Source organism: Musa acuminata, chromosome BXJ3-10 (assembly GCF_036884655.1).
Source record: "Musa acuminata AAA Group cultivar baxijiao chromosome BXJ3-10, Cavendish_Baxijiao_AAA, whole genome shotgun sequence".
Lineage (NCBI taxonomy): Eukaryota > Viridiplantae > Streptophyta > Magnoliopsida > Zingiberales > Musaceae > Musa > Musa acuminata.
The window spans coordinates 19,849,369-19,921,457 of record NC_088358.1 but is presented as its reverse complement, the minus strand read 5'-3'; the positions used below and the strand labels follow the sequence as shown (position 1 = coordinate 19,921,457).

General features: G+C 38.7%; 4 protein-coding genes across 12 annotated transcripts in view; 2 read left to right on the top strand and 2 right to left on the bottom strand.

The window, feature by feature from the left end:
- The first annotated feature begins 20,441 nt into the window (after positions 1-20,441).
- Positions 20,442-33,924, top strand: LOC135651260 (lysine-specific demethylase REF6-like). 4 transcript variants are annotated; one of them, XM_065171218.1, is made up of 7 exons: positions 20,442-22,325; positions 22,906-23,020; positions 23,116-23,186; positions 24,616-24,766; positions 26,542-27,254; positions 28,799-29,626; positions 32,369-33,924. In XM_065171218.1, the coding sequence occupies exons 1-7, from the start codon at positions 21,422-21,424 to the stop codon at positions 33,628-33,630; spliced, it is 4,044 nt and encodes a 1,347-aa protein (XP_065027290.1). In that variant the 5' UTR covers positions 20,442-21,421; the 3' UTR covers positions 33,631-33,924. The 4 variants fall into 4 exon arrangements, with proteins under 4 accessions (XP_065027290.1, XP_065027291.1, XP_065027292.1 ...); XM_065171219.1 differs by having other exon boundaries at positions 20,815-22,325; positions 23,119-23,186; XM_065171220.1 differs by having other exon boundaries at positions 20,816-22,325; positions 22,942-23,020.
- Positions 33,925-34,002: 78 nt separating this feature from the next.
- Positions 34,003-37,014, top strand: LOC135586909 (BTB/POZ and TAZ domain-containing protein 1-like). 4 transcript variants are annotated; one of them, XM_065171224.1, is made up of 6 exons: positions 34,003-34,140; positions 35,277-35,543; positions 35,648-35,781; positions 35,874-36,204; positions 36,306-36,637; positions 36,741-37,014. In XM_065171224.1, exons 2-6 carry the CDS (start codon positions 35,406-35,408, stop codon positions 36,880-36,882), a joined length of 1,077 nt encoding a protein of 358 aa, XP_065027296.1. In that variant the 5' UTR covers positions 34,003-34,140; positions 35,277-35,405; the 3' UTR covers positions 36,883-37,014. The 4 variants fall into 4 exon arrangements, with proteins under 4 accessions (XP_065027296.1, XP_065027297.1, XP_065027295.1 ...); XM_065171225.1 differs by having other exon boundaries at positions 34,008-34,140; positions 35,286-35,543; XM_065171223.1 differs by having other exon boundaries at positions 34,103-35,060; positions 35,286-35,543.
- A 1,020-nt stretch (positions 37,015-38,034) lies between these two features.
- LOC135650632 (protein ELF4-LIKE 3-like) lies at positions 38,035-38,364 on the bottom strand. Its single transcript, XM_065170121.1, has one exon. The coding sequence runs from the start codon at positions 38,362-38,364 to the stop codon at positions 38,035-38,037; it is 330 nt and encodes a 109-aa protein (XP_065026193.1).
- Positions 38,365-70,387: 32,023 nt separating this feature from the next.
- The window catches only part of LOC135581667 (probable adenylate kinase 7, mitochondrial), a 5,811-nt gene continuing 4,109 nt past the window's right edge, over positions 70,388-72,089 (bottom strand). For all 3 annotated transcript variants that reach the window (XM_065172613.1, XM_065172611.1, XM_065172612.1), the window contains one exon: positions 70,388-70,826. In XM_065172613.1, the coding sequence (XP_065028685.1) occupies positions 70,677-70,826 (150 nt within the window). In that variant the 3' untranslated portion in view covers positions 70,388-70,676. The remainder of the gene's footprint in view (positions 70,827-72,089) is intronic.

Sequence of the window (72,089 nt, the reverse complement as noted above, 5' to 3'; positions counted from 1 at the left end):
TGGGATATGTTGTTTCAAAAAATGGATTCATGATAGATCAAAGTAAGGTAGAAGCTATTCTCAATTGGCCAACACTTGCTTCAGTGCATGATATGAGGAGTTTCTATGGCTTAACTTCGTTTTACAAAAGATTCATCAAGGGTTTCAGCTCTATTATCGCTCCAATCACCGAATGTTTGAAATGTGATCAATTCAAATGGACTAATGAGGCTAATAATACTTTTGAACTTTTAAAAATAAAGGTGACCGAAGCTCCTATCTTAGTTCTACCAAATTTTGACAATGTATTTGAGGTCGAATGTGATGCATCTAATGTGAGAATTGGTGCTGTTTTGAGTCAAGATGGAAAGCCCATTGCTTTTTTTAGTGAGAAGCTGAATGATACAAGAAGGAAATATTCTTCCTATAATAAGGAGTTTTATGCTATATATCAAGCTTTATCTCATTGGAGTCAATACCTTCTTGCCAAGGAATTTGTGCTATATTCAGATCATGAAGCATTAAAGTTCATTAATTATCAGCACAAGCTAAACAAGAGGCATGCAGCTTGGGTGGAGTTTTTACAATCTTATAACTTTACAATTAAGCACAAATCTGGTGTTCAAAATGTAGTTGCTGACGCATTGAGCAGAAAATATTCTTTATTATCAGCAATGGAAGTCAAAGTGGTTGGATTTGAGACGTTCAAAGATCTATATGAGAATAATATAGATTTCGACTTAATATGATAGAAATGTAAATCATGTTCCTTTCAACAATTTTTAATCTTTGATGGTTTTTTTTTTCGAGCTAATACCTTGTGTGTTCCATCTTGTTATTTGAGACAAGTAATTCTAGCTGAAGCTCATGGTGGTGTTTTAGGACATTTTGGTAGGGACAAGACTCTAGCTCTTGTTTAATCAAATTTCTATTGGCCTAAAATATTCAGAGATTTGAATAGACATGTGAAGCAATGCTGATTGTGTCATTTGGCAAAAATAAGAAGTCAAAATTCTAGTTTGTACACTCCATTGCCAGTGCTAAATGCTCCATGGGAGGATATAAGTCTTGATTTCATTTTGGGACTGCCAAGAACTCAAAGGAACAAGGATTCTATCATAGTTGTTGTTGATAGATTTTTAAAAATGTCTCACTTTGTTCCATGTAATAAATCGAATGATGCATCTCATATTACTGATTTATATTTTAAGACGATTGTTAAATTGCATGGTATTCCAAGAACTATGGTGTTTAATTGAGATTCAAAATTTGTTAGTCATTTTTGGAGAACTCTTTGGAGGAAGCTGAGTACTTTTTTGAATTTCAGCAACTCGCATCATCCACAAACCGATGGGCAAACTGAGGTAACGAATAGAAGCTTGGGAAATTTGCTTAGAAGCTATGTTGGCAAGACTATTAAGCGATGAGATGTCATTCTTCCACAAATTGAGTTTGCCTACAATCGTTCTATGCATTATAGTATTGGTAAGAGTCCTTTTGAGATAATTTATGGTGCTAATCCTACTGGTTCGTTGGACTTAATCCCTTATTCTACAACAAAATAATTTAGTGGAGATGTTGATGAAAGAGCTAAGTAGATAAAGAAGCTGCATAAGGGTGTGAAAGTAACCATTGAGAAGTAAAATGAGAGGTATATGCAAGCTGCCAACAAACATAGAAAATATGTGGAGTTTAAAGCAAGTGATTTGGTCTGGATTTATTTAAGGAAGGAGAGGTTTCCACCGAGCAAATTTAGAAAACTGAAACCAAAGGCTGATGGTCCATTCAAGGTACTTAAGAGAATTGACAAAAATGCTTATGAGATTGAGCTACCTAAAGATTACGGAGTATCCCCAACATTTATGTAGAATCTCATGTTTTGATGATGAAACCAATTAATAAGTGTTTATGATTTGATCTATGTTTTGAGTGATGCAGGATGCTTCGATCAGGATGAGACAATTAAAGTAGGAAGAATAATGTTGGGCCAGAGGAAAACATGTCAGAAGATTGGACATCGGGCCGAAGGATTGGTAGACATATCGACAGAAGGCTTCGGGCCATGGATTCGAGCATCGGGCCAAGAAGAGAGATATTGCGCCAAGGATATCGGAGTTACGGAGTCAACTGGCCGATTGTGCAATAGGCCGCAAGAGAAGACGATGCGTCGAAGAATCAGACGAAGCGTCAAGGGATCAATGATATGCCGGGCAACATAATTAATGCTTAGTATTAATTGTCTAGATCGAAATGGGTTTTACATATGCAGGATTAACTACGATAGTAAGGCATGAAGCAAAATGAAGTTCCGGAGTCAAGGACGCGATTTCATTAGGAGTTCGAGAGTTCGTCGGAAGTCCGGACGTTCGTCGAAAGTTCTGCCGAGAAGTCTTGGAGCTTGCTAGAGAAACTCATCGGAACTCGTCAAGATGATCGTCATGAAGTCTAGGAGCTTGCCGGGAGTCTGCTGGAACATTGCCGAGAGATCGTCGGAAGATCGCTAGAAGCTTGCCGGAAGAAACCAAGATCTAGGGACTTGCTTAGCTTAAGCATGCCTTAAATTTTGTAGTTAGCACATAATTGAGATTGGATTTGGGTCAACCCAATTATGGGCCAATAGGGCCCATGTAAGGACTGTGTTGGGCTCAATGAGAGGCCCAAACAGTGTCCCAAGAAGTGGCACCGTCGTGGCACAGTTTTCGAGATTGTGTCAGGCGGTGGTATTGCCCAGACACAACCTCCGAGAGGCTGTAGGTGGTGGTATTGCCAGTCTGGGCGATGGTATCGCCCAGTGTCAAGTGATGGTACTACCAGACTGGGTGGTGGTACCACCCAGTGCAGTGTCAGTGTCAGACTGACACTAGCAGTGGTACCACCCAACGCAGGCGGTGGTACCGCTCGGATCTAAGAAACCCGAGATGATATGTTTTTAGGCTCCAAGTTTGAATCAACTTGAAGCCTATAAATACCCCTCTCATCCCTGGTTAACACACACAAGACTTGAGAGTAAAAATAGAAAGAAACGCTGCTGTAATCTTGTGTGAACTCCTCTCAAAAGTTCTAAGTGTTAGAATAGTTTGAGAGAGGAGTAAGTGGGGGTGTAAGGGTTATCTCCTAAACCCGGTAAAAGGAGAATCGAGTTGTAAAAGGTAGTTGGTCTTCGCCTATTGAAGGAAAACTGATAGTGGATACCAATGGCCTCAACGGAAGAGGAATCGATGAAGTGGATGTAGGTCACAACGACCGAACCACTCTAAAATTTGGTTTGTATTACTTTGAGTAATTTACTTTAATTACAAACCTCCTTACTTCCTCTTTACATCCACTACTCTCTTACATATGCTTTTAAAGTTATTATCTTTATGAAACGGTTTTTCGTTGGAAACAGATTTAATCGAAACGAAGTTTTAAACCGACATTATTTTACTGTTACACTAATTCACACCCCCTCTTAGTGCCGACTCTTTCCCTAACAATTGGTATGAGAGCTTCGTTATTTCTCACTTTGTTTAACACCCAAGAGAATGACTTTTTTCGGTTTTCGAGAGGGTCACTCTCTCATTCGTCCTCCATTTTTCAATGGGACAGACTACAATTATTAAAAAACTCGAATGAGAGTTTTCTTGCTTTCATTGAATCTCGATTTATGACACATAGTCGAATTTGAATTTCAAAGGTTTTCTCTTTTAATGAACCATTGGAATGATTTGGAGAAGAAGACTTTTTCTCTAAATGCAAAGGCTATGAATACCTTATTTTACGGCTTAGACAAAAACGAGTTTAATCGAATTTCTATGTGTGAAATGACTTTCGAAATTTGGCATACTCTCGAAATCACACATGAAGGCACTAGCAAAGTTAAAGATTCGAAAATCAACTTTTTGATGCATGATTTTGAACTATTTCAAATGAAACCAAGCGAAACCATTGTTGACTTGTACACCCGTTTTACGGATATCGTCAATGGTTTAAAAGCTCTTGGTAAAAGTTTTTCGAATCTTGAACTTGTGAATAAAGTTTTACGCTCACTCTCTAAAACTTGGGATTCAAAAGTAACGACTATTCAAGAATAAAAAACTTAAACTATTTCCCTCTCTAAGAACTTATAGGGTCTTTGATGACCTATGAAATGACGTACAATGAACATGAAGAACTCAAGAACAACCTTCCAAAGAATAAGAAAGATTTGATACTTAGAACACATGAAATTTAAAAAGTTCATTAAATAAAAATTAAAGAACAAAAAGAACGTAACTACTTACTATGAAGGCAAGAAGAGGGAAGAATTTTAGAATGAATGGAGCTCCTCTAAAGATGAGGAGAAAATCAACAAAGGCGAGGTGGCAAACTACGCTTTAACGACATTCGACGACGAGGTAATCAAAATACCTTTAATTTATTTCGAAATTACAAGATGCTTTTCATGAGTTATTTTTAATTTAGAAAAATTATTTTTTTAAAAAAATTCATGTTTAATAAATGAAAATATAAAAAATTAGGAATCATGCTTATATAGTAAGTTTGAAAATAATCATGAAAATTACATGTGTTGTGATAAAGGAACAAAATGTTAAACATAAATCATGCTAGATGTTTTAATAATAATGTATCTTAATGATTTCCGTATTATTGAAAATACTTTATGAAATCATGCTTGATGAAATAATGTAATGATATGAATGTGCTTAATAAATTTATCTTTTGAAATTATGCATGATGATTTGAAGTAATGATGATTTTTGGGTGATTTATGCCTTATTGATCTTTGTCATAATAAATCTTGCACTTTCAGTTTTAAACATGATACATGTTTTTATTTGACATAAATGAAATAAAATCATATGAATTGAAACAACTAAAAAGAGGAAAATATTTTTCTTGAAAATTATTTTTCTCTATCTTAATTTTGATGAATCCATTTGTATCATTTTTTTGAATTTCTTGAACTATGAAAGTGATTTTGATGATTTAAATTTGAATAATTTTTTTTATCCAAATCATAATCTCAATTCCTAGATATTTACAAATTAAGATTTATTATGAATCAAGATTTTTTTTAATCATTCTCCTACGATTCTACTTGGTATTTTTTTAAGAGGAGATTTTCTAAATGAATCATGATTTTTCAAAATTATAATTTGTATGATTCATAATGAATTGAGAGATATTATACATGAATCGAGATTGTTTATGTGTTCTCTCATGACATCTTTTTGTTATAAGAATGTCATCATCTATATTATGATCTAGAATTCTTGATATTGATACTTGAAATTTTTCTATGAATCAAGATCTTATTTTTTGAACTTCCATATTTCTTTTTGTTATTTACTAAAAATGAGAATTGTCAAAGTGAATCATATCTATTGATATGCATGAATTGAAATCTTGTTCTCCTACCATTCTTTTTGTTATTCACAAAAAAGAAGACTTATTCTAATAAACCATGATATGCTACTTGACATCTTTTAAAGTTTATGACTTATATTTTAATTATGTAAAATTCCTTGTATTCATAAAGTATATCTCATCACCAAGTTCTTCTTGATATTCTTCATATGATGATATGAATGCGTGCAATACTATGATTTTGACAATCATGAGTTAATTTTTTTATGATTGAAATAATGATTGGAATCATACATTTTATATTTTAAAAATATTCATGATGATTTGGTATTATGCATGCTATACTTCAACTTATGATAATGATGCATACAATGATGAAATATTCATGATGAAAAATGGTTTTGACATTCATGACTTGATTTTTTATTTTTGTTATTTATGCTTTGTCATGATTTGAAAATTATTGTAAAGGGAAAAAGAAAATTGTATTCTTCCCTTCTTTTTGACAATGACAAAGGGGGAGCAAAACTTGCTAGAAAGCAAAATTGATAAGCATGCACTTCTCAAAAGAGAAGAAAGAATGATGGTGCTATCTTATACTTTTCAAAAACTTGCTAGTTTTGAACATCGTAAAGAAAAGTAAGTATGCCAACTTGCACATCTTTAAATTTGCTAGCTTGCATGATGTAAAGCTTGCTATCTTGAAAATCACTAGCTTATCTATCTTAAGAAGCAAAAATACAAACTTGTAAAATTTACAATCATGTACATCTTTAAAATTAATGATGATTTGGTGATTATGCATGTTGTAAAGTGATAGAAAATTGCTAGCTTACACTTTCTAAAATGATGATAAATTTTGCTAGCTTGTATGTTGTAGAACATGCTATCTTACTACCTTGCATATCGAAAACTTGATAGCTTGCATGTTCTAATATGATGTAGCACTTGCTAAATTTTTTATGATAAAAATGGAGATTATGTTTATTATGTAATAAGTTGAACTTATACTTTCAAACATTTGAAAGTTACACTTCTCCTTTTTGTTGATAACAAAGGGGGAGAAGTATGATCATGTTATACATGATGACGTGTTGCAAATATTCATGATGAATATTTACAAGGACTTGAATTCAACTTGAATTCAGGTTCTATCAATATGGCATATTGATAGGGGGGAGTTTGTTTAAACTCCGGGAGTTAAGGTTAACTCCATCATCAATTGGTTATTATCATAAAAAATGGGGAGATTGTAGAATCTCGTATTTTGATGATGAAACTAATTGATAAGTGTTTATGATTTAATTTGTATTTTGAGTGGCGTAGGATGCTTCAGGATGAAACAATTAAAGCAGGAAGAATCATGTTGTGCTAGAGGAACAACATGTTAGAAGATTGGACGTTAGGCTGGAGGATTGGTCATGTATCAATAGAAGGCTTAGGGCCATGGATTCGGACATCGGGCCAAGAAGAGCAGATATTGCGCTAAGGATATCGGAGTTGTAGAGTCAACTGGTTGATTGGGCAATAGGCCGCAAAAGAGGATGATACACCGAAGAATCAGATGAAGCGTCGAGGGACCAATGATATGCCGGACAACATGATTAATGCTTAGTATTAATTGTTTAGATCGAAGTGTGTTTTACATATGTAGGATTAACTACAATAGCAAGGCATGAAGTAAAATGAAGTCCCGGAGTCAAGGACGCGATTTCGTTGGGAGTTCAAGAGTTTGTCGGAACTCCGGACGTTTGTCGGAAGTTCTACCGAGAAGTCTCGGACCTTGCCAAAGAAGCTCGTCTGAACTCGCCAAGATGATCATCGTGAAGTCCAGGAGCTTGCCGGGAGTCCGCTAGAACATAGTCGAGGGATCGTCGAAAGTTCGTTGGAAGATCACCGGAAGCTCGCTAGAAGAAACCAAGACCTAGGGACTTGTTTAGCTTAAGTATGCTTTAGATTTCGTAGTTAGCATGTAATTGAGATTGGATTTGAGCCAACCCAATTAGGGGCCAGTTTGGCCAATGTAAGGACTGTGTTGGGCCCAATGAGAGGCCCAAACAGTGTCCCAAGAAGTGGCACCGTCATAGCATAGTCTCCGAGACTATGTCAAGTGGTGGTACCGTCGGTCTGGGTGGGGCCCAAACAGTGTCCCAAGAAGTGGCACCGTCATGGCATAGTCTCCGAGATTGTGTCAGGCGATGGTACCGTCGATCTGGGCGGTGGTACTGCCCAGACACAACTTTCGAGAGGCTGCAGGTGGTGGTACCTCCAGTCTGGGTGGTGGTACCGCCCAATGTCAGGCGGTGGTACCGCTAGACTAGGCAGTGGTACCACCTAGTGCAGTGTCAGTGTCAAACTGACACTGATAGTGGTACCACCCAGCGCAGGCGGTGGTGCTATCCAGACCTAGGAAACCCAGGATGAGATATTTTTAGGCTTCAAGTTTGAATCAACTTGAAGCCTATTAATACCCCTCTCATCCCTGGTTAACACACACAATACTTGAGAGTAAAAATAGAAAGAAATGTTGTTGCAATCTTGTGTGAACTCCTCTCAAAAGTTTTAAGTGTTAGAATAGTTTGAGAGAAGAGTAAGTGGGAGTATAAGGGTTATCTTCTAAATCCGATAAAAAGATAATCGAGTTATAAAAGGTGGTTGGTCTTCTCCTATTGAAGGAAGACCGATAGTGGATACTTGTGGCCTCGACGGAAGAGGAATCAGTGAAGTGGATGTAGGCCATGACGATCGAACCACTCTAAAATCTGGTTTGCATTTCTTTGAGCAATTTACTTTAACTGCAAACCTCTTTATTTACTCTTTACATCCACTACTCTCTTACGTATGCTTTCAAAGTTATTATCTTTATGAAACGGTTTTTCATCGGAAACAGATTTAATCGAAACAAAGTTTTAAACCGACGTTATTTTACCGCTGCACTAATTCACCCCCCCTCTTAGTGCCGACCCCGTTCCTAATAATTTAATGTAGCTGATTTAAGTCCTTTTTATAATCATGTTCACGAATCAAACAAGGACTTGAGGATAAGTCTTTTTCAACTGGGGGAGATTGACATGGGAGTGTCTAATTTATTACAATCTGATCATATGAACCTTGATTATGATATGGTATTTTTTCAACCAACAATGATGTCATATAATCTTCAACTTAGCCCCCTCAAATATGACAACTCATCAGCATATTCCCTACACAAAGTTAAAGCCATTTTAAGGTGCTTTTCTTCATGACCAAGGAATGCATTAAAGGAGTCAGTTAGCAGCTGTGAACACTTAATTTTGAAATTCCCTATGCATAAAGGGTTGTTTCATCTACTAGTACTTATTTTGGTATTTAGGGCTTAGAAAAGACTTTAGAAATTGATGATATTTTGGTAGAAACTCTCTTGGAGTACTCCCATAAACTCTGTATCTGTTGGATGTATCCTTGAGTGGTGAGTCTTTATTTTCAGTTCTGTATCCTCGTTTATAATCCTTTGGGTGGTGAACTTTCTATATCCCTCTGTGATTTTAACTTGGTGGTGAGCTATTTTTCGATCGTATTTAAGTTTTATTGTGAGTTCGTACCTTTTTCAATTCAAAGCTCTCATTCTAGCAAATGAAACTGTACTGCGACTTTTCTTCGAGAGTTCGTTCCTTTTCTACTGTGATTTTTCTATCCAAAATACTTCTTCCAGCAAACACAACTATACTGTCGAATTTTCTTTTAAACTCCATTCTTCTTTTTACCCTCCCTAGTATCACATTCATCCATCGATTTAAAAGATTTTTGAAATCCAAATATGTATTCATATTTTCCAATAGGTGTCGTCCGTCCCATTGAACATATGAGGACAAGTGATGGAGTGACTCTCTTAATTGCATGAAAAAGCTATTAGATCTCTTATCAATTATTAGAATCATAATAGAACTGGGTGGGTGGGGTGAATTAGTGCTAAAGAAAATTTTAATCAATTTAAAAGTTCGATCGATAAATTCGTATCAGAAACACGATTAACAAAAAAGTGAGTAAGGGTTATGAGTAAAGTAAATGAATAAGCAATAACAAATAAAAAATAAGAGAAGCAATACAAACTGATTTATAGTGGTTCAGTCTTCCCGACCTACGTTCATTCTCGATTCCTCTTTTGTTGAGGCCATCGACTTTCACTATCAATCTTCTTTCTAACAGAAAAAGATCAACTACCTATGTTACAACTTTTCTCCTTTTAATAGGCTTAGGAGTGAGCCTTTGCATTCACTCTTTTATAAGATCTCTCATCTCCTACAACTTAGAATCACATCTAAACTCAAGAATGAAGAAGAAACTCAAACAATGCTTAAAGGGAGAGTTACAACCCTTCACAAACTCAGAATTTGATACTTTATCAACCAAGCCGGTATTTATAAACCCCAAGAAGCTTCAAAATGGAACTAAACATTTTAAATGTCTGAAAATTTTGGGGTATGAGCGATATTATCGCTGACACATGATGGTACTATTGAATCTCGGATTTTGATAATGAAGTCAATTGGTAAATTATTTGATCCAATCTATATATTGAGAAAAGTATTCAGGATTAACTACGATAACGATTAAGACATAAAGCAAAACGAAGTGTCGGAGTCAAGATCGAGATTTCGTTGGGAGTTCGGAGGTTCATCGGAAGTCTGGAGGTTCGTCGGAAGTCCGAAGTTTCATCAGAAATGCTACCGGAATTGATCGAGAAGAAGCTCGTTTGAACTCATTAAGAAGATTATCGTGAAGTCGAGGAGCTTGTCGGGAGTCTGCTAGGTGATTGCCAAGAGATCATTGGAAGTCCATTGGAATATCACTGGAAGCTCGCCAGAAGAAACCTAGACTTATCGGGCTTGTTTTGTTTAGTGTATGCCTTAAAAATCAAAGTTAGTACATGATTAGGGTTAGGTTTAGGAGGTAATCTCATTAACCTGTTAAGGGCCAACTGGGCTCGTAATTGGATTGGTTTAGGCTAGATTCAAAGCCCAAATAGGTTGCTGAACCTTGTTAGGCGGTGGCACCGCCTAGGGTGGGCGGTGGAACCACTTGAGGCTCAGCCTCCCAAGTGGTCTGGGTGGTGGTACCACCTAGACTAGGCGATGGTACCACCGGCAATTATTACTGCCTGGCAATGGTACCGCTAGAGCCCAGTATTCGAGGCTTTATCAAGTTGTAGTACCACCAGACTAGGCGATGGTACCACATAGTGTTAGTGTTGCAGGCGATGGTATCGCCCAGCACAGGTGGTGGTACCACTAGTACTCTGGAAACCCAGGATAAGACACTTTTTGGCTCCAATTTTAAAGTCATTGGGGCCTATAAATACCTTATCCTTTTCTTTTTCTGCATTAAAAGATAACAAAGTACAATCATAATGTAAAAAATCTTTGAGTGTTAGGGTGTAAAAGTGTTGTAAAAGTGCAAAGAGTCATCCTCCATCTTTTTAGTTTTGTAATCATCCAGGAAGAGGTGTGAGGCTTGTAAGGGTTATCTCCTAAACCCGTGAAAAGGAGAAAGCATTATAAAGAGGTGGTTGGTCTTCGCCTATTGAAAGAAGACCATTAGTGGATGTTGGTGACCTCAACGGAGGAGGAATCAGAAGTAGATATAGATCACAACGACCGAACCACTATAAATTCCAATGTGTTCTTTCTTTACTGTTTATTTTTTTACTTCATTACAAATTATACAATCACCTCTTCTCTACTAGGAGCCAAACGACTTTTCAAAACAATTATCATCAAACTAAAGTTTTTTTCTTTTTTATAAAGTTTTCAAAATTACTTAAATTGGTCATTTTTAATCCATTGCACTAATTCACCCTCACACTACCCCCCCTCTTAGTGCTTTTCTTGATCCTAACAGGTACTACCGTCATAACTTTTAACACCATAATTTTAAACTTTCAGGCTATGCTACCATAGTAATTTATCAGTTAACTTAGGCGGTACCATCGATCAAGCCAACTTAAAGCCATTGTTTTGGCCTTCTAATAAGCTCAATTCTACCTAAGTCCAAGCCCATTGGCTTTCTCGATAAGTTGGCATAGTTTGGACCCAATACCAACTCAATTTGACCCAAAAAATTCTCAAATAATATTTTAACAATCCAACCACATATCCGACACAATTATGAAGCTTTCAGCATATTGTACACCATTCCAGTATGTCATTCGATCTTTCAATACTTGCGTTCCAACCTTCGGCACATCGACTTTCCCATGACATCCGATCTTTTGGTACAATACTTGATCGTTCTGGCATGATACCCGAACTTATAGCATGAAGTACAATCTTCACCTCATCGACTAATCCTCCGACTCAACATCCAATTTTTGATAGAAAACTTTTCTCGACATAATGTTTGATTCTCCTACTTCGATAGTTTACCTTTAATAGTTCGAGTCTTTATCAATGTATTTCTTACATCACTTATCTTAAAAGGATATTATAGATTGATCCATAATATTATAATAATATATTCATCCTATTGATTAATTCACATGATATAACATACTTGCTTTAGTTATTTTTGGCACGGTTATTTCAAGATTATAATAAATAAAGAGTGCATTTTAGAAATATGAAACTTGAAAAAATTTGAGAAGTTTTTTTCCTAATAAATTCGCCCTTAAGTTTTTAATGAGCAAAATTAGAGTATATATTGGATATATACTAGATATTTTTTACATTAATATTATGGTATAAATATAGTACAAAATAAGAATTATATGGATAGTATCATAACCACATTGACTATTACAACCACATCGACTTTTACATAACTTGTCAAAAAAAAATATTAATGACTCATCGATGATAGAGAATCCTAATATCCTAATACTATCCATCAAATTGGGATAACTATATGGGAGGAGAAGTTGTTGACCCTATACTCTCGTAAAGGCATCTCATTTTTTATAGATATATTGCTCTATCATATGCTCGATTATTAAGAAACATAATATTTCCTTGACATCTTCATTTTTAAGTTCAATCATATAATAATAAGTTTAATTCATTGTAAAATAGTAGTCGTACAAATTATTATATGTATACTATATTTTGGAAAGTATGTTTTGAATGATATATTCATCATTAGCTAGGAGCGAACTAAATATGAAAATATATATTTGTAAGCATAAAAATCTATGAAGTACGATGAAAAATGTATTGTATGATGATTATGTATAATGTAAGAGTGCACATATTTTGTATGACATATAGTACGAGAGTGCATGAATATATTATGACATGCAATGCATATATATGCTATGACGTGCGGTGTGAGAGTATAGGGATTTGTTACGATGTGCAATGCATGTATATGCTATGACTTATAGTGTGTGAGTGTACATATGTATTATGACGTATTGTCACGAACGGTCGTCGCGCACCCGCAACAACTTCGTTCAACGAACCGTTCGTCGCTCACTCCCGCATGTACAGCTGCTTGACAGCATGTTTTCTCATGGTTTTGGGTCATTTTGCTTGTAAATATGTAAGTTCGAACAAGCTGTAGCGTTGCAAAGCGACCGCTCACCGAACCGAGCAAAACAACCCCAAAACAGCCCAAAACAGCCCCATTTTCGCATGCCACGGGAGGTGAGCGGAGAGCTGCCTCCGCTCACCAAAATGTCAGCCATCTCAGACCCCAAGAACCCCCCGGGTGGCACATGGCTGGATGGGGCTTCGGTTATATACCGGGCGTTGAACACTCTTTCGCAAGTTCGCACGTGACCTTTACGGGAACTTGGTTTTGCGCCTGGGACCAGGTGAGCGGTTGTTTGTGGGCTTACAGCTATTCGTTCATCCTTGAAAGCCTTGTTTTTCTCCCTCTCCCTTTTTTCTCTTGTGCACACAAGGTGTTCGACGAATTGCTTGTAAAGCTTCCCTTTTCGCGAGACTTCGGGACTTGTCCGTTGCTCGTTCTTTCGAACTAACTTCTTTCTCTTTTACAGGTCCTTCGGGACCTGCGAGAGGTTACAAAGTGGGCTGATCCTTGCGGAGCAAGATCGCAAGGGCGAAGCGCGACTTAGGCAACGCAAGCTAAGTTCGCGTCTTTGCCACAAGGGTGACTCGCGACTTAGGCAACGCAAGCTAAGTTCGCGTCGTTGGCCGCAAGGGTGCCTCACGCCTTAGGCAATTCCAGCTAAGATCGTGACATTGTGGTATCAGAGCGGGCAAGCTCTTCGATCGAATAGCGAACGAACTTCGCAACTTCGCCATGGCAAAGCATCGTGGCGAATCAAGCAAGACGGGGCAAGCCGGAACCTTGCCCTAAGCAGCCGTAGGTGGGCTGCATGTGCACACTCGCTCTCATGCTGTTGGAGCTGCTCACGAGGATCGCGGCATCGAACAGGATGAGCGAGAAGTTGGCAACTCTCCGCGAGCGGAGGAAGCGCAATCTGGTGCGCTAACTGGGAAAAAGAGTCATAAGGAGAGACTCACGACGGCGGAAACCCGCCTGGATGTTTTGGAAGCGAGCATGGAGGAACTCTACCATGGCCAACAAAGACTTGTTGGGGTAGAGAGCTCGCAAGAGGAAGCGGAGTCCAGGATCGACAAGGTCGAGGCCCTAGTCGACCGACTATCTGATGACACCAAGGACTCCGTGCAGCACTTACAGGATGTTGTGGCGGAACTCACGGCAAAGGTGGCTATGCTCACAAGAACGCTGAATGCGGGAGGAGGCAACACCCGCGTTGCACCGCCACAAAACTTGAGGGCACCTGAGCCCCATGGATACGGAGGGGCCAGAGATGCCAAGGAGCTCGAGAACTTTCTGTTCAACATGGAGCAATACTTCTGAGCTACGAGGCCTGATTCTGAAGATACCAAAGTTTCTATAGCAACAATGTATCTGAACGGAGATGCGAAACTTTGGTGGCGAACTCGTTGGGAGGAGATCCAACAAGGTCGGTGTCGAGTCGACACATGGGAAGACTTGAAGCGGGAGTTGAGAACTCAGTTCCTACCAGAGAACACAGAGTTCGTCGCAAGAAGGAAATTGAGACAACTCCGCCAAAGTACCACCATCCGAGACTACGTGAAGCAATTTTCTACACTAATGCTGGACATACAGGACATGTCCGAGAAGGACAAGTTGTTCAGCTTCCTTGATGGTTTGAAACCATAGGCTCAACAGGAGCTAAATCGTAGGAATGTTACCGATATGGTCGGGGCAATTGTAGCTGCAGAAAGGCTCACCAACTTTGTTTCCTTGGAAGATCCAGCGAGAAGGAAATAATCTTCAGGAAACCGCCCTCCAAAATATTCTCGAGGGAAGGAGCTCGGGGGGGCGAACAAAAGAAGAAGAGCTCCCACAAAGGGCCGAACCCAAAAGGCAAGGCCTCAAAACCTGGAGGATGCTTCTTGTGCGGAGGACCGCACATGGTAAGGGAGTGCCCATAGAAACAGGCACTCAATGCTTTGACGGCTTCCATCCACCCTCCCCGATCAAACAAGGGCAAAGCTGTTGCTCTTAGTTCGAGCAATTCAGAATCTAGCAGCGACGACGAGGAGTCGCAAGGACCCCGAATGGGAGCAATGCATTTGTTGAACGCTATGCGGGGTCAACTGGGGGAGAACACGAAGACGAAGGCACAAAAAGCAGGAAGTAGTGAGCTTATGTATGTGGACATTAAGCTAAATGGCCAAATGACCCGTGCAATGGTGGATACGGGCGCTACCCACAACTTCATAGCCGATCGCGAAGCACAGCGACTTGGGTTGACCTTGGAGAAGAGCCCAAGTCGAATGAAGGCGGTGAACTCGGAGGCTAAGCGAATCTCCGGGTTGGCGAAGGGAGTTCCTATCAAAATCGGGACTTGGAGCGGAAATACCAATATGATGGCCGTGCCACTAGACGACTTCCAAGTGATTCTTGGAATGGAGTTCATGCACACGGCGAAATTGGTGCCGATGCCATTCTTGAACTCCCTATGTATGATGGGAGGCGATGACCCCTGCGTGGTTCCCGTCTCTTGGAGAGGAACTAAGGAGCCCCAACATATTTCGGCATTACAATTGAAGAAAGGGGTGCGAAAAGGCGAGTTGACATTCGTGGCTGCTATGAAGCTAGAGCCACTCAACGAGGAGGCCATTCAAGAACCTGCTGTGGTGGCGAACGTCCTAAAAGAGTTCAAAGACGTTATGCCACCCGAGTTGCCGAAGACTCTCCCTCCACGCAGAGGTGTGGATCACAGTATCGAGCTGGAGCCGGGAGTGAAGCCTCCAGCAAGACCACCCTACCGCATGCCTCCACCAGAGTTGGCCGAACTCAGGAAGCAGTTAGGTGAACTGCTAAGCGGTGGTCTCATCCGCAGCTCTAAAGCACCTTTCGGAGCTCCAGTTCTCTTCCAGAAGAAACAAGATGGGAGCCTCCGATTATGCGTTGACTATCGAGCCCTCAACAAAGTGACAGTGAAGAACAAGTATCCCATCCCGCTCATTGTGGACTTGTTCGATCAATTGGGCAAGGCAAAGTATTTCTCAAAACTCGACCTTCGGTCGGGGTATTGGCAGGTGCGCATTGCTGAAGGCGACGAAGCAAAGACTACCTGTGTGACCAGATATGGAGCGTTTGAGTTCTTGGTGATGCCTTTCGGCTTAACCAACGCTCCGGCCACATTCTGTACTCTCATGAACCAGCTATTCAAAGAGTATTTGGATAAGTTCATGGTCGTCTACTTGGATGATATCGTCGTCTACGGCCAAACGCTCGAGGAGCACGTCAAGCACCTTCGGACGATTTTCAAGGTTCTCAGGGAGAACACTCTGTTCGTAAAAAGGGAGAAATGCTACTTTGCTCAGACTGAGATCCTATTCTTGGGGCATCGAATCGGTGATGGCTCCATTCGGATGGATAAGTCGAAGGTGCAAGTAGTTGCGGAATGGCGAACTCCAAAGAAGGTGCCAGAGTTGAGATCCTTCCTTGGTTTCGTCAACTACTATCGACGCTTCATTGCGGGATATTCGAAGCGGGCAACCCCACTGACGGAGTTGCTGAAGAAGGAGCAGCCTTGGAAGTGGTCTGACAAATGTGAGATAGCATTCCAGGATCTGAAGGCTGCTGTTCTAGAAGAACCAGTGCTCAAATTGCCAAACTATGGAGAGCCCTTTGAAGTCCATACAGATGCTTCGGACTTCGCTATTGGGGGAGTACTCATGCAAGAAGGTCATCCGGTGGCCTACGAGAGCCGCAAACTCAACGAGACCGAGAGGCGGTATCCAGTGCATGAGAAAGAGATGACAGCAGTGATCCACTGTCTGCGAGTTTGGCGACACTACCTCCTCGGGTCGCGATTTGTGCTGAGGACAGACAACATCGCCCTGAGCTATTTCCAAACTCAGAAGAAGCTCTCCCCAAAGCAGGCATGGTGGCAGGACTTCCTGGCTGAATTTGATATAGCGATGGAGTACAAGCTTGGGAAGGCGAATGTCGTGGCCGATGCGCTGAGTCGGAAGGTGGAATGCGTGAATGCTGTACAATTGGAGGGTAGAGGCCAAGCAAGTCAGTTGCACTCCAACTTCCTTTCCCGAATCAAGGATGGATTGTATATTGATCCCCAGGCAGTTATCCTGATGCAGCTCATCAAAGAAGACAAGGTACGACGATTTTGGGTCTAGGAGGGACTTGTTTACACGAAAGGGAATAGGGTCTATGTTCCCCGAGTGGACAATTTAAGGCGTGAACTCTTAAAAGAGTGTCACGATTCCCTTTGGGCTAGACACCCGGGCATTCACAGAACGTTGGCTCTCGTGGAGAGGGCCTTATACTGGCCAAAGATGGGGATTGATGTGGAGGAGTATGTTCGAACATGCCTTACTTGCCAACAAGACAAGGTGGAGCAGCGGAAGCCAGTGGGACTTTTGGAGCCGTTGCCCGTACCATAAAGGCCATGGGAGAGCATTTCCTTAGACTTCATATCAAGCTTGCCACCTGTAGGGGGACTTGGATCGATACTCATGGTGGTCGATCGGTTTTCAAAGTATGCAACTTTCATTGCTGCTCCCCTACACTGTTCAGCTGAAGAGGCGGCCAGACTGATGATGAAGGGCATAGTGAAGTATTGGGGAGTCCCACACAATATCATTAGTGATCGAGACGCTCGGTTCCTGGGACGATTATGGACCGAGCTATTCAAATTGTTGGGGTCAAAGTTATACTTCTCTACAAGCCTCCACCCCCAGACGGATGGCCAAACTGAAAGAATAAATTCGCTCTTGGAGCAGTATCTCCGGCACTACGTGAGTGCCAATCAACGAGATTGGGTGAAGCTGTTGGACATCGCCCAATTCTCCTACAACTTGCAGCGGAGCTCTGCATCCAACAAGAGCCCCTTCGAAATTATCACAGGACAACAACCATTGACTCCGCACACTATGGCAATTGGGTATACTGGGAGTAGTCCATCAGCCTATCATTTCGCAAAGGAGTGGCATCGAAATGCCGATATTGCGTGAGCCTACTTGGAGAAGGCGGCGAAACGGATGAAGAAGTGGGCAGACTTGGGAAGGCGACCACAAGAGTTCAAAGTTGGCGATTTGGTGTTGGTAAAGCTCCAACCAGCATCACTCCAATTCTTCAGGAACAGAGTTCACAAAGGATTGGTGCGTAAGTATAAAGAGCCCTTCCCAATTATCAGCAGGGTAGGCAATGTTTCTTACAAGTTGCAGCTGCCGGCGTGGTTCAAAATTCACAACGTTCTTCACGCCAGCAACCTGAAGGCCTACCATTCGGATCCGCAAGATGCTTCTCGAAGTGTTCCAACTCGGCTTCCTCCCATCACAGCCTCCTACGAGAAGCGAGTGGAAACCATTCTGGCGGATCGTAAGATAAAGCTACCCAGCGGAGCGGAGCAGACATAGTACTTGGTGAAGTGGCAAAAGCTTCCCCGAACTGAAGCTAGTTGGGAGCCTGAAGACGCCCTGCGACATGAAGAAGAAGTCATCAACAACTACCAACAAGCGTCGACGAGGGCGTCGACAGTTTAAGTGGGGGAGAATGTCACGAACGATCGTCGTGCACCCGCAACAACTTCGTTCAACGAACCGTTCGTCACTCACTCCCGCATGTACAGCTGCTTGACAGCATGTTTTCTCATGGTTTTGGGTCATTTTGCTTGTAAATATGTAAGTTCGAATAAGCTATAGCGTTGCAAAGCGACCGCTCACCGAACCGAGCAAAAGAGCCCCAAAACAGCCCAAAACAGCCCCGTTTTCGCGTGCCGCGGGAGGTGAGCGGAGAGCTGCCTCCGCTCACCAAAATGTCAGCCATCTCAAACCCCAAGAACCCCCCGGGTGGCACATGGCTGGATGGGGCTTCGGTTATATACCGGGCGTTGAACACTCTTTCGCAAGTTCGCACGTGACCTTTACGGGAACTTGGTTTTGCGCCCGGGACCAGGTAAGCGGCTGTTTGTGGGCTTACAGCTATTCGTTCATCCTTGAAAGCCTTGTTTTTCTCCCTCTCCCTCTTTTCTCTTGTGCACACAAGGTGTTCGATGAATTGCTTGTAAAGCTTCCCTTTTCGTGAGACTTCGGGACTTGTCCGTTGCTCGTTCTTTCGAACTAACTTCTTTCTCTTTTACAGGTCCTTCGGGACCTGCGAGAGGTTACAAAGTGGGCTGATCCTTGCGGAGCAAGATCGCAAGGGCGAAGCGTGACTTAGGCAACGCAAGCTAAGTTCGCGTCTTTGCCACAAGGGTGACTCGCGACTTAGGCAACGCAAGCTAAGTTCGCGTCGTTGGCCGCAATGGTGCCTCACGCCTTAGGCAATTCCAGCTAAGGTCGTGACAGTATGGTGTGGGATTAAACGTATATATTATGACGTACAATATGAGAGTACACATATATATATTATGACATGTAGTGTAAGAGTGCACAATATAGGAGTGCATGTATATATTATGACATACGGTGTGAGAGTGCACATATATATTACAATGACATGAGGTGTGAGAGTATACATATATATTATGATGTACGATGTGAGAGTAAATGTATATATTATAACATATAGTGTGAGAGTGCACGTATATATTACGATGATGTGCAATGTGAGAGTGCACATATATATTATGATATGAGATATAAAATTATATGAATTTGCTATATTTCCTATATGTGTATATAAACATTTTGAATTATTTCGATGTAGAGTTTTGCCTCTTTATTTTGCATATACTGTGTTGTAGGGTTATACTTGCTAAAGAAGTCATAAGATAAGATATTTATCATTAAAAATCTTATGCTGGTAATTTTAAAATGGTGTATTCATGACATGACATGACACATTCTCACCTGAATAAAACTATAAAAGTTTATATTTATCGAGTGATTATTTACTATAAACCATATTTTGTATGTAAGGATATGAGTATACTATCAAAGTGATTGGATAGGGAAGTGAGTATGGATGATGACTTATAGATATTATATATATATAAATTTTAGACATATTATGTTTGAGTTTTTTTTATTATATATTATAATTATGTACATGCGTAAAAAATACTATGTATTAGGGAAACCTTGTTAGTTTGTTTCATAAGTTAGCATATTTTACTATGTATTAGGGAAACCTTGTTAGTTTGTTTCGTAAGTTAGCATATTTTAATTTTAAGATTGTCTACTTTCCGTTACACTTTTATTGCTAGTAGTAATAAAAATTTACAAAGTATAACGTACTTACTCTAGTTATCTTGTTACAAGGATATTTCAAGATTATAGTAAATAAAGAGTTTTTTGTTTTCTCCCCGATAAATTTATCATTAATTTTTTAATGAGCAAAATTAGACTTATATTCAAATTTGATGGATTTCATCCAACAAAAATTGAGTATATATTGAATGTATACCAGATATTTTTACATCCATATTATGGTATAAACATAGTACAAAAATAAGAACCACATTGACTATTGCATAACTTGTCTGAAAAATACTTATTAATAACTCATCGGTAACAGAGAATCCCGATACTCTAATTTTCAGAATGGGCTGGCCATGATTCTACAGCCCAAACAAAGCCCACGAAGTCAGATCTATCTCGTATGGCTCTCCTCCTCCAAGCCGCGGCCCACCCTGCCCGGTCGCAATCGTATTCTACTCACGCTTTCCGTCCTCTCCTTCCTCACCTAGAATCCTAACCCTTCTCTCCGCGGAGATCTACCGGTCGCCGACGCCATCTCTCATCGTCTCCGATCCGACTCCTCCGCCTTCCCACCTGCCGCTTCCAGGCCGTCTTCCTCCGCCCCGTCCCGCACCGGACCCGTCTGAGGAATGGTGGTAGTTCAGGTCGTCGTCGTCCCCTCCGTCTCCGCCACAGCGGCCGCCGCCCTCCATCGGCCCCGCGAAGTCAGCGTATAGTCCACCAGCCCAGTCGCCATCGTTATCCACGTCGGCGACCACCCTCTCGCTCTCCTCAGAGCTCACGGCCTCCCCGGCCCACGCGAGGAAGTGCTTCAGCGAAGGCTTCGCGGAATTTGGCGGCATTGAGAATGCGAAGAGAGGAAGACTTAGACGGTCGAGATTAAGAGAGAAAATGAGATGGACGGTTACGAGGCAGCGTATGCAGGGAAAGTCATGAAAGTATGGCCAGAACGCATCTCAAAGCTCAGCCCATTACCCGATACAGGTCTCCGTTCGCGTAAGAGATCTTTAACATGACGGAAACGGAATCTTGAAACGGGAAAGAGGAAAGCGCAACTTTAGAGGAGAGAAAGCAAAGGAAGGAAAAGGTGATTCCTATTCCCCCTAACAAGAAGCACAAGCAGTGGCATAAATGTGATTCCCGGTTCCTCCGTTCTCCCTCCCCAACCCTACCGTCCACACCCCCATTAAATAATAAATAGATATAAAATAAAAAAAAATCCCCCTCTCCTCTTTCTCTCTCTACTCGGTCTCGCTGTCTTCTTTCTGTCCGTAGTACCTCTTCCTTACCCGAGGAGGAGCGACTGCAAGAGGGCGAGACCACACCACCATCTCTCTGCCCAACCAGAAAAAGGGGGAAACCGCACTCACTCGTTCCTTCTCTCGCTCTCTCTCTGAGAGGATGAGGAGGGGCGCCCTCCGTTGATGGCCTCGGCGGTGTCGTCGTCGGCGCAGGGGGTGGTGGCCTCGGAGCCACCGCCCATGGAGGTGCCGCCGTGGCTAAAGTCGTTGCCATTGGCGCCGGAGTTCCACCCGACGCTGCAGGAGTTCCAGGACCCCATCGCCTACATCCTAAAGATCGAGAAGGAGGCCGCCGACTACGGCATCTGCAAGATTGTTCCCCCCCTCCCCTCCGCCCCCAAGAAGACCGCCGTCGCAAACTTCAACCGCTCCTTCGCCGCCCGCGACCCCGGCGGCGGGAAGCCCCCCACATTCACCACCCGGCAGCAACAGATCGGCTTCTGCCCCCGCCGCCCCCGACCCGTCCAGAAGCCCGTCTGGCAGAGCGGCGAGCGCTACACGCTTCAGCAGTTCGAGGCCAAGGCCCGCCAGTTCGAGCGCTCCTACCTTCGCCGGACCGCCGGAGGTGGCGGGCGCAAGGCCGCCACCGCTCCTGCCCTTTCTCCACTCGAGATGGAGACCCTCTTCTGGCGGGCTGCCGCCGACAAGCCCTTCTCTGTCGAGTACGCCAACGACATGCCTGGATCGGGGTTTGCGCCGCTGGCCGCCGCCGCGGGCCGACGCTGTCGCGAGGAGGTGCCGGCCAATGTCGGGGAGTCCGCGTGGAACATGCGGGGCGTGTCGCGGGCCAAGGGCTCGTTGCTCCGGTTCATGAAGGAGGAGATCCCCGGGGTTACGTCCCCCATGGTGTACGTCGCCATGTTGTTCAGCTGGTTCGCGTGGCATGTCGAAGACCACGAGCTACACAGCTTGAATTACCTGCATATGGGAGCGGGGAAGACGTGGTACGGGGTTCCGAGGGATGCGGGACTTGCGTTCGAGGAGGTGGTCGGGGTGCACGGCTATGGCGGGGATGGGAATCCTCTCAGTAAGTCTGGTTGCCTCAACACGCTTGTTTACGCTGCGTTCATTATTTCTATCTTCTAGTTCTGCTTCCTCGTCCTATAATGCGTTTCTTGATGATCATCACTAAACGTAAGTAGAGCTGCAATGCTGCTGTTGCTGGATACTTACGAATTAGAAGCAGAAAAAAGAAATGTGGCTGAGTTAGATGCATTGTGCCTTAGCTTGATATGACTTTGAAGAAACATTAACTGATAATCCAAAAGCAAGAACTGTTAAAGTCATATGACGGGAAGCCTATGAGATAACCAACTTATGGATAGGAAGGCTTTATGGTATAGAAATTAAAGGTCCATGACCAAGGTTACATCATATGCTTTAAAGCTGTTTCAAGTCTGAGCCATATTGAGCTGCTGGTTGGGGGGTTACATTGATATGTGCTCATGTGCAGCATGCATTTAACAGGGTTGCACTATCATGTGCAGACTGCAGAATGTGGATGGCATGAGATGGGGCCTTGAGATGGTTTTTTGACCAAGGACATTATGTTTTTTGCGTTATTCTTTTTATCTACTCAATAGACCTTATTATGTGTATGTGATTAGGTAAATCATCTGCTAATATTAGTGAGATCATGTCAGTGACTTTTGCAATCCTTGGTGAGAAAACCACTGTTATGTCTCCTGAAGTCTTTGTTGGAGCAGGAATCCCATGCTGCAGGTGAATTCTGCCAGACGATGATTTTGGAATATTCACTAGCTTTTTCTTTTTATGCTTTATAACTATTTTTTATGTAATTTTTTGTTTTCTTAAAGCAGGTTGGTTCAAAATGCTGGAGATTTTGTTGTCACGTTTCCTGGGTCTTATCATTTGGGATTCAGTCATGGTAGGTCTTTTTTTCCATGGCTTTTTCTTTTGTGAGGAATAATAATATAACATATTATTCTTTTCTGTTAGCTAACATATGTAGGAAGTTGGAATTTGGTTGCGAAAGTTGAGATGGACAGTCCTAAACTAGAAATTTGAGGAGCTAGATTTACATTAGAGTTAATGTAATAAAAACTAAATTGACAGTGGTTCAAACTTTTAGTTTGAAGCTCAACCAAAATGTGAACCAACGTTGTTAGAGAGCATGGGATAAGAAGCTTGCTTTATTATATCTGAAACTGATTTTCTAACAAGAAACTGATCTTGATCATGAAGTTAATGTAATAAACTGAAGCAGGCACAACTATGGTAAATTACAACTTCCCTTGATTTATATCTGGATTTGTATTCTTCTTCTTCTTCTTCTTCTAGAAAAAGGCATCTTCTTTCAGAAGAGATTTGGATTTCTTTTTCTTTGCTTTTCTTTTTCCCTTTCAATGAGGATACATGATGAGCAGTTTGGGTCCAGTGGAGGAAAAAGGTCTATTGCAGTTATAAGGAAAACTTTGGTGGGAGTCCAACAAAATCCATAGAACCTGAAATCATGCAAATTCTGCAAAAATAGATGTTTCCAATTTCAGTATCAAATAGACATTTTATTGAACTATGTTCCATGTACATTTTATGAGAAGCCTAACTTAAATGAGTTCCTTTTTCTTTTTGCTTAGTTTGCAAGCTTAAAAAATTTCAAGCCTCTAAATGCTGTCTTCTCTTCTTTAGATTATATAATTGTTTGTTCCTAGAGAAAATGGTGATTGAAATTTGAAAATACTTTGGATGAAGGGATGTTTATTGAAGTCCAGCAAAAGAATGATAATTGCTAATTTACAAAATTATAAAGCTTTTATATAAATTCACAAAAAAAAACTTTTTTAGCATTCTTTATGCCACAAGTGACTCCTGTTACAGTTGATCAGCAGATTTTATTCAAATGGGAAGGAAGATAGAAACAGTTAAAAGGAAAACTGACAATGGTAGATGATATGTGTATTTATACTTGGATTTGAAATTCTTTTCTTGTACTAATACAGTTGCCAAAATGTGATTAAAACTTATTTTATTAGTTGATTGACTTTGGATATTCAACATGATGTTGATAAGCAAAAGAACTTATTTGGTTTTTAGCGTAATGATTGAACATAGTAAGCATATGAAGTGATAATCTTTTAGTCAATAAGTGATCTTTTACCTACTTGTTCCATCACCTTCACCTTGCTAATGATGCTAGCCTTTATATACTCACTGAGATGTTTCGCCTCTAAAAATAAGATCCAATAACTCATTTAACTCACATTGTTATGAATGTTTTTGATAGTATGATTTATTAGATCTCATATGAAGAGTTTATTATTTGCATTTACCAGAACCAGTTCATTTTGCTATTATAGGATTTAATTGTGGGGAGGCAGCAAATATTGCTACTCCTGAATGGTTGAAATTTGCCAAAGGGGCTGCAGTGCGAAGGGCTTCAATAGACTGCCCTCCTCTGGTGTCTCATTTTCAGTTGCTATATGCCCTTGCATTGTCATTGTGCACAAGGTTTGCTCTGGCTGCTTGATTATATTTATGATGGCTTTTTATATGAGTTAGTTCGACTATCACTTTGTATGCTATTCTTTTCTTTCTGTTTCTATTTCTTGTTACCATTTACCCTTTTTTTGTATATGCTTTTCTTTGTCATTAATTGTTGGTTGTAGAAGTAAGAAGGAACAGAGGGACTGGACGAACATCAATACACTTCTAGACGAAGATCACTTGTTGCACTAGAGAAAATATGCATCCATGTTACTGCTGTGGATTGGCTGGTGGAGAACTGAATATTACTATAAAGTGTGAACTGTGAAGTATAGTGTGATTCTTATTTTGTGCTGTTTTCCTTTAAGATCTTTCTCCTTACATCCTTCATGTTCAACTTTAAATCATCCATCGGCAATTTATCTGCGTAACTTGGTGCTAAGAGGATGATGACTATCCTATCTATGTTGTATTCAGAGGGACTGGACAAACATCAATACACTTCTAGACAAAGATCACTTGTTGCACTAGAGAAAATATGCATCCATGTCACTACTATAGATTGGCTGGTGGAGAACTGAATATTACTAGAAAGTGCGAACTGTGAAGTACAGTGTAATTCTTATTTTGTGCTTGTTTCCTTTAAGATCTTTCTCCTGACATTGTTCATGTTCAACTTTAAATCATCCATCGGCAATTTATCTGCCTAACTTGGTGCTAAGAGGATGATGACTATCCTATCTATATTATATTCAGCTAAAGTGCTAATCTAATCTGAACAATGATTAATTGATCAGTTCCTGGTTTTAGTGTCTTTTTTTTACATATATCACATATTCCTGTTTCTCAGGATCTAAAATAATTGCTGATTATGTAAATACGTTGGCTTGTTGATTGGAGAATTACTTTCTAAAAGACCACATAAATTCTATTATTTAAAAATAAGACAAACAAGAAGGATGCCAGAAAATATAAAGCACAGTAATACTGTTGAACTTTAATCATCAATCACTGTTCTGAAAAGCAGTCATCGATCTGTACAATCTACATCCATTAGAATTTTTTGTGAATTGAATGATTATTATTTATGGGGGAACTTATATATGCAGATCTTGAAACTGCATTATTATCTTATTTTAAAATCATTTTCACAAGATCAAGTGATTTTCTACTGAACCAGTTAGTTGTTTCGACAAAATGGACTTTTGAGGATGAAAAGGGGCTTGATATTTAAAGAATTATGCTTAAAAATATTTCTTGTTGTTGATTCTGAATTTTCACAATATTTAAATCATTGATGACAAACAAGAGTTCAGTACAATTTTCTCATTTATTCACCTTTTATCTCATATTTGTTCTAGTTCATTGACTATTAACTATTTTATGTTCTTTCTTGGTGATGTTGGAACTTGGAAGCCTGTTTAGCTTCCTGATTTAGTAACTTTATATATTTGTCGAATTTAATTCGGTCCATTTGTTTTCACATGTGTGAGAAAGTGTGCTGATCTTCTTGCTTGACATGTTATTACTCTCTCCAAGTCTTATGTATTTCTTCTACATTCTACTTTTTCCATGAATGGATGTATAATTTACAAGTTTTGCTCTGGTCATGAAATGCCATGCTTGTTGGTTTTGTTTCAGTTTGATAAATGCAATGTCCTGCATGTAGTTTCCTTGTGATGCGTTTTTATGAATGTCAGGGATATCCTTGTTTTTGTCAAGACAGTCCAAGGATGTTAAGTTTATTTATAATGAGCTACACTAACCTTGCAGAATGGATATTGTTTTTCCCTTTACAGGATGCCCATGTGTGAAGGAAGTGAGCCACGAAGTTCTAGACTAAAAGATAAGATAAAAGGAGAAGGGGAAGAGATGGTCAAAAATGCATTTGTTCAGAGTGTGATTCAAAATAATCACCTACTCAGTGTGTTGCTTGATTCGGGAAATTCCTGTGTAGTTCTTCCTCAAAATGCACCTGAAAGTCCTTTATGTTCAACTTCACTTGTCAGATCTCAAGTCAAGGTCAAGCCAAGAAAATCACTTGGCATATGCAGTCATCAGGAAGCGTTGGAAGCATCACAACTTTTACATTCCTCTGATGATGATTCAGGCTGGAATGCGAGGATTAGAGACTTTAATGGGTTGTTTTCATTTAAAGGAAATTTTACATCAACAGGAAATGATAAAACAGTTTCATTAGGCACAGACAACAAATTTGTTAATGCTGATCACTACTCTACCTCGTCTGATTCACAAAATTTGGAAGGTGAAAAAGAGGGGACAACAATATGTGATGGATTGCTAGAGCAAGGACTATTGTCATGTGTTACATGTGGAATTTTGAGCTTTGCATGTGTGGCTGTCGTACAACCAAGAGAGACAACAGCCAAGCACTTCATGTCTGCAGATTGTAGTTTTCTTGATGATCATGTTTTTGGTTCAGGAGAAGCTAGTGGCATCAGCAGAGATACAAATCAGAGGACCAACAACAACAGCCTGGTTGCTGACACTGGTACACAATAGCCTTAAGTTTATGTTGTCATTTTTTTAATCATTCATCATCAAAAGCTTTCTGATTGACTTGTAAGTCTTAACATCATATTTCAGATAATGTATCCGTATGTGGATATCATCCATATTTGGTTAACCATATACCTGGAATCTTTTCTATTTTTCTTGTCAAGCATGAATAGCATTCAAGAATAACAATAACAACAATAAAATCGTAAGTCTCAACTATTTGGGGTCAGCTATATGGATCTCTTGCCACTATTGAGATCCGTAAAAAGTCATATGCTTAGTTAAGTTTAGAATATTTGAATATTTATTAAATTGTGCATGCCTTTGGGACATTAAAACTTGTATTGCTTGTGGCATATGAGTATACATTATTAATGGTTCTAGAAATTGTTTAGAACTACTTGCAACATTCTTATTCTGACATAGAGTATATTTTTGATCAATGGTGATGAACTTTTCACTATAACCCGAGGTTCCTACAAATAAGAGGTCTTCCTATTAGATTCACAGCCAGCTACTAATATTATAATATTAGCGCTGAATACCTATCCAAGAAAGTCTAGGTGAGAGTGTATTGACATGAAACATGGAAGCCTCATTGTTTATCTTGGAAATTTACTTTATTGGTAATGTGTAACCTTATGCTAACATGTAGCATCTTTCAAGAAACTTTCCAGCCCTTGAGAGTTTAGACAAAGAGGAGAATTTACATTATTGTGGAGCTATTTAGAAGCAGCTATAGGTCACAGAATGAAGTGATGCACACTGGTTATTTTTCCATTTGTACAAGGTTCTACCTATAGGATACATCATGTATCCTAGCTATTCTAAGACTTTTATACCTGATGCCTTTAAGCTTTTAGTTACCTTGAAACTTTTGAACCTTAAATTTATAAATTCAAGAAATGTTTGTTCATATATGAAGGAACTAATGAATGACAAGGTCAGAAAATTATGGTACATGCGTAAAAAATTGGTCTACAAGTCAATTTGGCCTACTTGTTCACAGGCTTTTACATATGATGACTTCTCTTTTTGTGTCCCTGTCTTTGTCCAATATTTAACCTTCTTAATACTGAACTCTTTGATAAAAAATGGAAGCCAATTTATCAGGTGCAGTCCACTACTAATAAGTAGTTTATAATGGCTGTTTTTTTTGTTTTGTGAATGTTGTTGGAGAATGATGTGTGGAAAATCTATGATAAGTTTATTAGTCAAAGAGAAATAGAACAACTTTGAAAATATATGTCCCTTTGGGATAAAACTATAATATTGAACCTTTAGTTAAATCTGACTAGCAAGTCCGAAGAAATTGTTATTGATGTCTCTGGTAAAATCAGGTTGTATTTTTCTTTTTTGTCTCTGGATTTTGATCTGATTTATTTCTTCATTTTATTTTTATTTTAGGTTGAAAATTGCTAATAATTTCTTTCGGTACAATTATTCTATTTTTCCTATATTAGCTACATGTTTTATTCAGTAACAGATATTGAGGATAAATGGATGATAACATAGTTTATTGTACTGCATATCCAGTTCAGGTTTCAGACCAGAGTGTTGAAATGATTTCTGATGTTACATGTCCAAGTGGTGCTTCTGCACTTGATCTTTTGGCTTCTATTTATGAGGATTCTTCAGATGTTGAGGATGAAGATGTTCCACATGAGAAGTCTAGATGCTCTGATAAAAACGATCCGGAAAAAGACTCATCATCATGTAATGCCAATCAACCCTTTGTAACTGCAGTAGAACCCCAAATCATTTATTCAAGGGAGGTTGAACATGACAAAACATACTGGCATTTGGCTGATGCAGACAACCAAACTGATATGTCTATTCAAAGTTCTCAGTCTGCTGATATTTCAGATAATTTAAATGGACATATCAGTGCTGCTGCTGATGACATATGTCAAATGGAATCAGAGTTCTGTAGCCCAGATCAGCCAGAAAATGGGAAATTAGTCAGTGCATCTTATTTAGAAGATAATAGAACAGTGGCAAATTCTGGCACTTCCACAAAATTTGTGGGGGAACCCAGAGGTGCGCAATGTAGGGAACTAGATGGTCAAAATGCTGAAGATCATTACAGTAACTTAAAGATGGGAAATTTAACTTCTGTTTTCAAAGATCTCCCTGTCAACCGTGACATCTGTGGCAACCGAATTGTGCCAGTGAAAACTGCTTTGATACACCCAGAATTAAGAAATGTTGATCTAAAATTGATGAGCTCCACAGCATTAGTTATGCAAGGATCCGACAAAGATTCTTCCCGACTGCATGTATTCTGTCTCGGGCATGCTGCAGAGATAGAAAAACAACTTCAACCGATAGGTGGGGTGAATATGATGGTTCTGTGTCATCCAGGTGATTTCTTGAATCATTTAAATGTGCATTGCCATAGAAAATTGTATATATATATATATATTTTCTGTTCTTTATCTTTTATGTTTCCATGCCACATGTTTTTGCCTGTGTGTTTTTTTGGTTACTCCTTATCCCTTAGATTGTTGTTTTTTGATTGCATAACTTGGTAATGGTTGGTTTTGATATGATTGGACATACCATGATTGACTAAGCTGCAAACGACACCTTTTCATATCATGTTTGATATCTATCAGTTACATATTTCTTTTTGGTGTAACCAATCGTTTAGGAGTGGAAGAGTCTATTGGCTCACCAGTTGAACATTATTTCTTGTTTTACAAAGTATGTCGACATGTGATTCAAGATATAATCTATTGAAGTGTTTGAACATTGGTTGTCATTGCTAACGAATGTAAAAGATATAGCTTCATTTTCTTCATCAAATTTGCAGAACTAGATGCTTCTTGACAGGATCTACTGAGGTGACTGAAAAAGGTTGTGATTAACAATGTAACATACAACACTTGATTTTCTAGGCTTTCTTTTTCTTTGTACGGTATTAATGGAAGTTGTTAGAATGTCATGCCTAAGTAATGTGCAAAGACAATTCCAATGCATCTCATAGTCTTATTTGAGCAGGTCTTACTTATGTATCTCAATGTCCAAGTGATATTCGTGAAATTTGTTTCTATGATTAGGTTGCTTATAACTAGGACCAAGCTTTAGCCTTTCATGTGCTGATCCGAGCATGATGTGGTTAACTTAAGACATATTATTCGACATCAATGCAAAAACTTAAAGAAGATTTTAGAGTTGGCGTTATAATTACATGTATCCTTTTGCAAAGAAGATTCATGTCTGAGATGATGGACGATCTAACTCATGACAAATTGGTAAGTACCTTTTATCCAGGTGGATAACAGAGAGGGTCTGAGAGAGGAGCCTTGTCCACTTTTGTCATCAGGATAAGGAGGCCTTTGAAAAAGACAACCTGTTTCCCTTGTTCTAGAAAGGGAGAAGTCTAGAAGTATGAGATGAAGGGAGCCACTAAAATATCGTTAAAGTTTGGAATATCGAGGCTAGAGGCCTCTCATGAATATGGGGAACATGTATTGAACTTGCGATCAAAATGTCAAGTGTCAGAGCCAAATTAATTCCAAGGATTATTTTTATATCCAAGGGACTTGTGGTGACTGGAATCTGTTAGCTACATTTTTTTTATTAAACTTAGTTCTTAGCTCTCTAACAAGGCTACCCTAGGTGTCATCACAAGGTTTTTCCTTTGCAATCCACGTTAGGAAGGTTTGAATTATGGGACCAGCCTCTTTGTCCACAAGGATGAGGTTGTGAACTTGACTCTCTGTAAAATGCATTGCAGGAGCTTGGTGCAGTATGCCTTCCCTCCTTTTCTTAGCACTTTAACAAATATCTTTAGGTATAACTAACTGCTGTGACTGTTCATAATTTGCTGTAACTAGACAGGTAGCATAGAGGAATCAACCAGATTGTTATCTTGTGAAAGTAGGATATTAACCCTAAATCAACTAGACTGCTCATAGTTTGGATCTGGCTCTCTTGTTTATTTACTTGTGAAGCTGTTGGGTTGATGGTTTTCAGCATTAAGTGGATAAACTTTATTCTTAGTGGCTTGTGCGACATGCTTCATCCATCTTCCTCTGTAGTAATCTAATACGATTTAGTAGTGAAGTTTATTTTCCACCATCAAGTTTGTTTTTGTCCTAGAAACATCTGTACGTTTGCACTGAGATATTGGGGTGTCCTTTTGCTGCTGCGCTTTAGTTTTGCACTGTATGATCTGTGCAATTCCTGACAGATCAATTTTTAATTGATGCTCATGTTCAGAAGATATTCTTATTCAGGTTGTCATTTGAGAAAGGCTTTGATCAGTAGCTCGTGTTGTTTGGTACCTGATTTCTCATTGCCTTGCCAAAATAATAAAATGGATCTAGGTTGTGCAAAATTGTATATTGGAGACATTTATTCAGTTTGGCTGGTTGCAGCTAGGATGTAGTTTATATATTTTTAATTTGACCATTTGAGGATGATTTTGTGTCACAGCAAAGTTGCGTCTTAATGGTCTAGGTGACTAGGTATTAGGTCAGGAATAGTATCTCTACTTGCAGGGGTAAAGCTTTGTAAATTTGTTTTTCCCAGATTCTGTATCGGTGGAAGTCTCATGCACCATGCTGGCCCATTTATATTTTTCCATTCCAGTGGAAGTCATGCATCATCTGCAAAATGCAAGTCCAATTTGCAGAAGTAGAAACAATTGCTTGTTGCAGTTGCAGTACCTAGAATCTCTATTGCACTAAAACGTACACGACTATGATATGAAATGCGCTATAAACATACACTGTCAAATCCTAAAATTAAAGTTGAAGTCGTCTTTTGACTTAGACATACAATGTATCCTAAAATGTACATTGCTAAGTATATTGAGATAACCAGTACTGATGCCAAATGGAATTTTCTTTTGATTTTGTGGAACAAGAGTGTACTTTTGTATCAAGAGCATTGAAAGATTAGTGGAAGTGGCATTGCAATTAAAATTGTACACCTGAAACATATGCTTGCCATGAAGTAAAGAAAATTGTTTGAGCTGCATAATTATCTGATGGTTCTTTTAATCAATTGGCAGTGTGTTTTTAATTTCTTTCTGATGTAAAGTTTGTGATTTCTTTCTGGATGTTGTATGTGACTTGCCCATAATGACATATGCAGACTATCCTAAAATAGAGTCAGAAGCAAAGTTGTTGGCAAAAGAACAGGGAATTGGTTATATCTGGAAGAATGTCAAATTCAGGGAGGCCAATGAAGAAGACCAAGAAAGAATCAGAGCAGCCATAGAGGATGAACAAGTGATGCCTATGAATAGTGATTGGACAGTGAAATTGGGAATCAACCTGTGTTATACTGCCAACCTTAGCAAATCTCCCCTATACAGTAAGCAGATGCCATATAATCCAGTTATATACAAGGCTTTTGGTCGAGATTCCACAGGCAACTCCCCTATGAAGCCAAAGGCTACTAGGAGGTGTCCAGGCAGGCAGAAGAAGGTAGTTGCCGCTGGTAGGTGGTGTGGTAAGGTTTGGATGTCGAACCAGGTTCACCCATATTTAGCCCATAAAAAGGAAACACAGGAGCAAGAACAGACAGAAGGGCTTTATTCATTTGATACTGATCAAAATCCTTTGATTGAGATAGATATTGGTCATTCCAGCGGATTGTCTTCCAAAAGGAACTCGTCAGGTAGCAATCTGGCAGCAAATAATTCTGGGAAGAAGAGGAAGAGGCCTTCGAAGATGGCAAAGTCTAAGAAACCCCTATACAGCAGCACCATGGCAGACAGAAATTCAAAAACTGACGATGTATCTGCAATTCCTGCATCTCCACTTGGAAGGACTTTAAGAAGCAGTCATCTCAGGCACAATGACAGCAGTAGCCAGGGTAAATCGAGTTTGAAAAATGAATCAGGAGGACCTGGCACACATCTCAAGAAACGATCATCCAAGTCTGTAGAGCTAAAGAATAAGTTGGCCAGTAAGAAGCAATCTACAAAGAGAAAGGCTAAAAATGCTCAAACTGCAAGTCTTGCAGTTAAGGGCAAGGAGGAAGAATATACATGTGATATCGAGGGGTGCTCTATGAGCTTCAGCACAAAGCAAGATTTGGCACTACACAAGCGTGACATTTGTCCTGTCAAAGGGTGTGGGAAGAAGTTCTTCTCACACAAGTACCTCGTGCAGCATCGGAAAGTACACATGGATGACCGACCATTGGTTTGTCCATGGAAGGGGTGCAAGATGACATTCAAGTGGCCATGGGCACGGACCGAACATATTAGGGTGCATACTGGTGATCGTCCATACGTCTGCTGGGAATCAGGGTGTGGTCAGACATTCCGGTTTGTATCAGATTTTAGCCGTCACAAGCGCAAAACAGGCCACTCGGCAAAAAAGGGCCGTAGACGACCAGGCTTGTAACAACTAATTTGATGAAGTTTCATTCGATGTAGGAAAATTGGGTGATTGTAAACTAATGTTCTGGATTAAAAGTGCCATCACTAGTTGATCAGGGTAGGGTAGGTAGGAGCCTCAGTGCATATATTCTTTTTCCTTCATTAGGAAGACTAATCTTTCTACCATTAGTCCAATCAACTTGACATTTCAATCAGATGGGGACTGGTGTAGATGTAGACAGAGGTGGATGCTTTTACCATTAGCAGACGTAAAAAAACAGGCCTAATATATTTGATTGTGATATTTGTCCCTATGCAATCACACTCTTATATTGGGTTGCATTAATTGTTTTTATAGGCACATATCTACTTTTCTGGTTTTTCACTGATATGCTAAATGGTATTTCCTTGAGTTCTATTCCATTCAGGTTTCAATTAAAGGCCTGCAAAAGCATTTAATGACAGCAGGAGAGCACATCTTTATCACAGCTGGCGCAAACAGATAGGTGACCCACAACATGTCGTCAACTGGAAGGTGAGCATATTGCTGACTCATTGCTTAGTATACTGCTGCTTTGAATACATCTTTTAAATATAGTTAAGGCTATGAATATGTTTTCCCAATATGTCTGCGCTTTCTATTACCTTCTCTTTAGCTAATTGTTCAGGTAACATATGGTTATGCATGTAGATGACTCAAAAGTTGTTCCTCGGAGTAGACACATAAATTGTATTCAGCTTGAGAGTTGAGTTCTGATGATTTGGACGTTTATATTTGATGAGTTGGATGGGATAATTAGAAGATGTTTGTAGGCTATTAGATGAGTTCGGAAACTCTATTTTTGTATTGTTGCAAGGAGATTTGATGTGTTGGATACGTTAAGTTATTAAACAATAAAAAAAAATATTTATGCATGAATAATTTGATTGTTGGAGGATTAAATAAGAATAATTTAAGATAGTATGCAGTGGTGAAAGAAGAGATTCTTGCAGATTAAGGAAAAGAATTGCTAGAAAACTATTAGTAGAGGTTTAAATTATTTTGTTTATCTTTCATGCAGCTACAGTGAAGAGTTTTATACAAATAAAAATAAAAAAAAGGAGAAAAAAAGAATCAGGACATTGTCATAAATGAGGAACAAAATGAAGATGAAGAAGGAAACTTAATTTGCTTCTGACACGTTTATAAATCTGAAGTTGCTATGTACTCAGAGAGGAACCATTGTCCAAATATTTTCTTGTGGTCCTCGAAAAGAACTGTTGACCCAAAAGAACTAATGAAAGTGTCAATTATCCTCAAGAATAGGCAAAAAGGGAAGTGCCAAGTCGACTACACAGAAGAAGTTGGAACTGAGCTGTTAAGGATGAGGATGAGTCGGATCCTTGCAAGTCATCGTCACCAATCCTCGAGCCTTGGAGACGGGAAGGACGCCTCTTCTGGTCTCCAAGGGACGTGTAAGTAACAGCCGTGACCCCTTCTATCATGTCCTTTGACTTGGGACCCGTCTTCATTCCCCGCCTCTTCCATCATGGTTGATGGAGTAAGTCCCGAAAAATAAAGTTATATGATTCTTCATTATCCAACAATGGCTTATTTCTTTTCCATACTTGCTTGATATAATTGACATCCGGAAGATGTTTTTAATGGCTCTGATGGGGATGAATCGTAAGGTGCTGTAGGGGCATATTTGTCATTTGGCTTTTTCTTCCGATCCATTTCGTGTCCTCTTCCCCACACTATATATATCGAGGGATCGGTGGGTTGTTGAAGCACAAAACATCCGTCGTTGGCTCGGAAACATGACCGAAGAAGAGAAGAAACGCGGCGAGGCGGAGATCCAGCGGTGGCTTGAGGTCGGGAGTGTCGAGATCCCGCCGGCCGATGTCCGGATCGTGACGTCCGGCGGGCGGCGAATACCTGTTCACTCCACCGTTCTGGTAACCGACCGCGGCCTTCCGCGTCGCTCACCTGCCTGACATAATGTCTCGCTTGCGACCTTCTCGTTTCGCTTATTCTTCTTTTGTTTCGTCTTGAATCTAAGGCTTCTGCGTCGCCTGTGCTGGAGAGCATACTGGGTGGACCGCATAAGTGCAGGAGTCGAGGAAGGGAGATCCCCATTCTTGGCGTCCCATGCGACGCTGTCCAAGCCTTCGTTCACTCACTCTACTTTGCCAGGTCTTGTATCTCTTCTTCCTTCTGTTCTGTTAGTTCTCTGTCATGCTCCTCCTCTTCTTCTTCCCTGTAGTCATCCATGACGAGTTTTATAGGCGGCCGTACGACAGGTGCGTGTCAGCCACAGAGGAGGAGATGATCGGGGAGCACGGAATGCACCTGTTGGCGCTGTCGCACGCGTACCGCGTCGGGTGGTTGAAGCGCGCTGCCGAGCGGGCGCTCTCGTTGCGGCTGACCGCCGAGGGCGTGGTGGACGTGCTGGTGCTGTCGCAGCGGTGCGACGCGCCGCGCCTCCACCTGCGGTGCATGCAGCTGCTGTCGAAGGACTTCGCCGCGGTGGAGCAGACCGAGGCCTGGCGGTTCCTCCAGGACCACGACCCCTGGCTCGAGCTCCACATCCTCCAGTTCCTCCACCACGCCCACCTGGTACGTACGCATCAACTCCCTCGACGCACCCAACTTCGCCATGGCGGCCGAGAGAGACAGATAGATTGATCGGGTCGTGGCTTTGCTTGTGGTGCGAACAGCGGCGGCGCCGGCAGGCGAGGAGGAAGGCGGAGCAGAGGCTGTACGCGGAGCTGCACGAGGCCATGGACTGCTTGCGCCACATCTGCGCCGACGGGTGCGGGGAGGTGGGGCCCTCAGGCCGGCTCCTCCCAGCCCACGCCCGCCCCCCCTGCCCCAACGCCGTCAGTTGCCGCGGCCTCCGGCAGCTCATCCGCCACTTCGCGGCGTGCGACCGGCAGAAGCGGCAGCAGCACGGGTGCCGACGCTGCAAGCGCCTGTGGCAGCTGCTCCGCCTCCACGCCTCCATCTGCGACGAGGTCGACGACGCCTCCTGCAAGGTTCCCCTCTGCATGTAAGTTATCTATTCTTATTGCATTCTCTCGTTTTTGGTCTTGCTGTGAGTTAAATAGCCGAGAAAGTAACTCACTTGCCTTCGTATCATTGCGAATCCATAGACAATTCAAGCAGAGGATGCAGGAGAAGGAAGGGGAATTGGAGGAGGACGAGGACGAGAGATGGAGGCTACTGGTGAAGAAGGTGGCCTCCGCTAGAGTTACGTCGCACTTGGCCAAGAGGCAGAGTCAAATATTAGTTTAATGATATATTTTGTCGGCTAAATTACTTTAATGGTCTGATCGAGTTCTGAATTTAAATTTCTGTTAATTATTGCCTTCCACATCGTGTTGTAAATTTCTGTCCTAATCTAGTAATGCAATAAGAGATTTGGTCTGTCGATCTTAGCAGATATATCAACCGACGTAGAAATTGTGTGTTCGATATATGATGCTGTGCCGACTTGTTTATATTAGGTTAAGGAATCCAATTCTCATCAACTCTAGTTAGTAAAAGAAACAAGAATTATTTTACACTTTAATATGATTCAAACCCTAAAATTTAGCATATGTTGAATTTAATTTTCATTTTTTCCTACATGATGTTTTTTTTTTTTCAGAGTGTCTCTCATTTTTAATAATTTTATATATACACTCATTTCCTCCTGTCCCATCATGATGATGTCATTCAATTTTCGTCCTAACATCGTCTATCCATAGTCTTGCGTAATATCTGTCCTAAGATAACATCGTCTATCTATAGTCTCTTTCTTGTCACGAGGTCTCGTTACCTTTGAGTAAGAGAACAAAAAAAAAGAAAAAATAAAAATTGAGAGTGTCAGTTAGCTAGTTTAGTTGACAAAGACATTGACAGTTTATTATAAAATTATGAATTAAAATTTTATCTTCGTCACTTATTTTTATTAAAAAATAAAAATAAAAATTGAGTGTTTTTCTAAAAATCACGTAATATCAATTTCCTAAAATTTATTTAATCGATGTCCTAAATGAGAAACGAGTTAATCCCAAAAGTGAAAGACGAGTTAAATTGATTTATAAAAATTAGATAGACACTACGCATCCTGAAATGATATTATCGAAATTTATTAAATTAATGGATTAATTATCCCAATTGAAAATAGAAGACCAATGCTCTGCTCTGCTCTGCTTTGCCTTCCACCATCTGAAGGAAGCTTTATGCCGCTTGTCCTCTTCTATGGCACCGCTCTGTAGGGATCTCTGTCTCCCACAACATCTTTATACGCTCGTGCTTGAGAGATTGCCGCAAAAGAGAAGACGGGGAAGCAAACTCATCCACTCTACGTTCAGATTCGAAGTTGCTTTCTTGCGGATGCATTAAAGCATCTGAAAGAATATAGCACTTGAGACGGACCTCGAGGGTTGAGAGGTCTCTGCTTCATGCCCTGACTCTCTTGTGGCCAGGCTTCCCTTGGGAAGCAGCTCCAGCTTCAGGTGATGCCTCCATTGACCCGGTGAAGGAGAGGGAAAGCTCGACGTACACGTCGACGACGCGGCGGATATTGCTGTTGACCTCGATGAGGCGGACGTTGCGGTTGAGGCGTCCGGGGATCCTCGACGCCTGGTTCTGGTTGATCTCGTTGATCAGTTTCCTGTTCTGGTCCAACCGGCTCTGCACTTGCCCAAAGCTCTTGTGGAAGGTCTGCATCACCTTGTCGTCCCCTTGGCTGCCATTTCCCAAGACTGGGAACGTCTCTCCTCCTTCCATTGCACCCTTCTCGCCCACCAAGACAGTGCAAAGAACAGGAGAAATCCTGGACGGAGACAACCACTTGGCACAACGGCCAATTACTACAAAAGGGAGGACAGATGGATACAAGTTTTAGCTCAAAGCCGAATCATTTTATGCCAAGAGAAGACGAATCGGCAGCTAAGATGAAACTTAAACTGGAGGGTAAAGAACTGATACTGAATGGCATCCAAAGATCATATTTTGATCAGAAATTCTAATCGATCCTCCTCGAAAACGAGGGAAGATCGAGAAAAATAGTCTGGAACATCATCAAGACTTCCAGCAAGAAAGATACAATTTTGATGCGAGCAAACAACAATGACAACAAATACGACATGAACAGAGAGGGAAGGATTTGCATCAAGCATGCATACCTTGCAGAAGTTGGAAACTCCAATTCGAGCTTACGGAGAAGGGGAAAGAAATCCGGAAAGAGGGTGTGTGTGTTGAGGATTCGGTGCAGAAGAATCTACATTTATGCGAGGATACATATCTCAGCGGTCCGCAAACCAAAGACACAAAGATAGAGGGCGATTCTTAAAGTTGCCGAATACAGGCACTTATATATATATATATATATATATATATATATATATATATATATATATATATATATATATATAATAATAATAATAATAATAATAATAATAATAATAATAATGGAGGTTAGATTTTATTGAGTCTGCCCAAACTTGTATTGATGGAACATAGTGATGGATGAGCATATAAACACAAATTGATGAGTACACCTCGAATCCTTTTCAATTGCCATTAGTTTATGGGTTAGGTTGTGGGGGACATGGAGTACAAAATACCGAAGCATAGTGCATGTATCTAATTGATACTGTACGTACGTCCATGAGAAGATCACATCTTTATTTCAATCCAAATCAAATCAAAATGCAACCAGCCCGATAATCTATTCGGTCTAAATTAAATTAGAATTGAACTTAGAATAATTTAATTATAATTTTTGATTTAAAAAATACCTAAAGCAATCACTTTTATGTGTCAAGAAGAATGTCCAAATATATCTACTATAATCGTTTACAATGACAAAAGCGTATTTGCTATCTCCTAGGCTTAATATATTAATTTGTCAAACAATCCATATGAATCAATTGCAATGATCTAAATGTGCTTATTTGATTCTTTGGTTTGAAACTATCTTTTATTTATTTTCCTAATTCACATGCATCACACACATTATCTTTAACAAACTTAATGTTACAAATTCCTCTTACGAGTTCTTTGGATAAGATTTGAGAGATTAGTTTCATGCTAGCATGACCTAATCTCCTATGCCAAAGCCAAGCATCGTCATTCAAAATCGAAAAACATATTTCATTACAAAGATCATCAATATCAATAGTGTATATATTATTTTATTTTAGGACAATCATGGATGTGTTTTTGTATGATTTTTCAATGATACAAGCATTATATTCAAATCTAATGATATATCCTTTATCACACAATTGACTAATGCTCAAAAGATTATGCTTTAAGCCATCAACCAAAAAGTTAGATTTATTACCTATAGTTTCTTTGCCAATAATTTTACCCTTGTTGTTATCTCCAAAGGTGGCTTACCGTTCGGCTAGGTTAGTGAGCTTAGAGAATTGAGATAGATCTCTAGTAATATACCTTGAGTATCCACTATCAAGGTATCATCTCTTGCTCATAAATATTTCTATAAAAAAGGGTGATTTTTAGATACCTATTTGACCTTGGGTGCCTCAAAAATCGATCTACACAACTTATCATATTACATTTAGTCATTTGAGGTTCCTTAGGAACTTAAATCAATTTGTGTGGATTATATATTTTAAGTGGACATTTATAGGCAACATGTCCAAGTAACAAAAGTTGCATTTGGTGTGGGGTGATACATGCAAGGTAGGGCCTTTAACAAAGGTAGTTGAATTTTGGTGAGAGCTACTCACAAATCCGATTCCACCTCTTCTATGAACGTGACCCTTATTGGCAAGGATCATATTCAAGGACTTACTACCAACCTCAAACTTTTCTAAGATTTCTTTAAGTAGCAAGTTTTCCTTTTTAAGTGTTTCTAATTTATTACATTTTGTGCAAGGAGCTAAACTATCATCATGTTCAATTTTTAGTCTATTAAAATCGCTAATGAGAGAAGCATGCTCTTTTTTTAATAATTTATATTTTTTACTAACTAATTTACATTCATCAAATAAATCATGAAAAGCACTTAGTAGTTCATCAAAAGATAAATTTGCATCTAATGAACTGCTTACCTCATCTCCAATAGCTATTAGTGCATAGTGAGCAACTTGCTCTATGTTGGTTGGCTCCTCTTCTTTAGATGCACTTAAATCGTCCCAAGATGCTTTAACAGTCTTCTTCTTCTTTGGTTGCTTCTTCTTTTCTTAGGGACATTTGCTTTTAAAATGTCCCGGCTTCTTGCATTCATAGCATATAACTTGTTCTTTCTTGGATTCAATTTTGTTTTTAGTGTCATTTTTAAATTTATTTCTTTTTATAAATATTTTAAACTTTCTTGTCAAGAGTGCCAAGTCATCATCATAATCCTCATCACTTGAATTTTCTTTCAAATGATCTTCATGAGTTCTTAGTATCATATCCTTCATATTCATTGGAAGATTATTCTCAAGCTCTTCATGAGCATTGCAAGTCATATCATAGGTCATTAGTGACTCGATTAGTTCTTCAAGAGGGAAGTTATTTAAATCCTTGACCTTTTGAATGACTGTTACTTTAGGGTCCCAACTCTTTGGAAAAGATCTCAATATTTTATTAAAAGTTTAAAATTTGAAAAATATTTGTCAAAAGCTTTTAGACTATTGACGATATCCGTAAAATGGGTGTACATGTCGATAATTGTCTCGTTTGGCTTCATCCAAAACAATTCATAAGTATGAACTAAAAGATTTATCTTTCACTCCTTTACTCTACTACTTCCTTTGTGAGTTATTTCGATAGTGTGTCAAATATTAAAGGTCGTTTCACAAATAGACACTCGATTGAACTCGTTTTTATCTAAAGCACAGAACAAGACATTCATAGCCTTGGTATTTAAAGCAAAAGTCTTCTCCTCCAACTCATTCCAATCGTTTATTGGAAGATAAAGACTTTTGAAAACCATTTTTGATAATGTTTCATAGCTCAAAATCCATAGAAATCAGAAAGATCCTCATTCTAGTCTTCAAATATGTGTAATATGTCCCATTAAACATTAGAGGATGTGTGATTGAATGACCCTCTTGATTGTTAGCAAATGCCATCTCTCTTGGGTTTCAAACCAAATGAGAGTGACGTTGCCCTGATACCAATTGTTAGGATCAAGAGTGGCACTAAGAGGGGGGGTGGGGGGTGGGGTTAATTAGTACAACGGAAAAATTGCGTCGATTCAAAATCTTTCGTATGATAAAAACGGTTTTGACTCAAATTATTTATTTCACTTTAAATAAGTAGAGAAGAGAAGGTTGAGTAGTTTACGATGTAATAAAGTTGAATGCAGTAAAGAGAATTTACAGTAAGGAAAGAATACACCGAAATTTATAGTGGTTCGGTCGTTGTGACCTACATCCACTTTCGATTCCTCCTCCGTCGAGGTCATCGGTGTCCACTAATGGTCCTCCTTCAATAAGCGAAGACCAACCACCTCTTTACAATGCTTTCTCATTTTCATGGATTTAGGAGATAATCCTTACAAGCCTCACTCCTATTTCTTGGATGATTACAAAGCTAAGAGAGGGAGGAGGAAGACTCTTCTCACTTTTAAAACACTTTTAATACTCCAACACTTAAAGATTTTTCCACACTTTTTGATTGCACTTTATTACTTTTCTATGCAGAAAGGGGTGGGGTATTTATAGGCACAATGACTTTAGAATTGAAGCCTAAAAGTGTCATATCTCAGATTTCTGGGGTACTGATGGTACCATTGCATGACACCTGACACTAGGCGGTACCATCGTTTGACAGAGCTATCAAAGACTGAGCTCTAGGAGTACCACCACTTGACAGGGGCAGTACCACCACTACCAACATTAACTGTTGGTGGTATCATCGCCCAGACCACTTCAGGTGCTGCTGTGAGACTGGGTCACAGTGCCATCGCCGACTATGACTTCAGGTGCTGAATGGGCTATTTCAACCGGTCCAATTCAGTCTTGTTAAGGGTCCAATTGACCCCTGATTGAGTTAGTGGGATTATCTCCCAATCCTAATTCAACTTAAGGACTAACTATAATGATTAAGATATTTAATAAAGTATTTTTATTCCGGTACTCCAATTGTTCTTCCAGCGAGCCTCCGGTGATCTTTCGACGAATTTCCGACGATCTCTCGGTAATGTTCCGGCGGACTCTCGGTAAGCTCCTGGACTTTACGATGAACTTTTTGGCAAGTTTCGATGAGCTTCTTTGACAAGCTCTTGGACTTCTCGGTTAGTTTTGGCAGAACTTCCGACGAACGTCTAGACTTCCGACGAACTCTCGAACTCTCGACGAAGTCTCGATCTTAACTCCGGCACAATACCTGCTTTATATCTTACTACTATCATAGTTAATCCTACATACTTTTCTTAATATATAGATTAGATCAAATAATTTATAATTGATTTTATCATAATCCGAGATTCAACGGTTATATCCATGTCATCAGGGAGAGACGTCACTATATTTGTACACGTGCGATGTAGCAATGTCAAAGGAGTGATAATTTCAAACCACCCCCATCGACTCTTGAATCAAGAAAGAAGGGGTGAGAGTGTCTTTGTCTTACTTTGCGCTCGATGACTCCGTCCGACCCCAATGGCGATGCTCCGTGTGGGTGTCCTTGACCGTAACCTTCCCCCTATCATCTGCCCTCTCTACCATCAAGCAAGTGAACTCACCTTTTCTTATTGCAAACTAACATATCTTGGTCTCTTCTCATTCTTCAATCTTATTTTGTTGTTTCAATTCCTGACCGGTTTTTGTTTGGTTTCCATCAATCCAATCTTTCCTTGATCTTATCCTGTAGTGTCGATTCTTGACTTGATCTAAGTCTTAGGGGTTTGGTTGATGGCCAGATGAGTGTGGAACCATAGGTTGTTGTTGATTGATTGATGAAATCAGGACTATTGAGGATCTAGGGGCTTGTCGATGGAAAGTGGATCGATGCCTATGATGACAAGACCCTTTAGGTACCTCTCGAGGTGCATTCCATCTTGTTTCCAATTCTTGAAGGTGTTCCTATTTATTTTTGGAGTTGATATTCTAAGGGTGTGTCTTCTAATTGTATAGATGAAAAATAGGCCAGTCTATATGGTAGTTTAATTAAAAAACAGTTAAGGAATTGGCCATTATCAAAAAACAAAAACCATGATGGAATCTAGAAAGAAAATGTCACGACTAAATTTATTTCATTCTTGATTCTTGAATGTGTTCCTGTTTTCTTAGAGTTGATCTTCTTATAAATTTTTTTTTCTAGTTATACAGACATGTGAAGGAATAATAAAACGAGCCTTAAGAAGCAAAGATTAAGAATTTTTTATTTTATTTTTGGTATATATAAAATCTTGCTATTGGTGATATTATCACTAGTTTTTCATGCATGAGAAGGAATGAGACAGCTGATGCAGCATCCTTTGCAATTAAAGTTGTTTAATACTTAGGGTTTCTTACTTTCTAACGCTAAGTTAGACTAGTATCAAGGTTTATTATTAATACGTTTTAGAATATATTGTATATGCTCTTATGATTTGAAAAATGTCTATACCCTTAAGGTGATGCTTATTAGGCATTGGTAGTATTAGTAAATTTTACAATATCATGATTGTTTGTTTACGAGAGAAAGAAGGAAAATTTTATAGAAAGTGCTCAACATAAGATATCAACCCTAGATAAGCTTATAAAAAGTCCAATGTAAGGTATCTCCTCTTATCCTATAATGTGATCAGGTTTATATTACTCCAAAAGGGGGGGGGGGGGTGGGGTCTATTGAGAGAACTACAATTACTGATAGTGTTATTTCAATAACACTAAGGCCTTTTTTGAAGCGGATTGGACTCTTTTAAATAATCGCTAGGGATAAACATAGAAATGACTTAATCAGAGCAAAGTAAACTGTTGTAATAGGCTAGGCTAGAAAATGGCTATAAGTTACAAGGCTAGAGACTCAAACTAGATCTATCTCCTATTGTTTGTAAGAGAACTTTACTTAATTGCTACTCATATTGTAAGAGATATTGAAAGGAGATCACTAAGAACTTACATAGAAATAGGTAGCCTTGTAAAAGTGGGTTTGTTAGTGTTCCAGACCTACGTATGCTTAGGGTTGGGCTTACCATTGGAATGAAAATAGATTTAGCCCATATTTCTAGGCTTTTGTGCCAAAAGAATCAAATGGGACATGATAGACTATTTGTAAAAGTGAATTTACATACATTTTCCAAAGGGATTGGATATCAAGGGGATCATTACGCTTGGTATACTCCTAAGTATAGTAAGTATAAGGTAGTGTTCGTTTTAAATTTGATATATCTTAGCTCATGAAAAGACATAGATATCTTTTTTTGAGAATTAAGTAAAGTATTCAAGTATATAGCCAAGGTATATTAGAGTCTCCCTCTATATTGGGTAAGAAAGAATGTGATCGAGGAAAATGAGCTTGATTACAAATTTGTCTTGAAAATTGACTATAAAGAGGTGCATGACTCACGCACCAGGAATGAGAAAGAAGATAGATAGTTTGACCTGTGAACTATGATGTTAATCTCCAACCACCTCAAAGATCACTTCTTCCCCTAAGATACTTTAGCCCTATAAACTACTCTTCCATAGTCTTCCATTAGCTAGAAATAGAAAGCCCTAACGAATCAATCAACCTATTGATGAGATGATGGGAGGGAACTCTTTAGCCCTTCTTCATTCTTTGACCTTGCTTTTTTATCTTTTATTTTCACTCTTTCATACTAAAGCAATATCAACTTAAGCCTAGGCTGAATCACCTTATTCCTTGTTGGCTCGATCAATGGCTTCTTTATCTCTATGGATGTTTTAATATTCAATCAATTGTTAGAATGTCATGCACGTATGACTATCGAAGCATTCAAAAACACTAGTATGAATCACTACTTATGAGTTCGAAAACATCAGTATGAATCATACTGCTAATCTCCTTTAAGCTTGAAAGTAGCCTTTCCAATCACTTTAAGCAGGGAAAATTGAATTCCACTAAATTGAAAGGAATTCTATGCTATGCTCGTGCATAATAACTCACATTCTCTATTTCTTTATTAAATTAATCCTTTTCCTATAAGCAATTTGAGCTATTGAAAGTGAATTCAATTACCCCAAGGCTGATGAGTATTCTTAAAAAAATAAAGAGAATAAAGAATATAGATTGATTTCACATTCTCTTCCCTTTTTTAAAGGTACTGAATATCAAATTTTTTTTTATGATATAATAAAGAGTATGACATAAAAAGGGTATTGTATTGAGCATAGGAAAGAAAAGTGCTTCGTTGGGGTGCAATAGAACGAACTGCTGATTATATAAATATCTCGACGGGAGTCTCTAGTCTGGATTTCTAGAAAATCTTTCAAAACCATCATAAAACCTCCTTTTTTGCTTTTCTATTGCCTCTCTTATATAATTCATTCACTTTCTAAGATATAGATAAATTAATAGAAAGACTATAAATGTCATATCTTATGTCAATGGAGAGGAGGTCTCACACTCAGTCATAGGCTCCCCTTTTTATCTAAGATAATAGCATGTCTGTCTCTTTTCTAAGTGATTGATATTAGACACCTCCAAGATAACCCAGGAAAGTAGGAATCCTACTGGGAAAGCTTTTTTGTAGGAACCCTTCCTCATCGTCATAATTCATATCACACTTGTGTCCGACCAAAAGAATTGAATTATATGATTACTTTGGAATAGAGTCTATAGCCAACTCCACTCCAAGGCAAGACTCGAGGGTAGATTTTATCCTAAAATCCCATTAAATCCCCTACCTAGACCTTTATTAGTAATGACCATTGAATTCAAAAGAAAAAATTGAGATGACAAGAGCCCTTAAAAAAGAACCTATCATAAAATGAACTATAACAAAGATGAAAGAAAAATATATTTCCATTCAATTATTTAAGCAAAGGTTTCCGCTCACATTAGCGCTTAAATTTCTAATGCTTTTAACTCTTCTAATCCAAGTTCTTTACTTTCTTGCTTATTTGTGTTAACGTGAGTTCTTTCCGCACTTAGTCACCATTACTTGTTGGGTTGCTACTAGTTCTTAAATATATGAGATCGATAGTTTTGTGTTAACGTGAGTTCTTTCCGCACTTAGTCACCATTACTTGTTGGGTTGCTACTAGTTCTTAAATATATGAGATCGATAGTTAAACTCTAAACTATAGGATAGAGGTGGAGGCACCGATCAATACATTTGATTTATTTATTATTGACTTTGCCTTTCTCTCAAACACTTGTTCATGGCTATTACTCGAGTATAGAATACTTGCTCATGGCTATGCTATTACAAGTACAAAACACATGCTCATGACTATTACTCAAGTACAATATTATCACCTTACATTTGTTCGTTAGCTTGTTCGTAACACTTGTTGAATATCTCTTGCATATAATATAATTGACTAAGGAATATACACCTTATAAATAATAGGTTAAAAAGAAGAGTGATTAAAAGCACTCTCCAAGACAACCTCTAGCACTATGCTATAGTAGGCGGAGTATGAAGTAATCAAAGAAGAAAATCTCGCTCTCTATTTCTATAAGAGTTGACATTTGACTACTATTACTTAAAAACTCACCTAATCATTAAATTGAGGCACTATGAAACTCCCTTAAGCGTAAACATCCCAAATACATTAAGCATAAGTGTAGGTAAGGTAAGCATAAGTTCAAGTAGAGTATAGGCTTTTGGAAATAAATGCAAGGGAAGTAAGTATAGGCTTATGGAAGTAAGTGTAAGTAAGGTAAGCTTGTAAGTACAAGTATAGTATAGGCTTATGGAAGTAAGTGCAAGTAAGTAATATAAACAATAGAGTATAGGCTTATAGAAGTAAGTGTAACTAAGCAATATAACAAATAGAGTATCGACTTATATAAGTGAGTAAAAGTAAGTAAAATAAAGAGTAATAGAATAATCAACTATAGGGCTCAGGACTCTCTAATGTGCAACTTAAGTAACTCCTATAAGCACACCTCTCTATTCATCAAAAGAAGTTCAAGTACAAAGTCAATAATAGGGTAAACTAACTCTTAACTCCTTACTTTTATCACTCAACACCTAACTCTTAACTACGATTTGTTTTATATGGATCTCTCACACTCTTGACTCTCCTTACTTTAAAAACTCAATATCTAACTCTTGACTTCTTACTTTTCTCACTTAGAGCTAGGCACTAAACTTTAAGTGAACGAGTTGAGGCACTACTATCCCTATTTCAAAGAAGAGAATATGAGCACTAATGATAAACTCTGCCCTAATGCACAAGGGCTTGCTAATGATTAAGCGTTTCCTTTAAGTATAGAATTTAATAAACAAACTAAAACACTATTAGCATACTTAGGCTTGTATTGAGAATGAATATCAATGTCACATCCCAGAGGCTTGCATTAAGAATGAATATCGACACACCCCTATAAAGACTCATGTTAGGGAAAGGCTTGTTGAGATAGCCTTTTTTGTTTAGTGAATAGAGTATATTGGCTTGATGTAGAAGAAGCGGTATACTATTTGTTTGGTCCTCTGAAGCTCCCATTAGCACCCCAAGATTGAAAGTAGTATCAAGTTGAGTTCACCTTGAGAATGGAATTGAAGAAGCCGAATGAAAGCCAATTAAGGTGACAAGATCAGAAATAGAAAAAGTAAAGTCGACAAGAGAATCAATAGAGTCACCAGTTACAATAAGATCAGGAGAAGTAGTGCTAGGAAATATTGTTTTTGTTCAAAAGTCAAGTTTTTGTGGAAACCCAAATTGCTTATATATCAGTATAGGAAAATGCAATCAGTTCTGAGTTTTTATGCCCTAATCGATTATTGAAACAGGCATATATCAATGCAAGCCATAGTCATTCTGGAAACCCAAATTTCTTACGTGTAAAGGTAGCATAGTTAAGAACCAAACTTAGTATTAGAAAAATCTTCAAACTGTAAAGAAGTACTTCACTAGAATATGTATTGTAATGTTAGGAGAGGTAAAGCATAAACAAGCAATGGTATGACCATTGTCATCATGAATAAATATATGAGGCAAGAATAAGAAGACAGTGGTGCTCCTCCAAGGAAAACAATAAAGGATGGTTAGTACAACAGACTATTATAGGGATTACTATAGGAATCAAAGCGTTTGAACTATGTTGGGTCTCTTTCAATGTAAGTAATAGTTTTGAAGAACGGTGTGGTCCACATCATTGATTAAAGCATGGTGACACTGAATACGAGTCAGTCTCTTAGGGTGCGAGTATTGTGCTAAAGAAGAGTTCCAATACTGTAACTCTATCGCTCGTTGAGGTAGTAGTGGAGTAACTAATTTATATGAGTTGCACACTAGATTTTATTCTTAGAGCGCTAAGCCCCGATTAGCTAGCAATGTTATTTTTCTATTATTATCCATATATATCACACTCCATTCAATAAGTCTCAGAAAAATCAAATAGCAAGGCAACAAGGCTTGAATAGCTAATTTCGTCAAGTCATATAACCTATGTTCAATTCATAATCTGGCTAAGGCTAAAGAATAGGAACTTGTATTCTGGTTAAGAATAAAGAATTAGAATTCGAACTATGCTTCTATTTAAGGGTAAAGAATAGGAACTAACACTACTGCTAGCCCACTACACAGTAATAAAAGGGAACTTATATTATATTTCCATCAAAGGATAAATAACAGGAACTCGTATTTAGGATCATGCGTAAGGAGCAAGCTAAGTTATAGGAATAGCTACTAGGCACTTCAGAAGGCCATAATTAAGGTAAACTTCTAATCCTGAATAAGTAATATATAATTAAGTGCTATAATGCAAGTGAGGAGTTATTATGAGTTATTACAATTCCTATTTGTAGGAGCTCCATGTTGGCCAGTTCTAGTTTACAATTACTATAGTTATAATTATAGTAACTATAGTAACTATATTGTAACTATAGTATATTGTACTGTAGTATAATTATAACTGTAGTATATTATAATTATAGTTATAATAACTATACTTACTATAGTATGGTATAATATTATTACTATAGTATACTATAATTATTGTATACTATAGTTAACTATATAATATAGTATAATATACTATAACTATAGTATACTATATTATAATTACACTATAGTATACTATAGTATAATATAACTAGTATAGTGTTACACTATAATATACTATATAGTTATAATAGTGTTACATTATCGTATGCTATAGAATGTTATAATAGAGTTAAGGTCCATTTTAGTCATTGTGGTTTTGGTTATAGACCTCTTAAGCCCTTATGATTTACTCATGTCTAAAATAAACTATATATTTTAAAAAACGTAGCATATAGGCCCCTCTCGTCTAAGTCTAAGTTAACAGATATCAAACTCTGCTTACGTGACATGTTGACTTATACTAAATCATTAACACAATGACACATGTAATTTAGGATTAAGGTCTATTTTAGCCTATGTAGTGTTATTGGTTATGGACCTCTTAAGCCCTTATAGTTTAATCGTGTCTAAAATAACCTTTATATTTTTAAAAACATAGCATATAAGCCCCTCTCATCAAGTCTGAATTAACAAATGTTAGAGTTTAATTATATGACATGCTGACTCATAATAAACCATTAATATAATGACACATTTAATTTAAGTTTAAAAAAATTTATGACCTACATTGATGGTAGGAGGAGGCATCATCGTGAAAGTGACTACCAATAGCAGCACTGAGTCATTGTTGCTTAGTAGGGCATCGTACATACACAGTCTCTCCCGCATTGATGATGAGCTCAAGAGTTTTCGATGCCCTGCTAGGCACTAGCGGCTTGGTGCTACTATTGGTGGTTGCTTCTGTTAGGATCGTAAAGGTATTAATACGGGGGGAGGTGGGTGAAATAGAGCTTTCGAAAAATTTTAGTTTGAAAGTTTTGATCGATGAAACTTGTTTTGGAAATGTGTTTAACTTAGAATGTGAGAAAGATAGTGAGTAACTAAATCAGTTATCAATAGGAAGGAAAAGCATAAAGAGAAATGCAAATCTAATTTATAGTGGTTCGGTCATCTCGACCTACGTCCACTCCCAGTCCGTCATCCCTCGAGGCTACCACTATCGATCTTCTTTTCAATGGGTGAAGATCAACTATCCTTGTTACAACTCTTTTCTCCTTTAGGAGAGAACCTTCGTACCTCTCTTTTACAACAAAACCTCACACCTCCCTTAGAAAGACTTCTAAACTCAAAGAAGAAGAGACTCAATACTTTAAGAGAGATTATATATTTAAAATCATAAGTTTTTGTTGTTATGTCAAGCAAGCATGAGAGTGATATTTATAGGCCCCAAATGACTTTAGAAATAGAGTTAAAAATTTAAATCTCTGGGTTTTCAAGGTATTGGCAATACCACTACTAACCCTAGCGATACCATTGTCGGGTTTTTTAGAAAAGTATAATTCATACTTTCAACTCATAGGTGGTACCATCGCTTGGCCCAACCTCAAATCAGCGAATTAGTCTTCTAATAAGCTCAATTCAACCATGATTCAGGCCTAATGGGCTCCTAATCAAGTTGGCATGGTTACGCTTAAAACCAACTTAATTAGACACTTAAACTACTTCGATCAAGACTCAACAACTATAATCATGAAGCTTACGTTGTCCGATATGCTATTAGTTCATCAAGCACTTCATTCAAACTTCCGATGCATCTGTTGAATCTCGTATTTTGATGATGAAACCACTTGATATGTGTTTATAATTTAAACTGCATTTTGAGTGATGCAGGTCTACTCGATCAGGATTAGACAGTTAACGCAGGAGGAATTGACGTTGCGCTGGAGGAGATCACATCAAGATATTGGACGGCAGAAGGCTTCGGACGTCAGGCATTGAGCCAAGGAGAGCGAAATTGTGCCAAGGATATCGGGGTTGCGGAGGTCAACCGTCGATTGGGCAACAAACCGCAAGAGAGGATGATGCACCGAAGAATCAGATGAAGCGCCATCCAATGACATGCCGGGCAACAGAATGTTAATTCACGTTGTAATAATTGTCTAGATCGGAGTAGAGTTTTAGCTTGTATGTGCAGGATTAACTACGATAATGACGAAGACATAAAGCAAAACAAAGTGTCGGAGTCAAGCACGAAGGATTCATTGCGAGTTCAAGAGTTCGACGGAAGTCCGAAGGTTCGTCGGGAATGTTGTCGGAACTAGCCGAGAATGAGTAGGGAGCTTGCCGAAGGGTTTTTCGGAAGCTCGCCGGAAGGTTCGTTGGAAGTTCGCGGAGCTCGCCGAGAAAGATCGGAGCTTGCCGAAGAAGCTCATTGGAACTCGTCAAGATCAAATCGTAAAGTCTAGGAGCTTGTCGGGAGTCCGTAGAATGGTTTCCGAGAGTTTATCGGAAAACCGTCGGAAGTTCGCCGGAAGAAGTCTTGACTTACAGACTTTGTAATAGCTTAGAAAATGTCTTTAAATTCGTAGTTAGCACGTTACTTAGGGTTAGGATTAGGTGTTAATCCTATAAACCAAGTAGGGGCCAATTGGGCTCTAGTTCGGACTGGTTTGGGCCAATTTTGGAGCCCAACCAGTGAGCTGAAATAGTGTAGGCGGTGGCACCACCTAGCACCCGAGAGCCAGGCGATGGCACCGCCTGGGCTGGGCGGTGGCACCGCTTGGCTAGGCGGTGGCACCGCCAGCATCGGGAACCAAAGAGAATTCAAATTTTGGAGCCCAAATTTGAATCCTCTTGAGGCCTATAAATACCCTTCAAATCTCAGCTAAGATGACAACCTTTTGAAAAGCAATAGTTTGAGTTAAGAGCCTTATAATAGTATTTGCAAGCCTTGTTTTTCATATTGCTTAAGTGTTCACCTCCTCCCATCTTATTGAAAAGAATTGTAAGAGTGTGAACCACTTGTAAAGGTTGTAAGAGGGGTATTAGTCCTTCCCCTACAAGAAATTTGCTAGTGGAAGTTGGAAGCCTCTTCGAAGAAGGCTTCGCAAGTGGATGTAGATCATTTTGACCAAACCACTTTAAAAACTACTGTGTTATCTGGTTTGCATCCTACTCTTGCCATTTACATACTGCAAACTTCTCTACTTAGTTACTACGCTTCCATATGTTTCTAAGTTATCAAGCTTTTAAAATTGGTTTCCATTGATATTGCTTTTCATCGTATGAAAGATTTATCAAAACCGAAGTTTTAATCCGCTGCACTAATTCACCCCCCCTCTTAGTGCCGCTCCGATCCTAACAATTGGTATCAGAGCTAGGCTCACTCTCATATTTGGTTTGATACCCAAGAGAGATGGCTTACTCCGGCATACATGAGGGTCATTCTATCACACGTCCACCCTTGTTTAATGGGTCAGATTATACTTATTGGAAGACTCGTATGAGGATCTTCCTCATTTTCATGGATTTCGAGCTTTGGACTATTGTTGAAACGGATTTCAAAAATCTTCTCTTCCGATGAGCAAATGGAATGAATCGGAGAAGAAGGTTTTTGCTTTAAACGCAAAGGCTATGAATGCCTTGTTTTGTGCACTAGACAAAAATGAATTTAATCATATTTCAATTTATGATTTGGCTTTTGATATTTGGAGAACTCTTGAGGTCACTCATGAAGGCACTAGCCGAGTGAAAGAGTCCAAAATCAACATCCTTGTGTACTTTTACGAACTTTTCCGAATGAAACCAAGTGAGTCCATCGGAGACATGTACACCCGGTTTACGGATGTCATCAATGGACTAAAAGCTCTTGGTAAAGATTTTACTAACTTTGAACTAGTAACTAAAATCTTAAGATCCCTCCCTAAAAGTTAGGATCCAAAAGTTATAGCAATTCAAGAGGCTAAAGACCTTAAAACATTCCCTCTTGAAGAACTTATTGGGTCTCTAATGACCTACGAAATGACATGTCAAGCTCATGATGAGCTCGAGAACCCCCTTCCAAAGAACAGGAAGGATATGTCACTCATATCACAAGAAGACCACTTGAAAGGAACATCAAGTGATGAGGACAGTGACAATGACATTGCACTTTTGACTCAAAAATTTAAAAAATATTTAAGAAAGAATAAATTTAAAAATAATACAAAAAATAAATTTGAACACAAGAAGGACCAAGTGATTTGCTATGAGTGTAAAAAATCGGGACACTACAAGAACGATTGTCCTCAAGCTAAAAAGAGAACATCAAAGAAGAAGGCGCTCAAGGCAACGTGGGATGATTCAAGCGCGTCCGAAGAAGAGGAGTCCAACACCGAGCAAGTTGCTCATTACGCCCTAATGGCCATCGGAGAAGAGGTAATGGATTTAATTAATGCAGATTTACCTTATCATGAATTATTAAATGCTTTCCATGAGTTATTTGATGAATGTAAGACAATTAGTAAAAAATATAAATTGCTAAAAAAGGAGCATGATAGTCTCACTTGTGATATCGATAAATTAAAAACTGAATATCATGATAGTTTAGCTCCATGTATAAAATGCCATGATCTAGAATCTCTCCAAAAGGAGAACTTGCTACTTAAGGACACCTTGAAGAAATTCAAGGTTGGTAGCAAATCTTTGAACATGATCCTTACAAATAAGGGTCACGTTCCTAAAAGAAGTGGAATCGGATTTGTGAGAAGTCCTTACCAAAATCCAACCACTTTCATTAAAGGCCCCGTCTTACATATTCGACACCAAAGCAATTGCAACTTTTGTTGCAAATATGGACATAAAACTTATAAATGTCCATCCAAGAAAATTAGTCCGAATAAACTAATTTGGGTTCCTAAAGGAACCATGATCAATTCGATGCAATATTAGGGATGATAATATGATATGTGATAATGCTTAGGATTAATCCATACATATGTATACGTCATGCATGAGTTTTTGAAGTAAATGTTGATTTGAACCTCTCATTTTAGATTAATATGCTTTTGGTCTAATCGTTTTTATGATGAATTAAGATTACATTCTCATGACATATTAAGATGACATAGTGCATGTACATCTATGTATGAATTTCTTGATAGTCTTTTGATGATAGACGTGATATCATGATGTGTTTGGTCTTAACGGCTTCATGACGAAACTTATGTTTCAATTTTAAATGATGATACTTGTTTTCACAAAAAGACTTGAATACCCTCACATGAAATCAATTGTATGAAATGGAAATGATTTTCTATCCTATTGAGATTAATGAATTTATTTTACCAATCTTGTGAATCTCATGAAAATAAACATGATGAATATTTTATAAATGAGTTGTCTTATAAGATTTTGTCTTTACGTCTTGAACTTTCATGCTTATATTGATTTGGCATATAAAGACTAAGGCATGCTTAGATAAAAAAGAATCACTTAAAAAATGCTTTTCCTATCTGATCGATTAATGATTTCATGATATTTTGTGAATCTCGAAATTGATTTTGATGACTTGATTATGAGTTTCAAGTTACCGATTTGATTTGAATAAGTTTTATTTAAATCATAATCTTGATCTTGCAAAATTGGAATCACAAATAATATCTTTTGGTATTCATGAATTGATACTCACAATATGAAAGTATTGGTATTCATGACTTGAATTTGATTGAAACATTGCATGCTTAAATTAATCATTCTCCTATGTTTCAAAAATTCTTTAAAAGCCTTATGAGATGACTGAAAATTAATTTGCTTTATGATGAATCACGAATCATGACTTGATCTATGATATTGATATATTGGTTGTATAATTCTTTTGCTCTATTAAAAGGATTTATTGAATGAATCATATCCTTCTTGAATTTTCTTGATATCATGACATGATTTTGTAAGTTGGCTTGTATAATGATTAAAATCTTTTGGCCATTGATTTCTCCCTTCTTTTCGGTAATGACAAAGGGGGAGAAATATATGAATTGATACTATGAGTGCCATATTTGAATGATAAATATATGAATTAATGCTATAAGTGTCATATTTGAATTTGAATTATGTTAAGATATCAAAAGAAGCTTGCATCGAAATATATGGTAAATTGATAATCGAAATGCTATGATTGCCATATGCCATGTTAAGATACAAGAACTTGCATTGTAATTTTACTTGCTGATATCTTGTCATGTGATGAAATGCTACGATTTGTTGCTAAAATGATGCATGCAATACTTATGCTTTTTATGTGATGTATTACATATGATGTGAATCATGATTAATATTGCCTTAATTTGAATTCAAGGTTTATCTCAATTATGAAATTTTTAAATAAGAATGAATACTCACCTTTGTCATGATTTAGAAATTGACATAAAGGGTCTTCCCTTCCTTTTGACAATGACTAAGGGGGAGATAGCTAGCTTGCACAATTCAAGAAGAAAGCAAAAATTGCACTTCTCAAAAGAGAAGAAATTGCTATCTTGAACATCACCGAGAATTGCTAGCTTGAAACATCAAGAAAATGCAAAAATGTGCTATCGTGCCTATCTCAAGAAAAGCAAATATGCCAACTTGCATATATTTAAATTTGCTAGCTTATAAAACTTGCATATTTCAAGAAGCAAGAGTTGCTTTCTTGAACATCTTTAAATTGCAAGCTTGCAAGTTCTAAAATGTTATAAAATTACTAGATTGCATGATGATAAAAATTTAATATTATGTTTTTCATGCAATGAGTTGAACCCATATAACAAACACTTGATTGTGGTACTTCTCTTTCCTGTTGATGACAAAGGGGGAGAAGTATGTTGATGACATGACATGTGATGCATAAGTTTATGCATATGTTCATGATGATGTGTTGCAAGTATTCATGATGAATATTGCAATGACTTGAATTCAGTTTGAATTCAAGGTTCTATCAATATGGCATATTGATGGGGGAGTTTGTTTAAACTCCGGGAGTTAAGGTTAACTCCATCATCAAGTGGTTGTCATCATCAAAAAGGGGGAGATTGTTGAATCTCGTATTTTGATGATGAAACTACTTGATATGTGTTTATAATTTAAATTGCATTTTGAGTGATGCAGGTCTACTCGATCAGGATTAGACAGTTAACGCAGGAGGAATTGACGTTGCGCCGAAGGAGATCACATCAAGATATTGGACGGCAGAAGGCTTTGGACGTCGGGCATCAGGCCAAGGAGAGCGAAATTGCGCCAAGGATATCGGGGTTGCGGAGGTCAACCGCCGATTGGGCAACAAGCCGCAAGAGAGGACGATGCACCGAAGAATCGGATGAAGCGCCATCCAATGACGTGCCGGGCAACAGAATGTCAATTCGCGTTGTAATATTTGTCTAGATCGGAGTAGAGTTTTAGCTTGTGTGTGCAGGATTAACTACGATAATGACGAAGACATAAAGCAAAACAAAGTATCGGAGTCAAGCACGAAGGATTCATTGTGAGTTCGAGAGTTCGACGGAAGTCCGAAGGTTCATCGGGATTGCTGCCGGAACTAGCCAAGAATGAGTAGGGAGCTTGCCGAAGGGTTTTTCGGAAGCTCGCCGGAAGGTTCGTTGGAAGTTCGCGGAGCTCACCGAGAAAGATCGAAGCTTGCCGAAGAAGCTCTTTAGAACTCGTCAAGATCAAATCGTGAAGTCTAGGAGCTTGCCGGGAGTCCGTAGAATGGTTTCCGAGAGTTTATCGGAAAACCGTCGGAAGTTCGCCGGAAGAAGTCTTGACTTACAGACTTTGTAATAGCTTAGAAAATGTCTTTAAATTCGTAGTTAGCATGTTACTTAGGGTTAGGATTAGGTGTTAATCTTATAAACCAAGTAGGGGCCAATTGGGCTCTAGTTCGGACTGGTTTGGGCCAATTTTGGAGCCCAACCAGTGAGCTGAAATAGTGTAGGCGGTGGCACCGCCTAGCACCTGAGAGCCAGGCGGTGGCACCGCCTGGGCTGGGCGGTGGCAATGCCCAGCACCCGAGAGCTGGGCGGTGGCACCGCTTGGCTAGACGGTGGCACCGCCAGCATCGGGAACCAAAGAGAATTCAAATTTTGGAGCCCAAATTTGAATCCTCTTGAGGCCTATAAATACCCCTCAAATCTCAGCTGAGATGACAACCTTTTGAAAAGCAATAGTTTGAGTTAAGAGCCTTAGAATAGTCTTTGCAAGCCTTGTTTTACATATTGCTTAAGTGTTCACCTCTTCCCATCTTGTTGAAAAGAATTGTAAGAGTATGAACCACTTGTAAAGGTTGTAAGAGGGGTATTAGTCCTTCCCTTACAAGAAATTTGCTAGTGGAAGTTGGAAGCCTCTTCGAAGAAGACTTCGCAAGTGGATGTAGGTCATTTTGACCGAACCACTTTAAAAACTGCTGCGTTATCTGGTTTGCATCATACTCTTGCCATTTACATACTGCAAACTTCTCTACTTAGTTACTACGCTTCCATACGTTTCTAAGTTATCAAGCTTCTAAAATCGGTTTTCATTGATATTGCTTTTCATCGTACGAAAGATTTATCAAAACCGAAGTTTTAATCCGCTGCACTAATTCACCCCCCCCCTCTTAGTGCCGCTCCGATCCTAATAGCATCATCCTTTCATTCGACGTATTGCTCAATCTATCGGCATATTGACCTCCCACAACATTCGATCTTCTTAGCACAATGCTCGATCCTTCTGGTCCGATGCCCGATCTCATGGCAGAAAGTCCATGCTAGCCATAGGTGCCCTATAATCACGTGAGTGATGGCAAATGTAACTTGACATACAATCTTTTTGCTTCTTATTATTATTTGATATTTTATCACTTTATATTACATGAATATATTGTGATGTCTATGGATCTGTGCAATGAGAATCAGATTATGATGAGATCATGATAATGAGATAGATTCGCCTTTAAACACATCCTAAATAATCCCGATCATAAGTTACTCGAGAGGAATATCGAGATAATCAGATAGACTGGTGTATTGCATATATGTACATATGACGGAGGTGGTTGGTCTCATAGCTGCATGTGTGGGGACACTAGGGATATAGTGCAGGTGCTCATTATAGAATAAGTTCAATAATTGATCTGCTCATAGAATACTATATGGTTAATGATACTTCATTGTCAGATAATGATTCTGTTATCCCAATGGTGTACCTGGTCCTTAGACTTGAGATACTAAGGATGTCCTGTGTGAGTACTCCATTCTTTGATATTGGACTTATAGTTTGGAAGTTCTAGATCTAGCACAGCTAGTTATCGGGAGTGGCAGCCAACCTTACGGAGTCTATTGAGTATCGATAGAGGATCATCCACTCTCGATGTCATCAGAGGAATATCCCATGTATTCTTACTCAAACAAATCCCTGGCTATGGTCATTCGGATTGAGAGAGAAAGAGTTCTCCGGGAGAATCCGATTAGAGCGAGACTCGAGTAGAAACCATATAGGTCTGACGGCACCATACTCAATATACATTCTATGTGATATTATATGGATAAGAGACTATCAAAATCTAAAATTCAATAATTATGAGTATAGACTTCGGGAAGTAGTATAAAGCCACGAATTCCGAAATAGATTCTATGTACTTCAACAAAGTTTGGAACCTAGTTGATGCACCTAAGGGTATCATACTCATTGGTTGCAAGTGAATCTTTAAGAAGAAGATAAGAGTAGTTGGAAAGGTAGAAACATACAAAGCAAGGCTAGTGACTAAGTGGTATCGTCAAAGGGAAGGTGTTGACTATGATGAAACTTATCCCCTATAGTCATGTTAAAATCTATCTGAATTCTATTGGCTATTGCAGCATACTATGACTATGAGATTTAACAAATTAATGTGAAAACCGTATTCCTTAATAGCAACCTTAAGGAGGAGGTGTATATGATACAACCTGAGGCATTCGTGTCCAATAAGAGTCTAGATAAGATATGCAAATTGCTTAGGTCCATCTATAGACAAAAGTAAGCTTCTTAAAGTTGGAATATAAGATTTGATGGGGTGGTCAGATCTTATGACTTCATTAAGAATGAAGATGAGTCTTATATGTATATGAAGGTAAGTGAGAGTACTATCACCTTCTTAGTATTGTATATAGATGATATCCTGATCATTGAGAATGATATAGGAATGCTCTCAATAGTAAAGGCTTCGCTATCTAGAGATTTCTCAATGAAAGACTTAGGGGAAGTATCATATATCTTAGGGATTCGGATCCATAGAGATATATCTAAGAGAATGCTTGGCTTGTCCTAGTCCAAGTACATCGACATCATTATCAAAAGGTTTGATAAAAAAAATTCCAACAGAGGTCTCATACCGATGAGACAAAATATTACTTTCTAGGAGTATATCCTCAAAGAATCCTAAAGATAGGGCAGACATGGATAGGATACCCTATGCCTCAGTGATAGGATCTATCATACATGTTATGCTTTGTACCAGGCTTGATATAGCACATGCTCTAAGTGTTATGAGCAAATATTAAGCGGATCCATGTTTGGAATACTAGAAGGTAGTAAAGTATATCCTAAAGTACTTAAGAAGGACTACAGATCTTTTACTGGTGTATAAAAAAAGTGGCCTCGGTGTTGAGGGCTATACGGACTCAAGTTTTCAGTCCGATATTAATGATAGCAAGTCTAACTCAAGGTATGTGTTTACTCAGAATAAAGGAGCAGTATGCTGGAAGAGTTCCAAGCAAGATAGTGCTATTGACTCGACTATAGAAACGAAGTACATTACAATGACATAAGTAGTAAATGAGGGAGTTTGGATGAAGAAGTTCATCACGGATCTAGGAGTCATACCAGGCAGCGAGGAGCTGATTCCTTTATATTTCGATAATAACAAGGCGGTTGCTCAAGCAAAGGAACTTAGGTCTCATCAAAAGTTGAAGCACATTCTGAGGAGATTCCATTTAATTAGAGAGATTGTGGCCCGTGGTGATGTAGTAGTGGAAAGAGTTTCATCTGAAGATAACATCGTAGATCCACTAACGAAGCTATTATCTTATATTATCTTTAAGTATCACATGGGTCTGATGATGATCAAACATATAAGTGATTAGATTTAAGTCAAGTGGGAGATTGCCAATCATAGGTGCCCTACAAGCCAATCACGTGAGTGATGGGACGTATAACACGTTTTACAATCTTTTTACTTATTATTATTTATTAATATTTTCTCACTTTATATTACCTATTGCATATATTGTGATGTTTATGGATCTATGCAATAGGATTGGATCGTGATGAGTGTGCTATATACTTGTCCATATGATGGAGGTGACTAGTCTCATAGCTGCTCATATGGGGACAATAGGGGTATAGTATAGGTGCTCATTAGAGAATGAGTACACTGATTGACCCGCTCACGAAATGCTGAATGATTGATGATACCTCATTGTCAGATAGCGATTCTGTGGTCCTAGTTGTATATTTGGTCCTTAGACTTGAGACACCAAGGATGACCTTTATGAGTATTCCATTCTTTAATACTAGACTTATAGGTCTGTAAGTTTCAAATCTAACATAACCGATCATCGAGAGTGGTAGTCAACCTTAGGAGGGCAATTGAGTGTCGATAGAGAATTATCTACTTTCGGTGTCATGAGAGAAATATTTTATGTTCTTACTCAGGTAACTCCCTAGTCAAGGTTATTCGGATCGAGAGAGAAAGAGTTCTTCGAGAGAATCCGATTAAAGCGAGACTCGAGTAGGACTATAGATATTAAATAGATGTAGGACTGTATAGGCCTGTATAGGCCTGACAACACCATGCCTAGTATACTTTCTCTAAGATATTAAATGGATGTAGGACTATAGATACATAATAACTGAGGATAGAGAGGTCTAATGGATTAAATTTTTCTATATCATCTAGGGACTATGGCGTAGTAGCCTAGTATATTCGTAATCGATGAGACAAGTGAATTATTATAAGAGATAATAATTTACTAAGTCAGAAAGAGTTCTAACAATTATGACTCGCAGTCAGCTCGATATTAGGCCTAGAAGGTCACATACATATGTAGGTATTGCAACAAGTAGAGGTTTGAATATGAGATATCTGCTAGAGTTCCTATCTTATTGGATATCCAGTAAGTCCTTGAATTATTGGATCTTGTAAATAAGGTTCAATGAGAGATTGGTGTAGACTCCCACTTATAAACACCCACTTTTATCACTGTAGACTCCCACTTTGCTCCCTCATATTAGTGCATATCCTCAACATATCCTTATCATCTACCTTTGACGCTCCAACTACTGTCCCCGTAGGAAACCATAGTATTTTCCCACATACAGGCCTTATCTTCATCAATGCTACAACTATGATCACCTTCAATTTATCCAAAGGTGATAACTATGCATCCTGGCATGCTCAATTTTCTAATCTCTTATTTGGCTATGATCTACTATGCTATGTCGATGGCTCTCTCCGTTGTCCACCAATGATTCTTAACATCCTAGGAGCACCCAATCAAGTACCAAATCCGGACCACAAACAATGGTTACATCAAGACCGTCTCATCCTTCAAACAATTCAAGCCTTAGTCGCTGGATCCCTTGCCCTACTCATATCTTCATGTAACAATGCTGTCGAAGCCTAGTGTAAGTTGCAAACTACCTTGGAAAATCATTCACATAGTCGCATGCTTAGTCTCCTATCCAACCTCATGACAACAAAATAAGAGGGAAATACTATTATCGATTATCTACAAAATATAAAAGCATCATAACTTGGCCTTGATAGATCATTCCGTAAGTGATGAAGAATTCATTGTCTACACTCTTAATGGCCTAGGGGATGAGTACAAGGATCTGGCAACAATAATACAGGCATATGACTCACCGATGTCATTTGAAGAACTCTATGATAAGTTGATTGACTTTAAGATATATCTCAAGTGCGAGGACAAATTGTCAGGACCATCCATCACAGCTCAAGTCAGTCAAAAATCCAAGAGGAGGGGCAACCAGTATAACAAGACTGTCAATAATGGTTTGACCAAGATACCTCCTGAACTTATAAGCTCCAAACAAACCATTCCTCCTCTATATCATCAACATTTAAATCATAACTACTAAGGTGGCTACTTCAATCATCATCAGTCTTAGTGCCCTAACCACACAAACCAACAAAGAATTATTTGTCAGCTATATAATAAAGTCAGCTACTCTACAAAGGTCTGTTAATCTTGACCCAGACTTCCTGCTCAATCACATTGGCCTCAAGTAAATCTCACGACTACTCCGAATACTAGTCAATATAATTGGATTATAGACTCTAGTGCATCTCACCACATCACCTCTAATTTACAGAACTTGTCCATCTATAATAACTATGGCGAAAATGATGATATCATCATCAGTGATAGTAAAGGAATCCATATTACTTATACCGGTTCCACAACGCTTAATTTACATGCCACAACTTTTACACTCGATGATATTCTATTTGCACCTCACATTAAACAAAATCTCATTTCTGTTTCTCAATTCTGCAAACAAAATAATACCTCAATTGAATTATTTCCTAACTCTTTTCTTGTCAAGGATTTGAGCATGGGAGCATCCTTGGTCCAAGGCCAGAGTAAGGACATTGTTTATGAATGGTCATTAGTTCTACAAATAACTCAGCCCACTATTTACTCTTCAATTACAGCTCCAATTGATGTATGACATCATGGTCCATCATCATCTTGGTCATCCCTCATCCTCTATCTAACATAAATTACTTTCTCGTTATTCTTTTCCTACTTTTAAAAATAGTAGCATTATAACTCATTATAATGATTGTCTCAATAATAAAAATCATAGACTCCCTTTTGGAATATCCTCTATATCCTATTCTAAACTATTTAAAATTATTTATACTGATATTTGGAGCCCTATCCCAATCACTTCTTTTGATAAGTTCATATTTTATGTCATTTTAGTAGACTATTTCACCAAGTACACATAGTTATACCCTCTCCATCATAAATTTGAAGTTTCAATAATCTTCATCAACCTTAAAAAGTTGGTCGAGAACTTCTTTCAATCTATAATTATAACAGTTTACTCTGATGGCGGAGGTGAATATCAAACTCTCACATCTTACCTCTCAACTTGTGATATATAACACCTTAAGTCACCCCCACATACTCCTCAACTAGTTGGCTCTACTAAACGCAAACATTGACATATAGTTGAAACTAGTCTCACACTTCTACATTAAGCCTCCATGTCAGCAACCTTTTGGTACGTAGCTTTTCAAACTATCGTCTACCTTATTAATCATATGCTCACTCCAATCACCATTTGAAAAACTATTTCACAAATCCTTAAACCTTCAAAAACTCAAAGTATTTGGCTATTTGTGTTATCCATGGCTACGTCCCTATGCCTCACACAAAATAATATCAAGATCTAAGCCTTACATTTTCATAGGATACTCTCTTGAGCATAATGTTTTTCAATGCTACGAACCCCAAACTCAAAAAGTCTTTATATCACGTCATATTATTTTTATAGAGTCTACCTTTCCGTTTTAAAATCATGAGTCTCCTGCCATGCAGGCTACTCCAACAAATATACATCACTGGAATATACTATTGATCGCCTCAAACGAGCCTCTCACAATATCATCTAGTTATTTTCCTAAGGATCTGCACTCTCTTGTTCTCCCAATTCAACAGCTCCTCACTCCCTCCATTGCTTCTCTTCTCCCTTCTTCATAAGCTTCCCCAACTACTGAAATAATGCCCTCAAAACACAATCACTTTCTTTATTCTCTTCTAGACCCAGTGACATTAAAGTACCTCAGCCTACTCTGACCCATGTCATTGCCTCTCCACCACTTATATCAATAACACAACCTACAGCTCCTGGACATCCAATAACAACACACTCCAAAAGTAGTATCTTCAAACCACGTCAAATCCTCGACCTGCATGTTATCACAAAATCCTCTCCTGAGACTAGTGAATCTACCACAATGACTCAATCCCAAAAATTTTCACATTGACGTACAGCCATATGTGAAGAATACGATGCCCTCCTCTATAACTCTACATGGACCCTTGTATCCTTCATCCTACACAAAACATCATCAGGTGTAAATGAGTCTTTCGAATTAAGCAGAACCTAGACAGAACCGTTGCTAGATAGAAAGCACATCTAGTAGCCAAAGGGTTTCATCAATGACCTAGAGTTGACTTCACATAGGCTTTTAGTCCCGTTATTAATTCCACAATAATTCAGCTTATCCTAAGTTTATTAACAATATCTTTCTACAAGGGACTTTAACTGAAGATGTTTTTATGTAGTAACCCCTTGGCTTCGTTCATCATTAGTATTCAAGACATATCTACAAACTATATAAAGCTATTTATAGACTTCGTCAAGCTCCACGAACCTAGTATACTGAACTTGGCTCATTTCTGACAACAACTAGTTTTATCAATTCCAAATCTAATATCTCGTTAGTCCTATAACAATAAAATAGAAACACAATATATTTTTATGTGGATGATATTATTGTCACAGACAATAATCCCTTGGCGATTCAAACATTCCTAAAGCAATTGGCCGATCGATTCTTCCTCAAAGATCTATGACTCTTGAGTTACTTTTTTGGAGTGAAAGCAACATTTATATCTTCAGGTCTCCTCCTATAAAAAAAAGTATATTCAAGATATATTATCAAAGTCAAACATGCAAGATGCAAAAGAGATTACAACTCTCCTCTCTACTAGTGAATCACTCAAATTATGTGTTGGAAGCCCTGCTACGGACTCTACTCAATACAGACAAATACTTGGCTCTTACCCATCCATATATCTCATTTGCAATCAATAAATTATCCCAATTCATGTACCAGCCATCTACTATGCATTGGTCTATGGTCAAAAAAATTTTGTGGTATCTTAAAGGGACTATTAATCATGGCCTCTTTCTCCGCAAATACCTCTCACTTCATCTCCATACCTTTGTTGATGCTGATTGGGCAAGGAACTTTGATGATAGGACATCCATGTCATCCTTGGAGCTAATCCAATCGGTTGGAGTTCTAAGAAACAAAATATAATCACACGGTCTATAACTGAAGCTGAATACTGTGTCATCGCTATCGCTGCTGCTGAACTTAATTGAGTCACAAATCTCCTCAAGAAACTCAACATCAACTCTACCCTTACTCCTGCAATATATTATGATAATGTTGGAGCTACCTACTTATGTGTCAATCCAGTGTTCCACTCACGTATGAAACACATTGCTATCGACTTCCACTTCATATGAGATCAAGTTGTCAGACATCAACTACGTGTCTCTCACATACATATAGCTGATCAACTAGCAGACTCACTTACGAAGCCTCTCGCTCGTAAACTATTTTCGTTGCATTGGTCCAAGATCAACATTCTTCACAGGAGCTCAATCTTACGAGAGCATGATAGCATATGAGATTTTTCCAACTACACAAGGAAATCTTGTTGCTCCATTGAGGGAAATCCTCTCTTCCAATATGTATAAATAAATATTGTATCAAACTAGTTGATGTGTGCTTTGCTTCTACACTTCACTCTATCAACTACATCTTTTGTGGTTGATTTAATTGAACTAGCTATTAATTTTTGAACAGCTTCTAATCCTGATCTTACGAAGACATAATTGAATTTAATCATCTATCTCTCTCTTACTCTGGTTACCAGATTCTATGCAAGACTCAAACTCACTAACGCTTTACGCACTAAAGCCTTGCGTTAATGGAGCTCCTGTTGATTCTTGAACTACAGATTCTATTGCTTCTAATCCAATTGATTCTCTTTCTTCTGCTTCTTCTCCAGCTTCTGCTTCATCTGATCCAGATCAACCTGTTTTCTTAGTGCCAACCTCTACTGTTGATGCTGCTAATGCTGATCTACCTATTACTACTCACTTTCCTTTCTTTTCATCTACAGTTGGATCTCTGGCTCTGCTCTACCTAACCTAACTACGGATTCTTGAACTGCTTTTGATCCTACTGCTCGAACAGGAACTCTACTTGAAATTGCTTCTGATCCCGCTTCCTCGCCTGCTCCATCTTCTTCTCCAGCTGGTGATCTTTCGACTGCTCTAACGGCTTCCTTTGGCACTACTTCCTCACCAGATACTGATTCTAATCCTGCTTCAGATTTAGCTCCTGATCCTGCATCTTATGCTTTTTACAATGAAACAAGAACAAAAAGATACTCGTCTAATGTATACAGCGTTGAAGAAGTTAGGGCAAATAAAGCTTTCACGCCAGATTGAGAGTGCAGAAGATCAAATTGCAATGCATGGATTTCTTTTATTATAGAAACTCCCAAAAACAGGACTTAGCTAATAACTCGTACTAATGCATTAAGTAGAACTCCCAAAAATAGGACTTATGATAACCTACTCTTAGTTTCATCCATACCCTATAGGCATGACTAAGGTAGGATGTTACATTTCTATATCCTCATTACTACTATCGAGATGAATGTAGTAGAAGTAGTCAACCTAGAACCCAACATTATTATGGATGATATCTATTTTTGAGTTTGTCATATGTACTAAAGTCACTTAAAGTAGTCAGCCTTTTCATCAATTCTCATTTGGGGTTATATCAGATGTCCAGTATGCTAATATTCCTGATGGTCACTCATTTCTTGGTGTTCCCCGATACCATCGTCATAGCATCCTGGTTTTACAGAGAGCAGTAAGTAACTGAAACGATCACAAGGATCTCCAATTCTTAATGAACTTTGGGGATATTGGACAAGTCAATGAGCACTGTATAGAAAGTCATAATATGCACAGGGTCACCCAACCACATTGATTGGTAGCTAAGCGTATCTTGAAGGTGAAGAACCCTAATATGCCGATAAGAACAGCTCAGATGGCATGATAAGCCTTAAAAAAAAGATTCTTAATGTTCAATGCAGGTGTTGGCAAGAAACAGTTGCTTTATATGCTGTCATCTTCCACCAAGAATGAACATAAGGTAATAATTATATACTGTCATCTTCCTTTGCACCCCGAAGCAGCATCACCTGAGGCACTCTTGTGGAACTATGAAGAGGTATTGGATGCAGTAAAGGCTTGCTTTGCTGGTCAAGACCACAAAGGTGGTTACAAAATCAATTCCCATGGGATTCATCATAGTGTTTTTGAGGCTGCTTTAGAGTGCTCAAATGCGTATGGGTATATCGATGTTTCTCATGACGAACTGTCTTTTAGGTACTGACAGAATGATGAGCACCGAGATGGTCTTCAGCTGATCAGGAACGAGCAAACAGTAAGCATCATATTCTTTATAATACATAGAACACATAGTTTTGCTTTTAGGATGACATATACAAAAACTTATCTTGTTTTGTTGTTAAAATAATATTCTCAAAATCAGAAATGATTCGAAAAATGTCTTCATGAGATTTATGCTGATATAACAAGCCTCGTTGGTTTGTTTTGTTATGCTCTAACAAGTTAGAATGCGCATGTTGATCGAAAGCTACCATCATACATGATATTTTATGACATTTTTGGATGATATGATAGCTCCTGCATAGTTCATTGAGCATGGATCTAGGGTTTAGGATGGGTTTTGAATTTTACTATCTAGCTTATGGTTATCAGGGATACACTTGAGTTTTGGATTTAGGGTTTAGAATGGATTAATTGAGCATGGAACAAGGGGTCATGTTGTACAATGGTTACAAATCAGAGATACACTTGGGTCTCACTTATGCTAATCAATAAAATATTACTTAGAACTGTTCTCACAATGGATTAATTTTATATAGATTTTTATAGTTTTAATTTGGTCTTTGTTGAGTTGGCGTCCTCCGTGGATCTCAAATCTGATGTATTAGTTCTTGAATAAATGCAAGTACTGTGTTTATGTCCTCATTACGTATCTAACTTAAATATGCTTAATAAAAATTTGCGGCTACGTTTGACTCCGAGAATTCATCTTTGGCTGCAATTTGAAGTTATATTATTCTCTCTAAAAGTCAACAACATGACAAAAAGAAGGCAAAAGAAATCCAAGCACAGGTTTGCTTTTTGGGCGATCCAATCCCCCTACCATCATATATCGATTGACATCAGTAGCACTTTATAACCTTTCACAAAGCCTTATCGGTATGCATTTGACAAGGAAACGCTGACCATTCCTAATCAAAGCGTGTGAATGTGATAGCTCCTCCATTGGTCCTAACAATCTATAATAACACGAGAAGCTGCCCGCGTGACAGCGTGAAGAGTCAACGGCGGAACCAAAAGTCGTACTTCGGACCGTAGTAGTGGTACTAGTAGCGGCAAAATCCATAGTCAAACGGCGCAACGTGAGGAGAGAGCGCACAACTCTGCGATGGGTGATGAGAATTGAGGAGCGAGCCCTTCTCACTTGTTCACAAGAGCTATATATGGATCTCTCTCTCTGCGTAGCACTCGTTCGTGTGTTGTCATACTACGTTGTACGTCCGCTGACTTCGGCTGCGCCTGCGTCTTCGTCTTCCGGTTTTGCCACCACATTTCCTCGACCGCCGTCCGCTTTCAAAGATTAGGCCTGCACGTCCATTCTACATATATTAACCAAACGAGGAAGAGGGGCCCGAATTTAGCTATAGATACATCTCTCTCTCTCTTTCTCTCTCGTCTGCGACCATGTTTGCTTCTCTCCGGAGCACATCTTTGCTTCTGCTGCTGCTGCTGCTGCAGCTTGCCGCAGCCCGGCGCTCGACGATGTTTCATGAGTCGGTGGCCTCCCCCGAGAGGATCGACAAGATGGAGCTGCTGCAGGCTTTGCCGAAAGGACCCGTTGCTCGGTCGGGGCCGTCGACCTGCACGCACAGCACCGCTCGCCGCGGGGCGCGCAAGTGCCCGCTGAAGCTGAACCGAGTCGGCGTGTCTCTCGCTGCCGTGCGCCGTAAAGTCACGTCATCTCCTTCGCCGTTATAGGACCTCTCTATCAATGCTGCTTTGAAGGATGCCTGACATTTCTTAGTTCTTTCTCTGTTTCCTTTTTGGCCCTCATTTGTTCGAATGATCAGTTAAACTATACATGTTGTGAGTGAAGACTTCAGTGGTGATGGAGAAGTTGGAGTGGTGTTGCGTATTTGGTTGCAATAAAAAATTCGTAGAAAACTGCTCCTGTATGTTTGGAAACGTAACCCAATCATCAACGATTTGTTTTTTGGTTTTCATTTTTGGGTGAATTTAAAAAAAAAAAACTCTTTTTGAAGGTTTTTCTCGAGAAACGCCTTCAATTTTCCGAAGTCTTAAACAGCATATTTTTTTTCCTATTACTTTCCCTTCCTAACCAAATTTTTTGCACTGCATTATAATATTTTTAATAATACCAAGAACATTGTATTACAGTTTTTGTATACTACGTTATAGTGTTTTAATACTACTGGAAGACAAAAATATTATGTTTTGTGCTGCGTTATAATGTTTTGTACTGTATTATAATGTTTTTCCGATGTTACTAAAAACACTGTAACGCAATGTAAGTTTATACAAAAAAATACTGTATTATAATATTTTTATACTGCGTTACAAAATTCAAAAGGAAGCTTTCTGTGACAATTCGTCTTTCATTTTTCTAAATGAGTCTAAAAGAAACTTCCTTTAGACATTTTGGCAGATTTATCCAAAAGAAAATGAATTGTTCCAAACTTAGTCTTGGAACTTCTAGACAAAAATATATATTTTTTATTTTATTTTATTTTCCAATGAGGTAAATAAATGGTCCATTTTAAACCAAAATTGTAGACACAATCTCAAATCAGCCTGCAGGCCTCTTTTGATCAAAAACACATTTTGCTCGTTAAGTCTATAAAGAGCAATGTGGAATCCATAAAACTGGCACGGGACAGAAAGGAACAGCTTATTAGCTCTCAAATAATCTGGTCACAGCCGCAGTATAACACCGATATGGATGATTCCGCATCCATCAACAAAACATAAGCAGCAGCAACTGCTCGAAAGGGAGACTACATATTCCTCTTAAGAGGTCTCACATTACAAACATGCATCTACAAAACTGATTAGGTATATGGTAGGTAATAAGGAAAACTAGAGAGTTTGTTTGGGCTGGCAGAGGGAATCGCTCAGATCTTTTCGTTTGTACCAATGAATTCCAGAATGGCCAAAAAGAACCTACACTGTGAGCTTCTGTGAAGTAGCAGTGTCCATGTGCTGGAGATGTAGCGCCGCTAAAAGCCCCTGCCAGGTTTCACCTGGGCCACCGGTCACTTGGACATCCAAAAGCTTCTTCTGCTTCATATAGTATTCCTCCAACTGCTTGATCTGTAGAAAACATTATGGTTGTTAAGAGTCTACTGGACATATAAATTTGCATATATCATATCTTGTCAGAAGAATGCAAAAAACTGGTTCACAAAAAAGCATTTGCTGCAACATTTAATAAACAGATACATGCACAACATGATGGAAGCAAATTTGCATGTTTAGTTGTGAATGGGTCACCATAAGAGCTAAGTTGGGAATGGATTCATAATTTTCACTATAACTGGTTAGAAGGCAGAGGTGGAATCAGTCCGATCAAGTTGGCTGACGTAGAAATAACAGTTCTATTCAATAATCTACCATACCAGTACTAATATATACTGACCTGTACCATCTGATATCACCCTTTAAAAATAAACATAATAATACCGGTCTGTCCACATTTACTAATGGATATTTGAATCCATGGTTAGTAAGATTCATATCACGATTGCACAGAAAGTGCAACCTTCGCCTTAGCTTGGTCCAATTTGCTGGAGGAAAAGCATGGTTGAGCATCCTCAACTCAAGCTTGGGTAAGATCCAGTTAAGGGCTAAAGTCAAATTGGTAACTTTGGATGAGCTATACCCACGACTATCAGAAGTCCACAAGTGATACAATATACCATGAAGGTTGATGCCACCATGTGGTTAATATCAGAATTCAACTGATATTGCTTATAAAAATGCAAATACAGACAAAAAAGGAATCAGAATTCTGTAAATTACTTATGCAACAATATCAAAACTGAAATGGCCACAGAAGAAACACAAAGAAATCATCTAAAACCTTAAGAATTGTTTTTCCTATATAATTCAGCTTCATGTATAAAACAAAAATTTTCTCATCCCTTGATTTATCATTCAAAGATTTATTCAGTTGATAATGGCGATGCCTATTTTTTCAATCCATTCAAGGTATGTATCTCTGCATGTACCAATCATTTTGGTAATTTTTTAAAACTTCCATAAAGCAGAACTAGTTTTGATTGTAACAAGGAACAGAAGTGGGTCTAATATCAGAAATCATTTTCGTGTCACTTGAGGCCCATATATTTCAGGAAAATAAAGTAATGTCTAATAATTTTATGGACTCACTAGCAATTAAAGAAATGTTGTGCGGTGGGTAAGCATCGCATGAATTATTTAACTAGCAACTCACGTCTACTAAAGTTATACATTAGAAGAACTAAGACAATCAAATTAGGGTACCCTATTCCTCTAATAAAAGGATGACAAAATGATATAAACACTAGTGCGTGCATCTCCCTCGCAAGAGGGTTT

Excerpts from the sequence above, each read along its gene's own strand:
- LOC135650632 (XM_065170121.1), bottom strand. The coding sequence starts at position 38,364 with ATGGAAGGAGGAGAGACGTTCCCAGTCTTGGGAAATGGCAGCCAAGGG.
- LOC135586909 (XM_065171224.1), top strand. The coding sequence starts at position 35,406 with ATGACCGAAGAAGAGAAGAAACGCGGCGAGGCGGAGATCCAGCGGTGG. Across the intron at positions 35,544-35,647 it reads CTGTTCACTCCACCGTTCTG|GCTTCTGCGTCGCCTGTGCT; the intron begins GTAACCGACCGC and ends CTTGAATCTAAG. Across the intron at positions 36,638-36,740 it reads TGCAAGGTTCCCCTCTGCAT|ACAATTCAAGCAGAGGATGC; the intron begins GTAAGTTATCTA and ends GCGAATCCATAG.
- LOC135651260 (XM_065171218.1), top strand. The coding sequence starts at position 21,422 with ATGGCCTCGGCGGTGTCGTCGTCGGCGCAGGGGGTGGTGGCCTCGGAG. Across the intron at positions 22,326-22,905 it reads CGGGGATGGGAATCCTCTCA|GTAAATCATCTGCTAATATT; the intron begins GTAAGTCTGGTT and ends GTATGTGATTAG. Across the intron at positions 23,021-23,115 it reads GCAGGAATCCCATGCTGCAG|CAGGTTGGTTCAAAATGCTG; the intron begins GTGAATTCTGCC and ends GTTTTCTTAAAG.